This window comes from Lissotriton vulgaris, chromosome 2_1 (genome assembly GCF_964263255.1).
Source record: "Lissotriton vulgaris chromosome 2_1, aLisVul1.2, whole genome shotgun sequence".
In the NCBI taxonomy this organism is placed as follows: Eukaryota; Metazoa; Chordata; class Amphibia; order Caudata; family Salamandridae; genus Lissotriton; species Lissotriton vulgaris.
In genome coordinates this window covers 497,880,732-497,952,820 of record NC_141687.1, presented here as the reverse complement: position 1 = coordinate 497,952,820, position 72,089 = coordinate 497,880,732, and positions in this window count along the sequence as shown.

Sequence of the window (72,089 nt, the reverse complement as noted above, 5' to 3'; positions counted from 1 at the left end):
TTGTGTTGAAAAGACCAGGCAACTTAAGAAACGTGAGCATGTAAATGGTGGTGTTTTTAACCGAGCCTATCCTAACCATGTGACAACATAGATCATTCTGGACTCTGCAACACCTAGCTACACTAGGTCTTATTGCAAAGATACTTGCTGGAGCTGTAACTCTGCAAATATGAATATCCGCCATATGATTTATGAATGTCCTCAATTACATGGCTTTTAGATTAAAGTTCACAACACCATTGACAAAAATTTGTATGCTAACCTTCCTATGAATCTTTCGTTCTCCATCTGTAGCGCTTTTAGACCCTCACATACGATGGGTTTACAAGACAAATTATTCCTAGTAAACAAAGGGGCACATTAGGATAGTGAGCGGACTTTGTCTGCCCGCCATCCCGATGTGAAAATGGACGGCCCGCCATAAGGGCAGGGGTCCCGTGGGGGTCATTAGGATGCACCCGCTACAGTGGCCGGCACATCCCGCAAATTCAACATTGCGGCGGGCGGTGCTGAGAGCACCGCCCGCCGCAATGCTAAAAATGCACGTCATGCATATCAATGCACAACGTGAGAGGCACCACGCGGTGCCTGCCACGTTGTATATTGAAATGCAGGGGGGTGTCATAGGTACCCCCCATGTGCACCCCCACCCCCCAGAGTCCCTGGGGGCCCACAACGGACCCCTGCAAGAAATTCCCACATGCCTTTCCGTGGCAGTCATGTGTCTGCCCCCTTCATAATATGGATGGCGGTGTCTAGCAGACACCGCCACCATATTAAACTATTTTCCACACCGGATGGAAAAGCTGCTGACAGTCTTTCCATCCGCCGTGTTCCCCCCGCCATTGTAATATGGCGGAGGGGAAATGGGTGGCGGGCGGGGACGGATCTCGGGCAGATTGCCACCACCAGGCGGGTGGTGGCAATCTGCCCGAGATCCTAATGACCCCCTTAATGTTTACCCTTTTCTCCTAAACCATTCTCTCCTCTTGGAAATCACTGGGGAAGGCCTCCATCAACACATGGTAGGAATGGTGAAGTATGTTAGGGGTGCACACTCCATTTTCTCTACCCAATACCCTAGGATTTCGACCAATAAGGCTGTATGGAAACTCTTAGATCGATATCTGGAACTGATTAATCCCTCTTGAGACAATTTGACTGTCTCCTTCCAAGCCAGTTTACCAATTCCTTGTATCTCTGCTCTACTGTCGAGACTTCTATGTCTCCTAATACTGTTTTGCTGAATTGCCGCCCTGGTCTTAACAGACCTCTTACACCATCCAGTTAACACTGGATAAACATCTCCCTCCCTCCTCCCTTATAGCTATTTTTGTTTTTTCCTTTTGATTACCTTCTGTCCTTTTGAGCAATGGAGTTAACGCTATCGTAATGAGCTTTCAAATGACTGTCTCCTAGCCTTTATACTAGCCATTTGTTAAAAATGATACAATCACATTGTGTAAACTATACTTGCTCAGGTATGTAAACTAACTGACTTTTTTGCACTAAAATCCTTAATAAAAACTTTGAAATAAAAATATATATTCTAATTTTGTTCCAGCGTATAGATGGAAGAATACATCTTTGGATATAATCTTGTCTGGTCGTTGGTTTACTTGCATCAGTCGGGTCAGATCTGTTCCTCTAGACATCAAAATTAGTCATTTTTAATCCGAAGCTTTCAGGCATACACTGAGGAAAAACACAATAGATACAACAAACAAACTAGTTCAGTTAGAAAAATTATTATTTTTTAATTTGATAAAAAAGAGATAAAAAGTAAGTGCATTAGTCACAATTAATAAAAATGATACATATGTATTCATGAAACAGATAACAGTTGACCGGATGCCATCTAACCTTTTTTTATCTGTTTCATGAATACATATGTATCATTTTTATTAATTGTGACTAATGCACTTACTTTTTATCTCTTTTTTATCAAATTAAAAAATAATAATTTTTCTAACTGAACTAGTTTGTTTGTTGTATCTATTGTGTTTTTCCTCAGTGTATGCCTGGGATTGTTATTTCTCACATATTGTTTACCCTGTCCCAGGATATCTATCCTCATCAGGGGGTCCTTGTTACCCAGTTTTTTTAATCCGAAGCTTTCTCCAGCATTTTAACTCCATGTTGTTTAAATTTCACAAATCTAGGTGCATACTGTGAAGTAGTGTGGCTCACTGGTTAGAGGCGGCAGACCCGAGAGCAGAGGACGGCCCGGGACCAGGGTTCGATTCCCGGCGCGGCAGGTTTCTATACCAGGGTCAGCGGACTCGATAATTCTCTCGCCTCGGTGCCCACTCTGATCAGCGATCACACTCGGCAACTCTGGGCATTAGCTTGCCTCATCTTCACTAACGGCCCCACCAGACCGCCGGGGATGTCTGGTCTCACCCTGGAGATACCCATTAAGGGACCATCTCTCAGGGAAGCCAGGAAGGGTTTCGCAGCGGTCGAAGCGCCTTGGGACCCTCCGGGTAAGTAGTGCGCTATATAAATGCCTATACATTTACATTTACATTGCGGGGACAAACAAGCAGAAATTGCTTCCTGACATTATTTGTAAGAAGACTGTATGTAGCTAGAAGCTCTCTGCACCAGTAATGGCTCACAGATACAAATTATGTGCAATAGAGACTCCCTGCTAATCCGCAGTCTGCAGACCAGCTCTGATAATCCGGTTAACCAAACAAAGCGGTACTCTTCAAGTCGAATTAAACCACACCTTAACAGTAGTCAATCATTATTTTTTGCTCTGTAGATTCATGGGATAGTCCAGATAGCTAGACATGTTGCCTTCATTGTGTAAAAGAGGGGATGTACTAATAAAGGCAACCCTGTTTACAGCTTCAATGTCAAGATCTCTCCAAATTAATTTTGCTTGCTTCAGCAGTAATCTACTTAACTCTTGAGGAGGAAAGGAGGACCCCAGAGATAACTAGCCTTCATAGATTCGATCGAGATTCTCAAATATTTGTGCCATAGTAGTTTTTCATCAGTAAGGATTTGCCAAATTGTGTGCTTCAGAGAGCCATTGATGGTATCCTACACTTTTAAACCGTATACCTGAAAGTACGATTTTAGAATCAAGTCTGTCCCGGGTAGATTAATTTCCAATTGCAGGCATGCTACCGGAGCAACATTTGGAACAGCAAATACTGAGTGATAGTATTTATTTTGAGCTTGATCCAGCAATGGCTCCAGACGGTCTCTAAATGTAAATATTACCTTCATCAAAGTTGGTATTAGCTTACTTTTGATGATCTTACAGACCGCTGACAAGTTGGGGCCATTCAGTTTTTGTATCAGTTGCAGAAAGTCGAAATCAATGTCACATGGAGAGTAAATGTGGGCAGAATAAGTGCCTGGTTTTTGCTTTCTCCAGTGTCCTTTTGGACAAATACGAAGCCCCTTTGCTATGGACGTTCCTGCTTAGTACTAAGATCCTACTTTTAGTGCTGTTTATTTGAATATGAGTCAGTTTGCTTTAGTATTCCAAAGTAATCAGCGAGTGCTGAAAGCCAATCTGGGTATGGTCAAAGATGATAGCATCATCAGCATTGGAGAAGTTGTATTTTCAGACATGCAATTCTCAGAGGAAACCCTCTTGATTTTGCTAAATGGACATCGATGTCGGCTAAGGACACGTTGAATAATGGGGGGCCAGAATGCAACCATGCTTCACCTCCCTTGATGTTGTAATCTTTCCCGTCGTGACCCAGTTGAATGTTATTCGTATCCGCACCTACGTTTGTGAATAGAGACTGATTATGGCTTTAGCAATGGAGTCGGAAGTCCCCAATTTTGCAGCGTAGTCCATAGATAACCTCACGCCATCAAAGGTGGTGAAAAGGTCTATGAATGCTGTGAACAGAGGGGGAGCGCCTTTTTGCCTTGATGCTTTCATCAGAGCAGCCGCTGTTGTCAGATTGTCCTCGATCCCACATACCTTTCAGAAGTCCGTCTGGGTACTCGGAATTAGCCCTTTGAAAGACGCCCATTGTTCCACCTCTTTAAGAAGTGCTTTCGAGAATGCTTTGCCATCCATGTCCAGCAAGGTTATGAGCCTATGATTTTCCTGTTGATCTACAGGGCATTCCTATGATTGGGTATCAGAATGGAACCTCTCCAACTTTCTGGAATGATGTTAAAAAACAGACAGATTTTAAATCGTGGGAACAGAACATCCACCCACTCAGAACTAGCTGTTTTAAAAATAATACCTAACAGACTCCACGGGCCTGGTACACATGAGGCACGCATTGCCTTGATTTCTGTTAGTCCCGTGTCTCATTTTGGAATTAGTGCTTCATGCTTAGTGGTTTGTTTTCCCTCCGCTACGTTTGCTCTATGTTCCTCCGGAGTTACATCATCATCCCAGCATACAGGAAAGAAATATACCTAGACCACATGATGCTACTGACGTCACAATGCTGTGGAAGGATGTTTTGTCTTAATAATGGATGGACAAGGAACCAAAATACATGCAGGTTTGGTGATCCCGCTGCATAAAACTATTTTAACCATTGTTTCTCCTGACAGTTTTGTTTCACCTTCCGATGTTTTCTTCTATGCTGCTTACTTATTTGGAAGGAGGATAGATCTTGCATGTTTGGGGGTACCATTTTGAGCAAGTTGCCTTAATGTGATGGTCAGCTTTTTTAGGTGTTCTAAATCGTTCTGATGGCTACGTGCCAGATATCTGCTGGACCTTTAAACTGAGTTTCAATCCTCCAAAGACACCCTTCTCGTCCTCAGGGCCGAACTGGGAACCACAATCGGCCCTGGCAAATTCCTCGGCCAGCCCCCAAACTCAGGGGGGTGGGGGGGGGGGGGGGTTGGAGGTGCCGCCGAGCTCTTTGCTGGGGCCGGTTTTCGGCCGATTTTGGTACAGGGCCGACTTTGCAGCTATGTTGCAAAAACAGCCCTGTAACAAAAACGCCCCCCAGGGGCACAAAACTGGCCCCACCCGTGCAGCGCACCGGGGGATTGCCCGATGCCAGCTATGGCCAGTCAGGCCCTACTCGTCCTGGTGCTTTTAACTAACTTCCCGCCCTAGACCCCTACAAACCTAGCATCCCACAAATAAAATATCAGTAAAATAAATCAGTATTCCATCTTTACTTTACTTTCCCTACTCTTGTTTAGACTGCTGTAGGCATTGTAAAACGAATGCCTACTTGCTGTGCTGTTTGGAGTGGGATTAGTAAATCTCACCCCTTCAAAATACAAATCATTCCCTACTGCATAGGTCTTCAAACTTTTGTAAGTTGTGCCCCAGCCAGCTGAATTTTTTTAAATATCCGGTACCCAGCCACCAGACAGAAATTTCTGGAATCTGGTACACTATAATCGACTACCACCCGCATATCCCGGGCCATAGCCGGCAAATAATGTTCAACACAATAAGGGTGTTTCCTCCTTCTCCATGAATTCCCTCACTACCACTCACCTACAATGCACCTCATCTCTCATTGCATCTTTCTAGCAAACATTTCATTATTTTTTATAGTGCTACGCATAGGTTAATCATACTCAGGGGCATATGTACAAGCCCCTATCACCACCACAACGTCACATTTTACGACGTTGTGGGCCGATAGGGGCATTGGCTTTACAAGGCAGAGTTAAGCCACTTCAGGTGGCTAAATGCTGCCTTGTAAATAAGGCCCCCTTTCACGCTATGCTTAGCGTGAAAGGGTGGGCAGTGGGTGTTTTAGTGGGCGTTCCACTGCAGCACCCACTGATTTTGATGCAGCTCGCTATTAACAAGGGCAGCGTAAATAGGAGGCAGCGTTAAAATTAAGAACAGGGAAAACCTGGTCTTAAGTTGGCACACCTAGGAGAAGTGCATTATTTCTCCTCGTTTTTGCTTTTTCCATGTGTGCTGCCTTGTGCAGCACACATGGAAAAAGCAAAATGCCTTGTATTTGTAATCTTTAAAAAAAAATGCAATTTTGTGATTTCCATGTGTGCTACATGAAGCAGCACACATAGAAGTGTGATAAAATGGCATTTAAAGGTTGTTTATGTACAGGATGGGGGACCTTCCTGTACACAAACAATCTTTCCCCTGCAAGCAGACACCATTGCACTATGGTGCAAGGGAGCCTGCACTGGCGCTACACTACTAAGTGCAGCGCCAGCGCAGGGGAAACGCAAGACCGCACCATATCATTGTAAATATGGTGCAGGCTTCCGTTTCTGAAGTTACGGAATGAGGCGTTAAGCCATGACTGCTAACGCCTCTCTCTGCCACTTCCTTAACCCCTTCGATGCTGATGACGAGCTCAGCTCGTCATCACCCACGGGTGTCGTGTGCTGATGACGAGCTGAGCTCGTCATGGTGCCACTAAAATGGCAATTTCCAGCACAGGGGGGGGAAAACGCCTAGCAGCCAAGTGGTTAAACATATGCCCCTCAGTTATTTGATCTGCTTGGTGCACGCTCTTTGTACCAGGCACATTAACCCTCTGTGCTGTGAAGGTGGCAGGAGTGCTCATGTGAGTGTACAGTGAGGTATGTGACAGTGGGAGAGTAGGGTATGAGGAGTGACTGCAGGGTAAGTGAGGTGACAATATAAATTTGGGTACAGCTGTAAGTCCATATTGGGACGAATGAATGCATGGTTAGTGATGAGCTTATTTAAGTGAGATTGCAGATTGAGCAGTGAAGGGGACAGGTGAGTGAAGTGTCACATGAGTTCAGGCTGAGTAGTGTGATCGTATGGCTGCAGGGTGAACAGCACAAGGGCATTGTGATCACTGTGGAGTGCAGGGTGAGCGGCTGAATGGTGTGAGTGCATGGGAATCAGTGTGAAGGCATTGTGATTGCTATGAGTTCAGGGTGAGCAATGAAGTGAATGTGAAGAATGAGGAGCGAGTTGTCTGAATGCAGGGTACATTCCCAGACACTTGCAGAAACTCAGCATGCTATGGACGGCAGCACAGGGTTTCAGATATGTTAAACTATTGCTATTATGGCATTAACCAGGGATCCAGGGTGGAGGAAATAAATAATGTGCTGATCTTGCAACAAACTTCCAGTTTTATGATTAGGGTTGCCAGCTCATTATTTTGATGTCCCACGCAGTACAAAAATAAGCAGTCACCTAAAGCTGTATTTTCAGCACTTATCTGTGCATACTCCGAACAGCAAATATAAATAGAAAGCACTTTTAATTGTGTTCTAGGGCTACCTGAATGACCCATGACTGAAAATAAAAGGGAACAGAGACAGAAAAGTCACATTCCAGATGAATGCATACTTCTTTATTTATAACCCATATTTAGTGTCAAGAGAAGCAATTTGCAGCATGTTTAACAAAACCTGACTGGCATTTGTCTTTTGGCAACTTAAAGCCCTTTTAGCCCTGTGATCGTTGTGCGCCTGCCGGTGTAATTTTAAAAGCAACATTGTCACCTTTCTGGGAAGATTTAACCCTCCCTGGAGGGGGTTAAATTCCTAGAGCTGAAATGCTTCACCTGCAGTGTGAGGCAGGGAGTCTCCTCTGCTATGAAACTGAACACAAAGGAACAGACAGTCCAGTTCCTTCACTTTCTGTTTTAGCATTGGGGACTCCTTGCCTCCCACTGCAGCTAAAGCATTTCAGCTGTATGAATTAACCTGGCTAGCTCGGGTTAAATTGCCACAGCATGGGCACTTTGTGCCCCATCGATTTCCCCTCCCTCTCCCTCCAACCCTCTGTTGTTACCACCAAACATGCCTCCTCACCCCCGAAAACTGGGCAGCACCAAACGGCCCAGCAATGTTACTAAAGCCCTCTTACTTGCTGGTGATGAGGAATCTTCAGCAAAGTCCGCAACAGCGAAGCAGTGGTAAAATGCAGGAAAGCCTTGACAGGAAACAAGGAAGAAAAGGCAGCAAGCAGAATTATGCAGGAGCTTTACGCTCTCAAATTTCGCGGCACTTCCTGCAATCTCTGCTGCTGTCCCCCTCATTGGTGGAACGTCAGTGGTGAAATTCCTACATGCTGATTGGCTGCTGCTCCTGGGTGCTCCAATAAAAAAAAAACATTTGAAATGGGTGAAGAATTGCATTGAAGTGGTTTTTCCTTCACTTCCGGTTGCCACCCCACGGCCGCCATCTTACTAAGGGAGATATTCTAGTTGTTGTTTCTTCCTGCTCAGGACACCCTATTTAGAGCCCGCCAAAGGCGCGCCAAAGGCAAGCCTGTTTGAGCCCATCCGCGCCTGGCGCCCCCAGACGACAGACATGCTGCCGGTTTGATAGCACCAGGGAGCAACTGATGTCTTTCGGCCAACAGGTCAGGCCTTGTGGTCAGCTTCAGGGGGACATGTTAGACGGACCTTTTTGCTGTCCCAACTGTGGCTTTAAATCCTGCCCTTCTCCCCCTCCTACTTCCCCCAAACTCACTATGAAAATTTTCCATCTTAACGTCCGGTCTCTAGTCAAACATTATATGGAGATCTATGATCTCATTGATGCTGAATCTCCAGATATATTTTTTATAACTGAAACCTGGCTGACTAATGCCACAGTAGCTGAGCCGGGCCTTGCTTTCACCCCGGGGTTCAGAATTCTGATGTTTAATAGGGAATCTAGAGGCGGGAGTATAGCTGCCATTTTTAAAACTTGTTACCATTGTTCTCTAGTAAGGGAGGATGTGGCGGGGTGCGAATGCGCTCGTTTTGCCATCTCATTTAATGCACACTCCTCTTTCTCTGGTCTTTTAGTTTATCACCCCCCGGACCTATATTGGAATATAAGTCAGCCATTATTGAGGCTGTAAGCTCCTGTGCATTGACAGCTAAGAATTTCAGCCTTGTTGGAGATCTTAATTTCCACTTTGATTGTCCTAATGACCCAGAAGTTGGCAGTTTGCTTGCAGACTTGGCCGCTTGTCAACTTAGCCAGTTGGTGGTGGGCCCCACCCACTCTGCAGGGCATTTACTTGACCAGGTTCTCTCAAACACTCTCCTCTCCTCTGGTCAAGTCACCCAGTCCAGTGTGTTGTTGGACCAACCACTTATTAGTTACTATCCTCTTTCCGCTCTCCAAGCCTACATTTAGAACTCATCCTAGGGCTACTCTTAGGTGCTGCTGGCACAAACTTAAAATAGAGGATCTGCTCTCTATCCTGGCATCTTCTCCACTTCTCCTAGACACAGACCCTGAGCAAGTGTACAAATCATTCTGTGACAGGATATCACTGGCCTTGGACACTCTGATCCCTGCCAAATGGTCCATAGGTCGCTGGGTCAATTCCAACCCCTGGTATGACGATTCATTGGAAGCCCTGCGTAGTAGCTGTAAGAAATTAGAACAGGCCTGGAGAAAGGTCTATGATCTCGTGGCTACAAAGTTGTATCAGGATGCTATCAAATACTAACATAAGGCCATACATAGGGCTCGGTCAGCTTACCTCACCAATGAGATTAAGTCAAGTAAGAACCCGGTAAAAAGCATCTTTAAAATACTCAATGAGTTCAAAACTAGGAAGGACCCCTCAAAGCCGTGGATCACGCCTGAGCAACAATGTGAGGATTCGGCTACTTTTTTCTTGCAGAAAGTTGAAGCCATCTATAAATCATTTCCTATCTGCCCTCTGGACTCCGTGTCCATGTCAGCGCCTCGGTCTATCAATACCCTGGCTGTTATCCCCTCCATCTCCCAGGATGAGTTTTTCACCCTGAGTAAAAAGATTAAATCCGGCTCCCCTAAAGATCCCACAAGGCAAGCCCAATTCAGGGATACTCTACTGGTTCTTATGACACCTCTGCAGCAGATCATCAATGCCTTCTTCACTACGGAAGTGGTGCCTCCAGCATAGAAACAAGCCAGAGTTGTCCCATTGCTGAAAAAACAATCACTTGACCCTACTAAATTGGAAAATGTTCGACCCACATCCCTTCTGCCCTGGGTCGCTAAAATTGCTGAAGCCCACACTAATACCATCCTTTCAGGTTATCTGAACCACACAGGTGCTTTGGACCGCTCCCAGAATGGTTTCCGCCCGGGTCATAGTACCGAGACCGCGCTGCTAGCCGTGAGTGACCATCTGCGGACCATCCTTAATGAGGGTCAAACTGCGGCCCTTATTTTACTCGACCTTAGCACCGTGTCTGACACGGTCTCCCATCAGATCCTCCTGCGCCGGCTGGAGGAGGCGGGTGGAGGGCCTAGCCTTGGAATGCTTTCACTCCTTTTTATCTGACAGGTCATTCCAGGTTTCGCCCCCCCCCTTCCTCACACAAGCCCATGTCATCAAGCAGGGGGTTCCCAAAGGCTCGGCCTTAAGCCCTGTGTTGTTCAACCTTTATGTTCAACCCCTGGCGACGGTGGCGAGGGATCATGTCTTGACCATGATCTCCTACGCCGATGATACACAACTAGTGGTGGCCCTCTCCGAGGACCATATTCTGGGTGCTGTACGAGTCCGCGATGGCCTAGCGGCAGTTGCGCATTGGATGACGATAAACTGCCTGCAACTCAATGCCAACAAATCAGAAGTCCTGCTGGTGGGGAAGGATAAAGGGCTGTGGAGCAAGCACTGGTGGACGGCTTCTCTGGGGACTGCCTGCAACCCTAAGTCGGCAGTAAAAAATGTAGGTATCTGGTTTGACTCCACTCTTGGGTTCCAGGAACACACAAAGAAGATCGCCGGTACTTGCTTTGGACTTCTGCGAAGTCTGTGGCCCCTACTGGGCTTCTTTGATCCTTCTACCCGACAGTTGATAGTCCAGGCGACCATCCTATCTAGATTAGATTATGCCAACTCATTGCTGTTAGGCGCCAATAAGGCTGAAGTTACTCGCTTGCTGCGAGTACAGAACGCGGACACTCGAGTCCTGCTGAGGCTCCTTAGGACCAGCTCTGCATCAGGTGCCTTACGGTGCCTTCACTGGCTATCCATGCCCCAAAGGATTCAATTTAAAGCTCTATGCCTTTCGTTCAAGACTCTAAAGCTGTCTCCCCCTGAGATCCTGTCAAATCTGCTAGTTCCCTATGTCCTTACTCGCCAACTATGCTCATCAAAGCGATCCCTTGCAGCCGTCCCCCGTGTGGCAAGCCATTTGGTTATCTGGCCGCTAGACTATGGAATTCTCTTCCTGTTCAGATCTGGCGTTTAGATTGCCTGCTGTCCTTCCGCAAGGCTATCAAGATCTACCTATTCCATACGATCTAGCCCTTACTTTCCATTGGCACTGCTGCAAGCGCCGGGACGTCACTTCATTGAGACAGATGTGCGCTGTATAAAATTACCTAACAACAACAATAACAGAAGAAGACAAAGGTGAGATTTTAGGGTGGAGTGCGCACTCCCCGTGAGACGGTGTTGCTCCCCCCCCCGGCGCGGTGCGCCCCACAGATTGAAGAACTCTTCCCTTCTGTTTCACAGACTGTTGAGCTGTTTGGAGTGGGAATAGTACATTTTACCCCTCTGAAAACCAATACATTCCCTACTGTTGCCCGGTTTAGATTGAGAATAATAAATGTAATCCCTCCGAAGTTCAACACTTTCCCTACTGTTGTGTTGTTTGGAGTGTAAATAATACATTTTACTCCATCAAAATCCATCACTTTCCCCACTGTTGCACAGACTTTCCCTACCATTGTATAAACTAGAGTGAAAAAAGCATACTTAATATTCTTAGAGTCCTAAAGTTTTCCTAATGCTGGTTAAAAAGAGTTTATTTAATTATTTGGTTAATTGTTTTTATATGATTAGTTTTAATTTTCAATGTGTTTTGATGTTTATGTATTTTGTGGAGTTCATTTTTTGTATTCATTAAATAATATATTTTTTCTTGTTTTATTTTTCCATATATTTTGGTTTGTGTATATATTTTTATATATATATATATATATATATATATATATGTATATATATATTTTTTTCTCCACCACCGCTGGTCAGGAGAGGAGCTGGCGCGGGCGGTCCCGTTGCAGCCACCAGCTGGCTGAGTAAATTCACTTCAGGAAACACCAAGATTTTGATGAAGAAACGGGACACCCAGAGCTGCAGTGTTCAAGATTTTATTCAGCAGATGAAAAAAGTTTCACGACGCGTTTCGCCATTACGGCTTGGTCACGCTCGTCTTGTGATTCCCATTGCTGCCATTTAAGCAACACCCACTCGTGCACATGTTTACATCACATGGAATAGTGTAAAACAATGGCGGCCATCTTGTAATGTGAAAATTATTACATAGTTACATAGTGCCATTGGACCTGTTTGCCATTACTTAGACCAAATTGATCTCGATCTGATTATGAACATAAAGAAATCATATACCAACTTAATAAAAGTTATAAAGTGAAGCCACTTGAATATAGTTTCGGCATTCTTGTATGTCCAAATATCGGCAGTTATTGTGAATTAAACCAATCATTCGGATGTTAAGGCAAACATAAAGATATTTATACTGTTTGTGGCGATTGCTATTTCAAATCGGAAAAACAATTGTTGGCTTTGATAAATGTCTACCGCCAATCAGAATGGCATTGGCCATCACGTTGCCATGGTTCCGTTTGTTTGTATCCACCCTAGCGAGATTTTTTCGTTTCTCATGGTAACGCCCCAGTGGGCATATGTGTTGTTTACGATGTTGTGGTTTCACTCGCCCCAGTGGGCACTGAAAAGCATCTCAGAGCAATAATGTAATTCTCTCTCACATTTAGGCTGAGATTGTGTCCATCATGGTTGATTAGTTAAATCGCAATGTCACTTGGTAGATCCTCAGTACCCATCAAAAACATCTATTCCATGTTGTGCCAACACCCAGTGATGTATCAAACCTGTGGATAAAATGAATTATATTACAGTTTAAAATTCAGAAAACCGCGGATAGCATTTCATTACAACATCTTGTTCATTAAAGTGGATAGCACTTCATTACAACATCTTATTCATATAAGTGGATTGCCAGTTCTTCCGTCACATTTAAACCTTTTGGGGTTAAACATTCGAAATCCACAATATACTTGGATTCAAGTTTTCGGAGGGAAAGTTCTTGGTTTCCTCCCCTTATCCCCAAGTCCACACAGTCGATGACAACCAATTGCACCAATTGTTCATTCTGCATGTGCATTTCTGAAAAGTGTCTGGCAACAGGGTAGAGTTTGTTGTTATTGTGTATTGCTCTCAGATGTTCTAATACCCTCTTTTTGGCAGTGTGTTTCGTGCTGCCAACATACCATTTGTTGCATGGACAGATTAGAATGTATATGCTGTATGGTGTGTTGCATGATAGCCTTTTTCGAATGGTAAACACTCTTTTACTGTTAGGGACATTTAGCGTTCTACAGTCTTTGCTAAATTTACATGCCTTGCATTTACGGCAACACCTGAAGCCCCCTTCCCCTCTGTTGGACTCTGTTTTAGATGTTATGTAGTTGGGGCTGAGTTCATCTCTTAATGACTTTCCTTTTCTAAAGGTTATTTGGGGATTGTCAGAGATGTATTTGGTCAAGTGTGTATCTGTCTGGAGGACATGCCAATGTCTGTGAAGGACCTTGCGTATATTGTGGGCCTGTTCTGAATAGGTGGTGATGAATCTTACAGTATCACTGTCTTCACTGGTGGTTTGGGGATTCAATAGTTCATCTCTCTTCTTTAGAGCTGCTCTCTCTTTGGCCATGTTGATTACTTTAGGGCTGTAACCTCTATTTAGAAATCTCTCACACATGACACTTTCTTCTTTCTGATATGCCGCCTCATTACTGCAATTGCGCTTAGCTCGCAGTAATTCCCCGTAAGGGATGCTGTTTATTAAGCTCCGGGGATGGCAGCTGTTAGCATTCAAGATGCTATTGCCTGCTGTTTTTTTACGATATAATTTGGTATTGAGTAGATTGTTTTCTACTCCTACAATCACATCAAGAAATTCAACTTCTGTTTTGCTGATGTTTCCAGTTAGTGTCAGGTTCAGATGGTTGAGATTTAGTTTGTTAATGAAGGACTGAGCTGAATCTATGTCCCCACACCAAATAAAAAAGATGTCGTCTATGTATCTAAGCCACAGGGCCACCTGATCGAATTCTGCCATTTCCTGGACAACCTGCTCCTCCCACCAGCCCATGAAGAGATTCGCATAGCTGGGGGCGAAGCAGGTTCCCATGGCTGTGCCCTGTGACTGTCGGAGTTCATTTTTTGTATTCATTAAATAATATATTTTTTCTTGTTTTATTTTTCCATATATTTTGGTTTGTGTATATATTATATATATATATATATATATATATATATATATATATATATATATATATATATATATATATATATATATATATATATATATATATATGTATATATATATATATATGTATATGCATATGGATGTAATAAAATTCATCAATATTTATTACATTACATTAATTTTAATAATATTTGAAATGTATAAGTACAATTACACACATATATATTTTCATATAAATACATTTCAAATATAACCACTTAATATAATGTCAAACAAATATTTTTATTATGTTACACTATATGTATATCTGGGTGTGTATGTGTTTGGGTGTTTATATAAGTATATATTTATGTATAGTATTGAACATAGTTGAATATATTTAATTAAATTATATTAAAATGATATGTGTAAATTATATATTTTTTCCAATCTTTTCGGACTTTCCATTATAAGTATAGGAGCATGATATTGTGGTAAACAATATTTTTGACACAGTAATTTTGTCAACGACATTGTTTACCACGGTATTGTATCAGTGATCTGCTTGATTCCTTAAAAGATGTGCTGTACTGCCCTATCTGTAGATCATTAATGCTGCTAGAAAATGACCGCACTATAAGCCAGAATCCGAAACTTGTAGAAAAGAATTTCATAATGCGAGGTAGATGTCAGATACTACAAATATTGAGGGAGTTCAGGGGACGGTTTTGTCTAACAAATAGCATCAGGCTGTTATTAGACTTGACATTCAAGAAAAGATTGCCTGTGGAGTAAGCCAGGCCAGAGATGAAACAAAGGGGCAGATTAGGATTGCGGTGAATCCGCATCCTCCGGGCCGGCGGAAGCCACCGCCGGCCCAGAGGATGCGGATTTACCGCTGCAGTGCCTTCAGAGACCCACCGCCACATTAGGATGGCTGGGGGGTCAGCGGCAGACGGACGGAAAGAACGTCCGCCGCTTTTCTGCCGCAGTCGCCTTGCGACCGTGGCGGAAAAGCTCTTATATGGTGGCGGTGTCTATCAGACACCGCCAGCCATATTAGGATAGGGCATAATACATGCTTTTCCGCCGCAATGTAAAATATACGGGATGTGACTGCCAGGGTGGCGGTCACATCCTAATTCGCACGGAGGGAACGCCGCTGCCCCTGCGGACGGTGCCTCCACCTCGGGGATGGCGGACGGACGCTGGTCAGTCTGCCATCCTAATAGGCCCCATAAGCAATAAGTCGAAAGGAGGTGGGCTGTTCATTATAAATAACCTCAAAGAAGCACATCATCAAACAACAATTAGTGATATGTTTGAACAAGTGGATAGGGTTTCCCAAACTGAATACTTTATGGTACTTTCTAACAGATGATGTACTGAGCGGGTGGATTTCCGAAAAGACTAGGAATTACCTCTTAGATCAAACATTCGAGTTTTATTCCAGGTGACAAAGCTTCACAAAGATCTTAATAACCCACCGGGGGGTTTTGTATAAATTCACTTTTACAACCTTTGTTTGGCCCTGTATGTTGATGACTCCCTCAACCCGTCTGTTAAGGATTTTAAGGATTCGTTGCAGAAATAGATCAAAGAAGCACCCAAGGAAAGAATCACGTATTTAAAACAAGATTCAGTACATTCTTGCAAAATCAGGATCATGGTTCTCTAGCATTGGCAACTCTTTTGATTAGTTGCTCAATTAAAATTCTTGTTTATATTCCCGCTATCATTTGTTTATCAGAAAAGTGGGAACCTCAGTTAACTTTTACTTACTGCAGACGTGCCTAAACTCTGGTATTTGCAGCACATTTGTTAGGAAGAATGAGTGGAATATTGGCAAGCCCCGACTGCAGTAATTGTAAAAACATCACACAGAGGAACTTAATTATCCCTGTTGGGACTGAGAGAAATGGTGGATTTTAAATGTTTCCTATAATTACAGTAAACTTAAAAAATATAAATTGAACACATTTGAATTTATACATGAGCATGGCTATAAACATCGAAGACTTGTTGTCACTGAAATATGAGGTTATTGAGTATGTTTACTTTTTTGCTTACCATATCAGTCTTTCTCTAGCATTAATTTTTACTGAGTCAGACTTTTGTCCCTTTTATCTTTCAGATTTTTGTATCACACTTGAGGTATTTACTAGTCTTTTGATGTATTGGTCTTATGAGAGTATAGCTGTACACTTGTATTAGTTTGGTTCTGTTCAGTGGTGAGTATTTCTATGTCAGTGTCCTTAAATCTTATCCCAGCGTTGTCCAGTTAGACATTTATGCGTATCGGCGTACAGCTAAAATCAGGAGGTCAAATACTAAAGTTTATAAACTCTTTCCAAAGCCTCTCTGAAATTAAAGTTTTATTTGCTGGTATGAAGATATAAGGAGAAAAATATAAGGAATACCAGCCTGCTAACCTCACGCAAAGTAAAGTGAAACAAAAGCAAGACTTGAAAATGTATAGGTTTAGGTGGAGAACTTCGCTCTGAAATTTGAAGTTTAATGCTTTACTGCATCTTTTAAAGCAAAGGTAAGAGGTTGAATACATCAACAAAATTATGAAAAATAATGACAGCAAAAAAAAAGAGGTGAACGAACTGATAAGAATGATACGGAGGGATGGGACCATGCAATTAGCATTAAATCCAATGTTCGAGTCATTTGGAATGGTAGGGAAGTCAAACACCAAGCCCTGAGTAGAAGTGTCAAAGAGTCACTTCGGACATAACATGAGGAAGTACTACAAGAGCGTTGAAACCTCTTTATTGAGGCTATTAGACCCATGCCAGTCACACTGTACATAGAAAGATGGAAAAAAACCTTATGAGAGAGATTCATGACTGTATGGATGCAGAGAATATTCGTATATTGTCTTGACCCCTAGATAATTGGTTCCTGAATACTGAGGCCAATCCCACCAACTCCCCTTAAGGGTTAACTCATAACCTGCATCTAATATCCAGAACCGTGAAGGAAACACAGAGTAAGGGGAAAAGAGGGTTTGGAAGAGAGAGAGGGACAAAAGTGCCAGCAAGATGGTTGGTGGAAGACCTGGACTAGACCCTCAGATTAAAGGTGGCACATCAACTCACATTCACAGCACAATGGATATAAGAACTCAAAGAGACAGTCATCAGGAAGTGTAGCTAGCACCTGATGACAAAGGAATGTACAGAAACACGAGGGAGACAGGACATACATGCTTATCTTGTGGGTCGAGGTGTCTCACTGTAACTAGTCTCCAGACAATCTCGTAAGTTGCCCAAGAACTGAAGATGATCAAACTCCTCCACTTTGGAGAAATGCAAGTGGACAGAGACACCAGACAGGACAGGACTGTAGGGGAGTATACACAATAGGGCACAAATCGAAGCAGAAATAGAAGAAAGTGCCATCAGTGTGTATTGGGAAACGTGAACTAAGGGTGACCAAGGAGGAAAAAAACAATAAAGGTTAGAGAAGGAGGTCACGTGTGAACTAATATGAAGGCTGTAGAGAGTTGTAACAGCTGCTGTTGCCAGATACATCCTCTCTTTATGGTGACCTTGAATTAGCAGCTTGGCCTACCGGCCCTGTAATGGCTGGAGCAGTGTACACTTAGTGAAGCCCGGGTAGTGCCTGTCCTTTAAATATGAGTGTAGTTTTGCCCCATTTTATATCTTTCCCAATTTCATGGTCTTTTTTTCTGCTCGGCTACTCTCGGGAATTTGACATATACGGATGGACACACACAGATTGTTAAGTTCTTTGATGACATGACTGTCAAAAACATTCGAAAAACGCTGAGAGCAAGACCTGTCAGACACCTGAAATCAAGAAAACATATTAGCATCACACAGCACTAGAGTAGGTAGGGTTGGAGTAAGTAGCAGATCAAACAGTGGGTACTTGGGGCCCTACAGGAAACATTCTCAAGTCAGACTTACAGTTCTGGGTCATCTTAGAAAGGGTTGGCATAAATTGCAGCATCTGGCAATATATTTGCTGTTGCTCTTATTGATCAGCTTGCATTGCAATATTAAAACAACTATAATTTATCATATGAAGACTGAAACCCTAGTAGAATAAAATAATTAAATAATTATTACCTCAAAATTAGTTAAATAGGACAACATTAGCCTTCACACTTTCAGTCTTCCAATTTCCCTGAATGAGTTTGTGAGGAAACAATATCATCCTGCTTAAATCTCCCCATACCAACCTGAATCATTTGCAATGGTGGACTAGATACGTTTGTTCTTCAAAGTAGAGAATATCTAGGACTTCTTTTACCCATTTGCAAATTACACCAATAATAATGCAGATATGTGACCAAAAACCACCAAAAATAATAAGTCTTCCAAGAGTTTAGGGGGGTCAATAAACCACTCAATCTACCAGGATTTGTAGAGCAAGGCAGCTTCACCTGTGAAGGTCTCGTGGTGCTGTGGGGTCCTGTAGCTGAATCATGCTGACTGTACTTATTAGTTGAACATCCAAGTCTTGAGGTCCTTTGTGAACTGTTGGAGCGATGGTGAGGCTCTGAGGTGAAGGGGGTGGGGGGGGGGGGTGTTCCAGGTCCTAGCCGACAGGTGAGAGAAGGAGCAGCCTCCGGTGTTTGCCCGGCTGAGTTCCCTGGTAGGTTTGTGGAAATTCACTCAGTACCTCACCAGCCCTTTGTTGTGTAGTGCCTTGTAAGCGTGGGTGGGCAGTTTGAACTACCATCTCTTTGCGACTGGTAGCCAGTGGACTTTGCCGAGGTGAGATTTGTCTTGAGAGATTGAGGATGAGTCTGGCTGCTGTGTTCTGGATGGTCTGGAGTTTCCTCATTAGTTGGGCTGCGATTCCATATAGAGGGATGTTAGAAATGGGAGTCTCTTGTTGGCAATGGTTTCCACCTTTCTCCAAGTAGGGACCCTTCTTCCTAGTCAGGGTTAGGGGTATACACTTCTAAAATAACCCCTGCTCACCCCTTGGTAGCTAGACATGAACAGACAGGCTTATCTCAGATGCAGTGTGTAAGCATTTGTGCCAGTATAGAGTAACACAGTGAAAACACTACAAATGATCACCACATCAGTTTAGGAGAATAAGGAAGGCTTTGTATAAACCAAACAAGATCAAAAACGACAACAAATCCACAATGCAATTCTTAAAAATATGCAGTTTGCAGAAAAACCTTCAAATTGTAGAAAATATCCACAAACGACAGAGTCTAACACTTCCAGCCGACTACGCCGGTGCGGGTCAGCTAAAGCATCAACAGACTCGAAAACAGAACCTTTCTCGTTGCGGTCGACACATGGGTGCGAGTCAGTCGGGGCAACCGTCTCGGTTGTGTTGCAAATATGGAAGTGGTGCAGGGGGTGGTGCCCTCAGGATGCGGGTTGCAGTGCAGCGGGTCGGGATGATCGTCCAGATGGCATCCTTGAGGCCAATGCTTACAGTGCGGGGTGAGGCTATGCTCGAAACCGTGGTGGCAGGCTACGGTGCAGCGATTGTGCCGGTCACGTCCAGGCAGTGTGAGATGAGGGGGTGCGGAGTTCTGTGCCCACAGGACGCGGTGCAAGGAGTGGCTCAGTGATGATCGTCCAGACGGTGTCCGTGAGACCAAGGATGCAGTGCAAAGTGCAGCGGGGCCTTCAGGACATGGAATCCTGCATGGACTGGGTGACAAAGTCGGTTGCCTTTTTCTTCTGCTGATACTGAAACCAGCGGTTCCAGAGACGGTGCCCAGAAGGATGGTGAGCTCTTTTCTGTTCCTGAGACCTCTTGAACAATGGACAAACTCAACTTCCAACACCTTGGCGAAACTTTCTCAAGCAGGATACACACATTGTTTCTGTACTTGGCAGAAACAGCTACTGCAGGCCAATCCCAGACAGCACACAGCAAAGTGGCTGTACTACTTCACTAGTTTCTTCCAGTCCTTCTCATTGGCAGAGGTTCCTCTTGAAGTCCAAAAGTAATCTAAAGTTCAGGGGTCTGGGTCCCACTTTTTATAGCACATATTCTGTTGTTCTCTGCAGACAGCATTGTCCCAGGCAGACCAGCCCATTCAGATGTATAAGAAATCTCCTCCCTCTACTCTGAATGCATCCCAGGTCTATTCAGCCCAGACCTGACTGATTCAGGAAAGGCAGGACACACATAACGCCCTCCCCGTCGAGTGGCTGTCCACGAGAATGCACATCCCTGGCCCCTATTACTCCAAAACCAGACAGTCAATCCACAAACCAGCAGAGGCACACAGGATGGCTAGGCAAGAAAATATCCACTTTATAAAAGTGGTATTTTCAAACACACAATGTAAAAATCATCTTTCCTTAAATATGAATTCTTATATTCTGAGATCAGGTATACTAAAGTCCACTTTTCTATCTTGCCTCAATTGGAAGTTATATTTATGAATAAACTCCCATTATATCCTATAGGACAGATAGCCTTTCGATAGTGAAAAATGGAATACTCTGTATTTTACTATCAGGACATGTCACACACCTCAGTACATGTCCTACCTTTTACATACACAGCACCCTGCACATGGTGCTACATTGGGCCTGCCTTAGGGCTGTTTTACATGTAAGAAAAGGCAAGGTTAGGTCCTGGCAAGTGGGTGCACTTGCCAGGTCGACATGGCAGTACCAAACTGCACACATACCCTGCAGTGGCAAGTCTGAGTTACATTTACAGGCTGCTCATGTGGGTGGCACAATCAGTGCTGCAGGCCCACTACCATCATTTGATTTACTCGCCATGGGCACACATAGTGCACTGTCCTAGGGACTTACCAGTAAATCAGATATGTCAATCATGGTATGACCAATCTATAAATACTATTAACAGGGAGAACATATGCATGTTAGCACTGATCAGTAGTGGTGGTAAAGTGCCCAGAGTCATAAAAGCAACAGAAAACAGGACAAAAACAGGAGGCCAAAAAGCAAAAAGTCTGGGGATAAACCTGGTGTTGGGTGGAAGCCAACTGAAAGTCTTCCTGAGCATTCAGAGAGTAAGAAAGCAAATGGAGGAGACAGCGTTGGCCTGCTTCTTCATGGATATCTGGCTGTCGAGGATGATACAGAGGTTGCAGGAATGTTCATTGGGGTAGGACCCAGCTCAAGGTGGCACAGTTTGCTTTTCTATAGGGTGCCCTAGCTTTTCCAGACGACAAGCACTACTGTCTTGTATGTGTTGAGTTTGAGACAGTTGTTGTTCAGCAAGACGAACAGATCCATCATGCATCCTTGGAATTTCTCTTTGATGGTTGTAGGGTCATTTGTCATGGAGAGGATAAGTTGGGTGTTATTGGCATAGGAGATGATGTTGAGTCCTTGGCTCCTGACGATGTTGGCCTGGGGTGTCATGCACACATTGAAGAGGGTTGTGCTGAGGGATGAGCCTTGAGTTACACAACAGGTGATGTTCTTAGGGGACGAGGAGTAGGAAGGGAAGATGATCTGCGTTCTTCGTGTGAGGTAGGATGTGGAACCAACACTTACAATGCAACTTTTACAACACACTACCTTTACAACAAAACTTTTACAACGCAACATCCATTACAATGCATACCATTACAACGCAACCATTACAACACATGTCACTACAACGCATACCACTACAACGCATGTAATTACAACACAGTCATTACAACGCATACCATTACAACGCATACCTACACTATCCAACAGTTACCCTACTGTTGCACCCGCTGGAGTTAGAATAGTAATTTTTACCCCTACACTATCCAATACTTAACATACATGCAATGTAATGGTATGCGTTGTAATGGTATGCGTTGTAAATGTAGTATGCGTTGTAGTGGAATGCGTTGTAAAGGTAGTTTCAAAGAATTCGTTGTAATGGCATGCATTGTAATGGAATGCGTTGTAATGGATGTTGCGGTGTAAAAAATGTGTTATAAAGGTATGCGTTGTAAAACTATGCGTTGTAACGACATACATACGTAGGATGTGATCCACTTGAGTGCTGCTCCTTGAATTCTAATCTGGTGGAGCCTGTTGATCAGTGTGTGGTGAGATATGGTGTTGAATGCTGCTGAGAGGTCAAGGAGGATGAGGGCTGCTGTTTCTCTGAGCTCAAGCAGTATTCTGATGTCTTCTGTAGCTGCAACTAGAGCTGTCTCAGTGCTAGGGTTTGCTTTGAAACCTGCTTGGGAGGGGTCCAGAAGATTGTGGTTCTCCAGATGTCTGGTTAGCTGGATGGTGATTGCTTTTTCGATGACCTTGTCTGGGAAGGGGAGCAAATGGATGGATCAGTAGTTCTTGGGATCATTAGTGGAGGGTTTCTTCTGCAGCTGCTTCAGGTCGGCATGTTTCCATTTCATGGGGAAGTGGGCTGTGGGGATCAAGGACTTGAGAACCTTAGTGAGTTCTTTCCTGATGGGTATTTATTTATTTGTTTGAAGAGTTTTATAAAGCGCAAACATGACCCAAAAAAGGGTATTGAGCGCTGTACAAAGGAGGGTACAAGGCAAGAGTTTTAAAACAAGGGCGAGGTACAAAATAGAACACACAAATTAACTAAAAAGTTACAGTAGGTAATATATCAAAAAGCAGCTGTGCAGAGAAAACATAACAAATTTAGAGCGATCGGAAAAAGAATTGTCAAGCTGGCGATGGAAACAGATTAAAGATGGCATCAGGGCTTTTGCAGTATATGGTCGTTCAGTATTAGCCATTAGAGTTGGTTTTTGAAAGAGGTAGTCAATGGGTCGGATCTGATCTCAGGAGGAAGAGCATTCCAAATTCTAGGAGCAAGACCCGAGAAGGTATGGTTGTAAGTTATTTTCTTATTGAATTTGGGTGGTTTCAAAAGTAGAGTATTAGGGCTTCTCAAATTCCAACTGGGGCCAGATAGACACGTTCTTTTGCTTAGTAGACAAGGGTGTTGTAGTGAATAGCAATCTTGAAGCAAATCCTTGCTTCAGTGATAGCAAGTTAAGCTGAATTAAGTCTGGGGTGATATGGTCATGTTTTCTGGAACCTGTGATGAGTTTGGCCGACACGTTGTGGGTGGCTTTAAGTGGAGCCAGACTTGCTTTAGGAAGGCCTGTAAGCATCACCAAACCATATTCCAAGTGTGAGATAACTAGGGATTGGACAGCTGTCTGGATCCTCAGGAGGCAAGAATGGCTTGACTTTCCTTCCTTAGGGTGTTGAGCTGATGAGTGGCACCCCTAATAGGGGCTCTAATGTGAGCTTGCATGTTTAGGTATTTGTCCAGGGTGATGATTAATGTTCTAGCAGAGTCAACAACAAGCCGGGTATATTGCTATGGTTAAGAAAGTGGTGGGGCACAGGGTCAGCTAGGGCTCCGGAATGAATGGATTTCAATATGGAAGCTGTTTCTTTCTCAGTGAGGTTGTTCCACGAGGTGAGCTGGTGTGGGTCAATACAAGAAGATTGATGTCTTCAGTGGGGAGTTGGGGTGTGAAGTCTTAGCAGATGGTGTAGATTTTGTTGTCATACCTGGCAACATGTATATCATGATGTATATGCTTTGCCTGGACACTCTTAATATATCAGGAAGTAATGGGCTATTCCATAAAAAAGAATAATCTTTGAATTTGAGGCTCCGATGGCCTCCGCAGCTCAGGGAGCTTTTTTGCAATTACCCTACCAGTGCCAGGGACTCTGGTTCTCCGGCCACCCATCGCTAAGATTCAGCTGTCCTCCTTGCACTCAACCCTGGGAGGGACAGCAACTGGCAGCTGTCGACACCAAACACCACCCACGGCCAGTTCTCCTACCATCACTGCCGCCGAACCTTCACCACCCCTGCACTCCCTCAGCCACTGCCCCAACGCCGGACGCAAACACCGTTGCAGCCATGAAGTGCATCCTCCTCAAAGTGCGCTCTCTGTACAGACATGCCATAGAGATCTGGGACCTTCTCAACACCCTCTCGCCAGACTTCACCTTCTTCACGGAAACCTGGACCAATGCCTCCTATGCCCCCAACATCGCCACCACCATCGATGATGGATATTAGATCCAGACAAAGGATGGCCCTCACCACCCAGGAGGAGAGCTCGCCATCGTATACAACAGGTCCCTCCAACTCTCCACCACCAGCACGAGCGACTCACTCTCTAACACCGAACACCTCCACTTCAAGATCCAGGCCTCAGCCATACCATCTGTGGCACTCTCACCTACAGACTCCCCCGGGCCTCACGCCTCTTTCACCACTACCATTGTGGGCCTCATTGCACCCCACGCCATTGCCTCCACAGACTACATTCTCATTGGAGACCTGAACTTCCACCTTGACAACCGGAGTGACCCCTACTCCAGCGCCCTTCAAGATAACCTTGCTAACCTCGGAAATGAAGCAACTCATCACCACCCCCACACACAAGGCAAGGCACACCCACGACCCCATTTTCACAGGAGGGAGCAACGTCCAGTTCAACCAAACTTCTCAACCCCTCTGAACAGACCACCACTGAATACACTTCTCTGTCAACACTACCATTGCCCACAAGCCCATGCTGCACCCACCATGAAGGAATTGGAGCAAGGTCACAGAGGAGCACCTCAACTCCACCGTCCTCCGCAGCCCTCACTCGGATATATGACGGTACCACGCGTACTTTTACAACGCGTAGCGTTACAACGCTACTTTTACCACGCAAGTCGTTACAACGACTTGCGTGGAGGGGCGCTGGATAGTAAATTTTTTAATTTACTATTCCAACTCCAGTCCCCGTGGACTCTAGGGAAGGAGTTGGATAGTAAATTAAACTATTTACTATCCTGGAGCACCCTCCAGCGCAAGTCGTTGTAACGACTTGCGTGGTAAAAGTAGCGTGGTAACAGCACCGCGTTGTAAAAAATGCATGCTAACCGCTGTATACCCCCTCACTCCTGCACGACCAATGCCAACGCTGCAGCCAAGGAGCTACAGCGCTGGGTCACGAGCTGTACAGACAAGCTCACCCCCCTCCATTATCCTGACAGACTGCATCCACTGAAGGCCACCTTGTTCACCTCCAAGAAGCAAGGCGCTCCTGCTGACACCTCAAAATACAATGGAGAAACAGTAAAACCACCAAAGACCAGACCTCCTAGAAGAACGCCATGACAGAATACCACCAACTCATAAGATCCACCAAGAGGAATTTCATCCCGAACAAAATCCTCACCAACTCCAGCAACTCGAAGGAACTCTTCCACATCATCCAGCAATTCACCAAACCCCCCAGCGTAGACACGACTGTCACACCCCCCCCAGGCCCTTTGCAACAAGCTCGGATCCTCCTTCCACCACCTGAAAATCAAAACCCTCTATGCCAACTTCAGCGAACAGATTCTAGAAACCACCATCCCCTCCAGCAATGACAGCCAACCCACCATCCCTGCCTGGGCATCCGGTCACAACAGAAGATACCACCATGACCATGAAGAGCACCCACTCAGGAGACCCCACAGACCCCTCTGCATCGCACGTCTTTCACAGAGGCACCACCACCATAGCATGCGAACTACGCCACACCATCAATGCCACCTTCGAATCTGGCATTTTTCCCAATGACTAGAAGCAGGCAGAGGCCAAGCCCCTCCTCAAGAATCCCTCTGCTGACCTCACTGACCTGAAGAACTACCGTTCTGTATCTCTCCTTCCCTTAGCAGCAAGGTCACTGAAAAAATAGTCACTGTCCAGCTAACCACAATCACTGAAGAAAACACCATCCTCGACTCCTCCCAGTCCGGATTCTGTAGCAACCACAGCACCAAGACGCCCTCCATTCTGTCACCTATAACATTCCCATGCTCCTCGAGCAGGGCCACACCACGGCCCTCATCCTGCGGCCTTCGACACAGTCTCCCATCGCACTCTTGCAGCCAGATTCCATGTCGCCGGCATACAAGGAACCACCCTCTACTGGTTCCACTCCTTTCTGGCTGGCAGAACTCTAAGGATAAGGCTACCACCCTTCCTCTTTGAACTCACAGAAATCAACTGCAGAGTACCCCAAAGATCATTGCACTTCAGCTAACAGAATCTAGAAACCACCATCCCCTCCAGCAATGACAGCCAACCCACCATCCCTGCCTGGGCTCCCGTCACCACAGAAGATACCACCATGACCATGAAGAGCACCCACTCAGGAGCCCCCACAGACCCCTGTGCCTCGCACATCTTTCACAGAGCCAACACCACCATATCATGCGAACTACGCCACACCATCAATGCCACCTTCGAATTTGGCATTTTTCCCAATGACTAGAAGCAGGCAGAGGTCAAGCCCCTCCTCAAGAAACCCTCTGCTGACCTCACTGACCTGAAGAACTACCATTCTATCTCTCGCCTTCCCTTAGCAGCAAGGTCACTGAAAAAAACGTCAATGTCCAGCTAACCACCATCACCGAAGAAAACACCATCCTCGACTCCTCCCAGTCCGGATTCTGTAGCAACCACAACACCGAGACCGCCCTCCTTTCTGTCACCTATAACATTCCCATGCTCCTCAACCAGGGCCACACCACGGCCCTCATCCTGCGGCCTTCAACACAGTCTCCCATCGCACTCTTGCAGCCAAACTCCATGATGCCGGCATACAAGGAACCACCCTCTACTGGTTCCGCTACTTTCTGGCTGGCAGAAAACTAAGGATAAGGCTACCACCCTTCCTGTTCGAACTCACAGAAATCAACTGCAGAATACCCCAAGGATCATCGCACATTCCCACGCTCTTCAACATCTACATGGCCCCCTCGCCGCCATCGCCAGACAGCATGGTCTTAGCATAGTGTCCTACGCCAACGACACCAAGCCCATCCTCTCCCTCACGAACAACACTGAAGACACCAGACTCAGCTTCCAGGAAGGACTGAAATACGTCCCTGCCTGGATGAGCAGTAGCTGCCTTAAGCTCAACTCGGAGAAGACTAAGGTCCTCATCCTCGGACCCTCCCCTACTGCTTGGGACAACACCTGGTGGCCCCTGCCCCGAAAAACCCTCCCACCCCTACTGACCACTCCCGGAATCTCGGCATCATCCTCGACTCCATCCTCACCATGACTCACCAGATCAATGCTGTCGCCTCCACCTACTTCAACCCCCTCTGCATCCTGCGCAAGAATTTCAAGTGGATCCCACCCGAATCCTGAAAGTCCGTTACCCACGCATTCATAACTAGCAAACTTGAGTACTGTTAGAACCGGCTGTCTCTAGTTGGCAGAGGTATACACTTCTGACAAATAGGGACACTCCTTTTCTAGTCAGGGCAAGGGGATCACACCCTTCGATAACCCCTGCTCACCCCCTTGGTAGCTTGGCAGAGCAGAACAGGCTTATCTCAGAGGCTGTGTGTTAAGCAATTATGACCACATACAGTAATACCGTGAATACACTACGAATGGACACGACACAGTAGTATTATAAAAATAAGTATTTCTATATAAGGCTTAGCACAAGACCAGATAACGACACAACTGTACACAATCGGAATAAATACGTTGGGAAGGAAAAAGGATAGTTCAAAGGTAGTTTCTTCTTTAGCACAAAAGTCTTTAGTATCAAAGCAAATCTTCTTCTTGGCAATACAGTTCTTAGCAACAGGGTAACCCACATGGGGGCTACACGACATCGAGGCAAAGTTAATCCAAAGGTTCGGCGTCGACCGCGAGGAGCGCTACGTCGAGCCCGGAGTCACACGGACCCCCAACAACACAGTACCTTTAGGAAAATAAAGCACACGATGATCAGCGGCGTCGAGCAATCCGGCGTCGCGTCTTCGGTGTCGATCAGGCCTCAGCAGGCGTCGTCGATGATGCGGTTGCACAGAGTGAGCAGCGCTCACGGCGTCGAGGGGGCACACAGGTGATGCGATCAGCAGCGGTGCAGACACGAGGTCCTCTGGAGCTAGAGCCGTACTCCCACTCACTGGCGTTGCTGCTGGCGTCGGTCGGGCCCGGCGTCCGGTCGTCGTGATTGCTGGTTCTTTCAGAGGTGCTGGATGCACGCTTCCAGCAAAGAGCACTTTAGCAGATGAAGTCCTTTAGCCCTGTGACTTCGGCAGGAGACTGGCACTCTTCCAGTCCTTGGAGATTTTCTTAGTAAGCGTGAGAGTACACACACAGTTCCTCTCTCCTGGTTCCTTGGCGAAAATAAAGAAGCACTGCAGGATTCCCCCAACAACAGCACACTGGCAGAAGGGGTAGGCAGTCCTTAGATCAGCAGGCCTCTTGTCCTTGGTTACAGGGTTCCTTGTCAGAAGTGATCTAAATTCTTGGTTCAGGGGTCCTTCTCTTATACCCCTTTCCGGCTTTGATCCCTTTGTCCATGCCGGGGATTTCCCAACATCCTGGGTCTGTGGTGGGCGGAGCCAGGCAGAAGCACCTGGCCTATTCACTGAGCAGGGCTGGGTCCTCAGACGCCCAGCAGGAGGTGGAGCCAGCATTGACACTGGCAGGAGCAGAGCTATCGGCCTCCTGGCAGGAGGTGGGGCTAGGATCGTCCATGGCAGGCACAGAGCCATCAGCCGCTTGGCAGGAGGTGGAGCCAGCATTGTATCAGGCAAGGCAGGCTATCAACAACTACTCTCCCCCTACTCGCAACGTAAATGTCCCACTCATCCCACACTGACTCATCCAGACCTGTGGAGCCACCCAGCTCCTGTCACACACACGCAAGACCAGCAGAAACCAGATATGGTTAGACAAGAAAATAGACACTTTCTAAAAGTGCTATTTTCAAACCCAGAGTCCAAAAACCATCCACACCAACGGATGCGTAATTAGACCCCGAGTTCAGGGATACCAAACTCGACATTGCACCATGCTCCCCGAGCCAGCTAGGATCATAGCATTAATAATCCTGGCGGCCCATTCTAATTAATGGAGAGCAGGCTACCTCGCAATAGTGAAGAACGAAGATGGCGGTAGTTCACTATTAGGACATGCCAACTTGGTCAGGCGTGTCCTACCTTAGACTTCCAATGCACCCTGCCCGCGGGCCTACCATAGGGGTGACTAACATGAAGCCAAGGGAAGGTTTGGGGGGCTGGCAAGTAGGTATACTTGCGCAGCCGGCGTGACAGTACCAGACTGCACGTGGGTCTCGCAATGACCGACCCGTAGACATTCTTTTACGATGCCGCTCCTGTGGGTGGCACAACACGTGCTGCAAGCCCACGAGCGACAGTTGTATTTACAAGCCCCGGCACTCCTGGTGCACTAGACTAGGGACTGATAGTAAACCAAATAAGCCAAACATGGATACAATAGATACATCAATTTAACATAGGGAGCACTTGCGCTGTGGCACTGATCAGCAGTGGCACCGCGCCCAAAGCATATAGCAGCAAAACATCGTAAAACAGTAGAAGCAAACAGAAAAAATGGAGGAGAGACTCAAGCCAATGATGTCAGGTCTAACACGTGTCCCCTCCAGCTGAAATGTGGGGAGAACTACCCTTGACCTAGGGAGTCCTCATCACTAAGGCGGAAAAATCTGGACAGACCATCAGCATTGGCGTGATCTGTACCAGGGCGGTGTTCCACCGTAAAGTCCATCCCCTGTAGAGAAATGGACCACCTCAACAGTTTCGGATTCTCACCCCTCATCTGCATCAACCATCTGAGGGGCCTGTGGTCTGTCTGAACCCGGAAGTGAGTCCCAAACAGGTAGGGTCTTAGCTTCTTCAGCGCCTAGACCACAGCAAATGCTTCTCTCTCTATCGCACTCCACCTCGTTTCCCTGGGAAGTAACCTCCTACTGATGAAGGCTACAGGCAAGTCTCGGCCCTCTTCATTCACCTGAGCTAGAACAGCCCCCACGCCATGCTCTGAAGCGTCCGTCTGAACAATGAATTCTTTCGAAAAGTCGGGTGCCTGGAGTATAGGTGCTGTGCACATTGCAGTTTTCAGGGTGTCAAAGGCCGTTTGACAGTCATCAGTCCAGATCACGTTTCGTGGCTGCTTCCTGGAAGTCAGTGACGTCAAGGGGTGCACAATGTTGCCGTAATCCTTGACAAACCTCCTGTAGTAACCCGTGAGTCCTAAGAAGGCTCTCACCTGATTTGGGGTTTTGGGCGGCGCCCAAGCCAGGATGGTATCAATCTTGGGTTGCAGGGGGGCAACCTTGCCGCTCCCTACTTGGTGCCCCAAGTACACCACCGAACCCTTCCCAATCTGGCACTTACTGGCTTTGATTGTGAGGCCTGCTCCCCGCAGGGCCAACAACACTTCCTGGAGGTGGCGCAAGTGTTCTTCCCAGCTGGCGCTGAACACTGCGATGTCGTCCAGGTAGGCGGCACTGAAATCCTCCAGTCCTGCCAAGACCTGGTTGACCAACCTCTGGAAGGTGGCAGGGGCATTCTTCATCCCAAAGGGCATCACCCGGAACTGGTATAGCCCATCTGGTGTGGAGAATGCTGACCTCTCCTTTGCCCCATCAGTCAAGGCGATCTGCCAGTACCCAGACGTTAAATCAAACGTACTAAGGTGCCGGGCAGCCCCCAACCGATCTATGAGCTCATCAGCTCTGGGGATGGGGTGCGCGTCAGTCTTCGTGACTGAATTGAGTCCTCGGTAATCCACACAGAACCGAAGTTCTGGTGAAGCACCAGGCGCTGCAGTCTTCGGGACCAAGACCACTGGGCTGGCCCAAGGACTGCTAGAGGACTCAATCACCCCTAACGCGAACATTTTGGAGACCTCCTCCTTAATGTACGCTCTGACCTTGTCAGTCACCCTGTAAGCCTTGTGCTTCACAGGAGGGCTGTCTCCGGTGTCAACGTCATGGACACACCAATGAGTTACACCCGGAACCAAGGAAAACAGATCCGGGTATTGTCCCAACAGTTGGCGACAATCCTGTTTCTGCTCAAGGGTCAGTGTGTCAGAGAGGACCACACCATCCACCGACCCATCTTGCTCTTTAGCACACAGGAGGTCAGGAAGAGGCTCACTCTCCTCCTCCGTTCCATCATCTGTAGCTAGGAGCATGCCCACTTCGGACCTTTCTAAGTGGGGCTTCAAACGGTTGACATGCAGGACCCGCAAGGGGTTCCTGGGAGATTTCAAGTCCACCAGGTAGGTGACATCGCTCTTCTTCTCCACAACCTTAAACGGTCCAGTCCACCTGTCCTTTAGCGCACAAGGTTCCACAGGGGACATGACCCACACTTCCTGACCAGGCTGAAGCTCTACCAGAGTGGCATTCCGGTCGTACCAACGCTTCATCTCCTCCTGGCTGGCCTCCAGATTTGCCTGAGCAAGTTCTCTGAAGCGCCGAGTCTGGTTCCGAAAGGCCAGCATGTAGCTGTATACATCCTGGGGAGGTTTCCTGGGAGATTGCTCCCAGGCTTCCTTGACCAGACTCAAAGGTCCTCTTACCGGGTGACCGTATAAGAGCTCAAAGGGGCTGAACCCTAGAGCCTTCTGCGGCACCTCACGGTAAGCAAACAACAGGCATGGCAAGAGGACGTCCCATTTCCGCCTCATTGGTTCTTCAAGACCCATAATCATGCCTTTCAGGGTCCGGTTGAATCTCTCAACCAGCCCGTTTCCTTGAGGGTGGTAAGGAGTGGTGAACTTGTAGGTTACCCCACACTCCTTCCACAGAGACTTCATATAGTTCGAAATGAAGTTGGTGCCTCGGTCTGACACCACCTCTCTGGGGAACCCCATCTGGGAGAAAACACCCATCAGTGCCCGTCCCACCACGGGGGCCGTCACTGTTCTGAGAGGGATGGCTTCCGGGTACCTTGTGGCATGGTCCACCAAGACCAGGATGAACCTGTTGCCCAGGGCTGTCTTGGGGTCCAGGGGCCCAACAATGTCAATGCCCACCCGGTTAAAGGGGGTGCTGACCACCGGAAAAGGTTGGAGGGGAGCCTTCTGCTTCCTCCCGCTTTTCCCACTTGCCTGGCATGTGCGACAAGTCTTGCAATGGATGTCTACATCCCTACGCATCTGAGGCCAATAAAAATGGGTGACAAGCCTGTCATAGGTCTTGTCCTGCCCCAGATGTCCAGCTAACGGAACGTCATGAGCCAACCCCAGTAGGAAGGCTCTGAAGCGCTGGGGTACCACCAGCACACAGGCTGACCCAGGCTCAGCAGCCTTAGGCTCGCTATACAGGAGGTCGTTCTCCCAGTACACAAAATGTGACCCTGACTGATCACCTGAGGATTGGGCTGAGGCCTGCTGCCTCATGCCCACAAGAGAAGGGCACACTTTCTGTTCCGCACAGAATTCCTCCCTGGAGGGACCACCATCCTGCTGCCAGTGGGTCAGCTCGGGCAGGTCTCCCAGTTCGGCAATTTGTTCCCCGGTGGGCTCCAGGGCATCCCCCTCAGGGTCTACCTCCTCCTGGACCACGGGAACTACGGGGGCCGGTTTCCCGCGCCTCCTGCCTCTTCTCTTCACAGCTGGGTCCTGGGCCGTACTTTCAGGCTCCGGGACCCCATCAACACCCTTACTCGCTGTCATGGATCGAGTGGTTGCACACACCCACTCTGGCACACCCAACATTTTCAAGGGCGCCTCTCTCTCCACCTTAGCCCAAGGGGAGTCTTCTAACTCATTGCCCAGGAGACAATCGACCGGCATGGCGGACCTCACAGCAACCTGAAGAGTACCTGAAACTCCCCCCCATTCAAAGGAAACCTGAGCTACCTCACACTCTTTCTGGGAGTTGTCGGCAGCTATCACAGGGTAGAATGCGTGGGGAACCACCTGCTCTTTGGACACCAAGTGACACTTGACAGCTGTCACACTCGCTCCGGTGCCTCTGAGAGCTTCCACTCTATGGCCATTAATGGTCACCCACTGCCTATATTTACTAGTGTTACTAGGCAGAGGGGGTGGAGGGACCATTTGCATGTCTCCTAGCGAGACCAGGGACATCTCTGCGGGACCCCTCCCACCATGGACAACCATCTCCTCCCCTCCCAAGGCTACGCTCGCCAACTGATGGGGGGGTGCACGCGGCGGTGCATTCGAATCCTTCTTGGGACACTGGGGGTCGTAAAACCGGTGTCCCACCTGCCCACAACCGTAGCAGGTTAGGGGGCCCCTATGAACAGGTTTACCCGTCGGGGCCCCTGGCTTCTTCTCAGGGGGAGGCTGGGAACCTTTCCCTTGGTTCCCTTGGGGATTACTTTGGGGCCCTTTCTGAGACTCCTTCTGTTTACCCTTGTCCCCCCCACTCTTCTGCTGGGGACCCTGCCCACCTTTGGCTGAGTCTCCCACTGGACCCTTGTGGACCCTGGTACTGACCCAGCGGTCCGCCTCCTCAGCAAGTTTTCTAGGGTTAGATATCTTGCTATCAATCAGGTGCTGGCGCAGCTCTGGAAAACAGTTATTAGACAAGTGTTCCCAAGCAAACAAATCATAAAGAGCTTCATAACTTTCCACTTTGCTGCCCTTTACCCAACCATCCATGGCTCTGCAGAAATAAGACACATATTCAACCCAAGTCGTACCAGGCAACTTCTTACATTCTCTAAAAGCTTGTCTGTACTTCTCGGGGGTTAGGCCATACCGCAACATTAAAGCATCTTTCATATGAGCATACGACATCCTATCCGCAACAGGCATGTCTAACAGGGTATCTCTTCCCTCATTCACAAAGCGACCCCACAACCCCGCTCCCCAATTCTTCTCAGGGACCTGGTGGGCCAACAATGCTAACTCATATGCTTTAAACCATTGACCAATATCTTCATTCCTATTGTAATCTTTGATCACATCTTTCGGAAAGTAAAACTTACTTTCTGCAGGCTCAGATGGAATGCTGCCACCAGAGGGATTCAACTCTAGCTTTTTAGCTTGGATATCCAGCTCCCTCAACCTGGCTTCACGCTCCAAAGCTAACTTCTCTCGTTCAAACTCTAACTTTTTGATCTCCAAATCAGCTTCTCTTCTACCTCTTGCATTTTCTAACTCCAACTGCCCATTTATCTTTAGCCTTGCCATTTCCATGTTGTAAGCTCGCTCTTTCGCCCTTTCTTCTCTTTCTTCAGGGGAAAGACCTTTGGAGGAAACACTGCTACCGGGAGAGGACACAGGCCCATTCACTGGCACCTCCTCATCCCCTTCCTCTGTGGGTACCACCACCACATCAGAGGGATCTCTGGACTCCCACCAGGCCTGTAATGCTTTACGAAAATCATCTTTTCTCGAGAGGCCTGTAGTAGGAACTTTAAACTGGTCGCAAAAGTGTTTCAGCTCATCCTTCTTGTATTTCTTAAGCTTATTCCTCTCAAACTCCTCCACAACAACGACAGGGGTAGTGACTCCATTGTCACTCATGGTCAAAACTGGCAGTGTTCAAAAAATTCAAGTTTCAGAAAAGCGGAGAACAAAAATAGGATCCTCCCCAATTAGATTGTGACTGCGTTATGGTCTGCTTTCACTATGTAGCGCACACTAATCACTGTACATGGGTCATAAATGCAAGGTCCAAATCCTCATCGCTGCTTCCAATGTTAGAACCGGCTGTCTCTAGTTGGCAGAGGTATACACTTCTGACAAATAGGGACACTCCTTTTCTAGTCAGGGCAAGGGGATCACACCCTTCGATAACCCCTGCTCACCCCCTTGGTAGCTTGGCAGAGCAGAACAGGCTTATCTCAGAGGCTGTGTGTTAAGCAATTATGACCACATGCAGTAATACCGTGAATACACTACGAATAGACACGACACAGTAGTATTATAAAAATAGGTATTTTTATATAAGGCTTAGCACAAGACCAGATAACGACACAACTGTACACAATCGGAATAAATACGTTGGGAAGGAAAAAGGATAGTTCAAAGGTAGTTTCTTCTTTAGCACAAAAGTCTTTAGTATCAAAGCAAATCTTCTTCTTGGCAATACAGTTCTTAGCAACAGGGTAACCCACACGGGGGCTACACGACGTCGAGGCAAAGTTAATCCAAAGGTTCGGCGTCGACCGCGAGGAGCGCTACGTCGAGCCCGGAGTCACACGGACCCCCAACAACACAGTACCTTTAGGAAAATGAAGCACACGATGATCAGCGGCGTCGAGCAATCCGGCGTCGCGTCTTCGGTGTCGATCAGGCCTCAGCAGGCGTCGTTGATGATGCGGTTGCACAGAGTGAGCAGTGCTCACGGCGTCAAGGGGGCACACAGGTGATGCGATCAGCAGCGGTGCAGACACGAGGTCCTCTGGAGCTAGAGCCGGACTCCCACTCACTGGCGTTGCTGCTGGCGTCGGTCGGGCCCGGCGTCCGGTCGTCGTGATTGCTGGTTCTTTAAGAGGTGCTGGATGCATGCTTCCAGCAAAGAGCACTTTAGCAGATGAAGTCCTTTAGCCCTGTGACTTCGGCAGGAGACTGGCACTCTTCCAGTCCTTGGAGATTTTCTTAGCAAGCGTGAGAGTACACACACAGTTCCTCTCTCCTGGTTCCTTGGCGAAAATAAAGAAGCACTGCAGGATTCCCCCAACAACAGCACACTGGCAGAAGGGGTAGGCAGTCCTTAGATCAGCAGGCCTCTTGTCCTTGGTTACAGGGTTCCTTGTCAGAAGTGATCTAAATTCTTGGTTCAGGGGTCCTTCTCTTATACCCCTTTCCGGCTTTGATCCCTTTGTCCATGCCGGGGATTTCCCAACATCCTGGGTCTGTGGTGGGCGGAGCCAGGCAGAAGCACCTGGCCTATTCACTGAGCAGGGCTGGGTCCTCAGACGCCCAGCAGGAGGTGGAGCCAGCATTGACACTGGCAGGAGCAGAGCTATCGACCTCCTGGCAGGAGTTGGGGCTAGGATCGTCCATGGCAGGCACAGAGCCATCAGCCGCTTGGCAGGAGGTGGAGCCAGCATTGTATCAGGCAAGGCAGGATATCAACAACTACTCTCCCCCTACTCTCAACGTAAATGTCCCACTCATCCCACACTGACTCATCCAGACCTGTGGAGCCACCCAGCTCCTGTCACACACACGCAAGACCAGCAGAAACCAGATATGGTTAGACAAGAAAATAGACACTTTCTAAAAGTGCTATTTTCAAACCCAGAGTCCAAAAACCATCCACACCAACGGATGCGTAATTAGACCCCGAGTTCAGGAATACCAAACTCGACATTGCACCATGCTCCCCGAGCCAGCTAGGATCATAGCATTAATAATCCCGGCGGCCCATTCTAATTAATGGAGAGCAGGCTACCTCGCAATAGTGAAGAACGAAGATGGCGGTAGTTCACTATTAGGACATGCCAACTTGGTCAGGCGTGTCCTACCTTAGACTTCCAATGCACCCTGCCCGCGGGCCTACCATAGGGGTGACTAACATGAAGCCAAGGGAAGGTTTGGGGGGCTGGCAAGTAGGTATACTTGCGCAGCCGGCGTGACAGTACCAGACTGCACGTGGGTCTCGCAATGACCGACCCGTAGACATTCTTTTACGAGGCCGCTCCTGTGGGTGGAACAACACGTGCTGCAAGCCCACGAGCGACAGTTGTATTTACAAGCCCCGGCACTCCTGGTGCACTAGACTAGGGACTGATAGTAAACCAAATAAGCCAAACATGGATACAATAGATACATCAATTTAACATAGGGAGCACTTGCGCTGTGGCACTGATCAGCAGTGGCACCGCTTTCAAAGCATATAGCAGCAAAACATCGTAAAACAGTAGAAGCAAACAGAAAAAATGGAGGAGAGACTCAAGCCAATGATGTCAGGTCTAACACGTGTCCCCTCCAGCTGAAATGTGGGGAGAACTACCCTTGACCTAGGGAGTCCTCATCACTAAGGCGGAAAAATCTGGACAGACCATCAGCATTGGCGTGATCTGTACCAGGGCGGTGTTCCACCGTAAAGTCCATCCCCTGTAGAGAAATGGACCACCTCAACAGTTTTGGATTCTCACCCCTCATCTGCATCAACCATCTGAGGGGCCTGTGGTCTGTCTGAACCCGGAAGTGAGTCCCAAACAGGTAGGGTCTTAGCTTCTTCAGCGCCCAGACCACAGCAAATGCTTCTCTCTCTATCGCACTCCACCTCGTTTCCCTGGGAAGTAACCTCCTACTGATGAAGGCTACAGGCAAGTCTCGGCCCTCTTCATTCACCTGAGCTAGAACAGCCCCCACGCCATGCTCTGAAGCGTCCGTCTGAACAATGAATTCTTTCGAAAAGTCGGGTGCCTGGAGTATAGGTGCTGTGCACATTGCAGTTTTCAGGGAGTCAAAGGCCGTTTGACAGGCATCAGTCCAGATCACGTTTCGTGGCTGCTTCCTGGAAGTCAGTGACGTCAAGGGGTGCACAATGTTGCCGTAATCCTTGACAAACCTCCTGTAGTAACCTGTGAGTCCTAAGAAGGCTCTCACCTGATTTGGGGTTTTGGGCGGCGCCCAAGCCAGGATGGTATCAATCTTGGGTTGCTGTGGCACTGATCAGCAGTGGCACCGCGCCCAAAGCATATACCAGCAAACATCGTAAAACAGTAGAGGCAAACAGAAAAAATGGAGGAGAGACTCAAGCCAATGATGTCAGGTCTAACAAGTACGGAAACACCCTCTATGCTGGAATCAACAAATCCCTGCTACACAAACTCCATGCATTCCAGAACAGCACGGCCAGACTTGTCCTCGGCGCCCCACGAAACGAGCACATGACCCAACACCTGCAAGATCTCCACTGGCTCCCCGTAGAGAAGAGACCTTCAAGTTACTCACCTATACCAATAAATCACCCCATAACCTCAGTCCCAAATACCTCAACAAAAGAGTCTCTTTCACATACTCAAAAGAAACCTCTGCTCAGCGCATCCACAGAACCAGAGAAGGTGGAAGAGATTTCTCCTACATTGCTGCCAAGGCCTAGAATGAGCTCCCAGTCAACATCAGATGTGCTCCTACTCTGCACACTTTCAGGAAGAGCCTCAAGACATGGCTTTTCGGATAACCCGGAGCTGCAACCCCTCAGCGCCTTGAGACCCGCACGGGTGAGTAGCACACTTAAAATTTCCTGATTGATTGATTGAATTACAGCATAAGTAGAGCTGTGATTTTCAAAGGTGAGAATATCCGTAAAGTTATCTGATCTAAAACAAGCTTGATTGCAAAAACATTGATTCTCTGTGGTTCTCTGACTTGTAGAGTTGTGTATAATGATACACAAATAACTAAGGCCTCATTAGGATGGCGGGCGGACTTTGCCCGCCCGCCATCCTTGCGGTAGTAGGGACTGCCCGCCATAAGGGCGGGGGTCCCGTCAGCAGCATTAGGATGCGCCCGCCACTGTGGCGGGCACATCCTGCATTCCTACCATTGTGGCGGGCGGTGCACTTAGCACCGCCCGCCACAATGGCAGGAAAGCATGCTGTGCACTTCCATGCACAGCATGGCAGGCACCTTGCGGTGCCTGCCATGCTGTGCATGGAACTGCTGGGGGCATATGCACCCCCCAGAGTCCCTGGGGGCCCGCAACGATTGCCCAATGATTCTCAATTGCCCATCATAAAATGGCTGGCGGTGTCTGATAGACACCGCCACCATATTATTCCTTTTCCACCCCGGCCGCAAGGCGACCGGGGTGGAAAAGCGGCAGATGGTCTTTCCGTCCGCCGAGGTCCCCCCGCCATACTAATATGGCAGGGGGGAAAACAAATGAGGATGTCGGGCGGATTGCCCCACCAGGCTTGCACTAGCCACCGCCCGCCTGGCGGGGGAAATCCGCCCGACATCATAATGGGCCCCTAAATGTTTGTTGGAGTAGTAGAACAGGTTTCAAGCTAGAACATCAATCTATAGTATACATTGTGAAGATTTGGTGTTCATGCAAGAGCTGGCAGGACAAAGCAAACGTTATCTCCATGCTCAAACCAAATATATATATTTGATCGAATGTTGTGGAGTACATTTCATTAAATGCGTAGATTACATTTTTCTTGTATAACAGACAATCTGATAGGAGTCATGCAGCTTACTAAAAGAACGGGTATCTTTTCTACATCTTCCTGACTTGATTGCACAGGGCTAATTCATGTTTCTCTCTCACTTTCTGTTGATAGGAAGTATATTGGAGAGTAAATCCATAAATTGAAGCTTTCATGGTATCCCAGGGTCCCCTTTGAGAATTCATTTGTAAAGTTTCTCTAGTGAGTTTTTTTGAGCTTGGTGGTGAAGGAATCCTTCTATTGTACACAGCTCTGGAATGTCATACTTAAGCTACATTGCAGGCCTTTGGTATATTGAGGTTCAAAGTAAGTGGGCATGGATGGAGACTAATGTTGGATTGAAAGACAGTTCTTATATTTCCATAAAATCTTTGGTTAGCCAACATGCATATATTAAGAATATCTTTGAGAAAAAAATAGTAAGTGCTGTCTTGGGTATGCAAATGGGCATAAATGTCACATAAATTTCCTTCGTGTCTTCCCATGCAATCATGAACATTGAGGAAGGATGCAGTCTTTGAGCTTCACTTGCCCTGGAAGAAACCTATTTGCATGAACTCTGGTCAACCTAGAATCCCTTTGTTTGTTTGGTAATCCTCCTTGTCAATCTACAAAACAAAAAAAATCAAGACCCACAGATTACTTTTGCAACAAACCTTGTAAATGCCTACACACTTATGTTTAGGAACTTCCCCAGGTATGTAGCTTAGTCAGTGAGATTCTGGGGATGTGAATCTCAAATTTCTCAACTGAAAAGACAGTAGGCTGCAGGGTGGAAGGGTGAGGTGAGCAACGTTCGGGATGGGCTGGTTTCATTTGGAACAGGATCAGCCATAATTTGCATTATGTGGACCTCTTTCTAGAGTGGTACATTGTGTGAAAAACAGACAGTGGGAATGATACCCAGGGTGATTGCCACAGGTTAGACTATTTGCAAGCATTCATTTAATCACCTTTTAGGTGTCTGGTTGACAGTAATATATTTGGAAGCTTGAGACTTGTGCTGCTTTTAAAACCTACTGCTGCCAAAGTTGTGAACTCTAAAAAGTTGTACATTTGCTCCCATTCAAGGATTCGTTCTATGAGTGCAGATTCACTATGTTTTTGGTAATTTACTCGCTATATGTATTTAAGATTCCCATCCAAAGAATGAACAAGTAAAAACCCCTTTCTGAAATAATAAGAATAAGAAAAGCCAACACACACACATAACAGAACGTAGTTGGGGACTCTGGACCCAACTACTAAACCAAAAATGCATTTGAGCGGCATCAAACCCCAAACATTCTCACTGAAGTTATGCCTCTGCCCGTTTTACATGGGCCTAGTAGTTATCCCTGGGAACTCATGATTACAGTCATGTACATCACAACAGCCTGGAGTCCCTGCCATTGGATCACTTACTTTATATGCATTTTCACTGTATGCACTCTTCTTCATCTTTTCTGCAAGACGCCTTGATGATAGAGTTTTCAAATTGGTGCATGTGGTTAGGGGTTCATGTTTCTACCAAGCCCTTGTACCAAGCCAGATATTCAAAGATAGAGGAGTATTTGCAGGCAAGTTAATAGGGCAAGCCAAGCCAGAGCTGAGCCATACTTCTGGCTTAAATATTACAGTCCATACGGGAGCAGGGAGGCCAAATTAACATACCCGGATTGGTTTTAATTGAACAGAGACGAATCTAGGAGGTTACTCCCCTGAGGGTTGCCATCTGTAAAAGCAGGACTGTGAGTACGACAGAGGACTATCTACATATAAATTACCCCCATGTACAACTTAGCTTCGAGGCCGAAAATCTGAATTTAATAACGGTGGCTCCGCTGTATGCTTTGTACCGTGTAAGAAGGTGTTTTTAACTTCGAAAAAAACGAAACGCTGCGTCGACAAACTGCTTTTGTTTTAGCTTATCCTACAGTACTGTGATACTGTTTTAAATTTTTTTTTTGATCTTATATTATGTACACATAAAATGTCTATTTCAATACATTGTATTAAATAAATATGTATGACATTCTCTTGCAATAACTTGTGACAGTCTTGTTGATGGTGCCTTATATATAAAAATTTCTTCATGTTTATATGCACACTTATTGTTTAAATGTATGCATATAATGAGTAGCTTAAATTGAGTTCCCTGAAGGTGTTAGTGTGCACTTGAAACTATATCTATAGGTTTCTGATAGTCTATGGTCTGTGACCAATTGGGACTTCTCTACTTCTTGATAGCATACATGAAGTGAGCCATGAAAACATTTGGCATTTTTTCTGGGCAACAAACATAATGTAACAATCTTATACATTGTCTTCAAAATTAAAATAAATGTCCTTTTTAAACATGTGGAAGCAGTTCACCAATTATATCACTTTATAGACAGATGTATTTTTAAAGTGATAGTTTTTAGGAACATTCATGCCCACCTCCACATGGTAATAATGTTAGTGAACTGAGAGGCAAGTCAGTATTCATGTAAACCCTAAACGTGGACTAGATTCCTATTAACGATGGAACAACATTATAGTCCATTAAATAAAACATAAGAGGTACTTGTACAGTACACTTCCTGACTCATGTATTTAAAAGTGTGCTTGATAACAAAAAAAGAGTCTTTGTGAAATAAAAATAAGCTCAGGAACACACAATTTGAACAAGCAGGGAAGCCCATATTGATGTGAAGTTATCTGGTTTCACATTTTGATATTCAGCCACCAGATTAATATCTCTTTCTCCTATGTTTTACATCAAAAGTCAAAGTTTTTTCTTGCAGTCTTAGTGGAAGACAAGAAAATCTGGCACAGACCACAGATGGTAGTCTGAACCCAGGGCCCCAATAAGCCTGTGAAATTCACATTAGTTAAGACATTTGCCATTGCCATATGGATTGTGAACTCATATGAGAGCGTGGCTTCAAACTAAGAAATGAAAAAGTAACAGTATCATTATTTGATTACTTTGTGAAGTAAAAGAGTGCTGAACTCAATCTTCTAAATTTAACAGCAAACAAGTTAAAAAATGAATACATTTAATTAACGTTAATAAAGGTATCAAGAGAAGTTTGTGTATGAGTACCCTATTTGCAGGACTCAGAGAGGTCTAATTGATGACCAAATGACTATTACTTTTTATAGGGCTGGGGTTACCTCTTCAATAGAGCACATAATACCTTCTGCTAATTATGGATGTATTCCCAATACGATCAACATTAAGATGACGGAGTTTAGCGATCATGCGATAATTTTAACAACGCTCCCATGGAAAGACCCATCATTATATAGTCGTGGTATAGTAGCTCCTAAACCTATCCTTGCTAGAATAAATGGATACAGATTAAGATGTAATAAAATTGATGAAAGCATTCTTCCCACCCAAGTCATATCTACTAACTATAATGAAGTCCTGACATGCTTAGAACTGTATCAAAATACTTATCAGGTAACCCAAGTGTTTGGTAAGATCTTCGAAATCATCAAAACCCATAATATCCCACCCTTCAGTCATAAGAAAACAGTACCCAAATCGATGGTTTGACAAAAACTGTTCAGAAGCTTCGGCCAAACTTCACAATGCTGTAAAAACGAACCCTAGGGACCAGAACCAAATCAAAATCTTGAGAGCCACTGATAAAACATCTAGAGAAAATAGAAAGAAACAGCTAAGAACTGAGGCTTGGGAAAAGTTAAGGTTAGCATCTAGTAGCAACAACAGAAAAGCCTTTTGGGAAGTGATTAAGACTCACCTTTTGCAAGATGAGGGAGGCCCCACTTTGGATGTATTTATAAACGAGGACAAATGGGTTAACCATTTTCAGAACATCTTCCAAAAGATAGAGAATGGCACTCCCAGGGAGTTGCCCTTAATTCCAATGGATACCCCGCCTCTGAATTTTAAAATAGAAGAGATAGACCTTGCCCTATAACAATCATTGACCCTAAAGGCAGCTGGTCCTGACCGGGTCCCTATGGATATATTTCTTTCTATCAAATCATTCTTGGCCCCTCTGCTCACATTCGTTTTTAATGCTATCAGTAATTCAGGGCCTCTCCCTTCGTGGAAATAATCCTTAATCATATCGGTATTTAAAAAAGGGGACTGATCAAATCCAGCAAACTATCTTCCCATTACTTTAATAGATAGCACAACAAAAATAATGGGTTGATTACTATTAAACAGAATGGAATACTGTGTCGCTGAAAATAGGATCCTAGCAGGAGTCCTACATGGCTGCAGGAAGGGCAGGGTTCTAGTGGATCCATGTCTAAATCTAGACCTGCTAGCGGTAAAATATTCTCTGGCTAAACAAGATAACATCTATATGGCCTTCATGGACCTGTCAGCAGCATTCAATTGTGTCGCCCACAACAAACTATTTCGTATCATGGAAGTAATGGAAGTGGATGCCGCAATAATTTTCTTTATTAGGCAATTATATTTCGGTGCCACCGTAAAGGTCTGCTATGGAAAACAGGAAGAATGTACAAAATCTTTTAAAATTGAGAAGGGAGTAAGACAAGGGTGTGTTCTCGCTCCCTTCTTATTCTCACTTTATACCAATACATTAAATGAGACCCTGGTTGTAAAGTCCAAAGACATTCCCTCTGCAGCCTCAACCCCTCTCCCCATTCTGCTGTATGGAGATTATGCGGTTTTGCTGGCAAGAATGCCCTTGTCTTTACAAAAGTGTATTTCGAATTATGTAACTTTTATGATGTATCTGGACCTACATCTTAGCAAAACCAAGTCTTTTATTATGTCGGTAGACGATGGGAGAAAAAAAAAAGCAAACCACCTGATTGAAGATAGGAAAGTTGATCATGTAGATAACTTTTCATATCTGGACATTCTTTTTTACTCCAAACTACGTTGGAAAGAGATGGTGGCTTCTAGAGCCAATCACATGAATACAAGTATAACTGCAATCTGTACATTTGTCAAAAATGTAGGCAATAAGCCCATACAGGAAATTGTTAAAAATCTATCAAGCAAAAACAATACTTGTGACAACTTATGGCGCAGCAATTTATGGTATCGCTCAAGTGGATGTTTACAATTCATAGAGGACAGGTTTGCTAAAAGATTACTGTCTGTCCTGTCCCAAATGCCTGCACTAATTCTATTCTCCACAAAGAACTAAGCCTACCTTTTACTAGTGATACAATCAAATTAGCTCCTTTATTATCATGGTTGTCCATTTGGAAAAGAAAGATAGTGCAGTTAAACCAGGGTATTTTAAAGGATATTATGAATTTAGATCATGCTTCTAAAACCGCATGGCTGTTTTATGTCAGGCAATCAATCACTTGATTCCCTGGGATTGGCGCGCCTCTATGATTACCCAACTCATCGTGAAACATTCCCTAAACTGAGACTTAAAAATATTTTCTAGAAAAAAATAAACGAGACAGATGGGATAGAAATATGGAAAAAGCTACATTAATTGCATACCGCACGTTACCCTCTGTATTATATGGATCTTCTTCCTATCTTGCTTTTGTTGAAAATTCTTGTCATTGGTACAGTTTGACTAGATTCTGCCTAAATTATCTGCCTTTAATGTTGGGATATCGATTGCACATATCATAATTTGTTGCTGATTTTATGAGAAGTAGAGGAAAACGTTTATTGTTCCTCTTTTAAAGAAGTTCAGCCTGCGTAATTTTATGGCAGCGCTTCTTGTCCTGCAACAATTAGAAACGTGACCTTATGTAAGTTTTGTGACGGCTTCTTTTTTGCATGCAGCTTTAAAAACTCGCGGCGCTGTCATTTCTTCATCATTTTTAAGATAAGAAGCTAATCCAACTGGAGATAAACTGAAAGTTTAGCTTCTCTCTAAATGTACAGTAGGACTTCTTCCTGTGGACACCTATGAGCATCGGATTGTGTCCTTTGACACAATGATACGATTTGGACATTTACAGTGAATCGGCTTGTGAGGAATAGTATAGATAACACTTCCTTTTTCGGTTGTAAACTACCCATGCATTTTAAACCATTTTGTCGTGAATGAATTGATGTAAACGTGATCTGGTAATGTTTGTAAATGTTACTATTGTTATGGATTAATTGTATGTATTTGTTTTTCTAGACTAATTTATTACAGTTTTAGGTGTGTTTAGGCATTTTTAATGCAAAATAGTTTATTGATGAGGAGTAACCTAATTGCATGAGTTAACATATTTTACTCATATTGATTAGCAATTACACAATAAAAAATCAATCATTCCAAAGCAGAAAGACAACCTGTCTACCAAAAGTGATATACACGTAAGGTTTTAATGACCAGTGTTTTATTGTACAAATATCACCCAAATAATAATATTAATAATTATAATAATAATAATAACTAAATTTATAAAGCTGGTGCTTTATATTTAGGCCTAAACAATTCAAATAGAAGCTTTAATTATCTGATGAAGACTGATGGAAGAGTCTTGTTGCAGATACTTGAAGAAGCAAAAGCTGCTTCTGTCTCTTTTTAAATGCAACCATTCCCCTTAAGCATATTCAAGGATAATTGATTATCATAGTGGGTGTGAGTATAGTACAGGGTGAATTAGCAGCAGTGATCTAAATATCGCTCCCTCTAGATAGGTTAGTGTTTTGACAATAGCAGCCCTTTTGACACCATAAGTTTTGTTTTGCCTGCCCCTTTCATGGTCAGTATTCTTCCATCTTAATACTTACATACTGCTTGTACCCGTTTGTGTACTCTTTTCTGTTTCCCTTACTTTACAGGTTTCACTGGTCTTACTGGACTCCATTTTCAGTTTCTGGGTTGTTAAGCAGATCTTCTAGCGGACTGGTTACAGCATACTCCCCCTAGAAACTTGCACGCTGCCTATTACTACTTTCATATACCCGATTTCTTCCTGGACATATACTAGCACACAAGGGGAGAGATGTACAACCATTCAGGTTAACGAGTCGCAAATTGCACAGAATTATGACTCGCAATTTGCTACTCTCTAAATTGAATGTACAACAGTGTCTCAGGCACTGTTGCGATTCCCAATGGGGTTGCAAATTGCATGCCTCATCAACATTCATGAGGCAAGCGCAATTTGCAACCCCATTGAGAATGACTAGCACTCACAGGGATGGTTGCCTTCTGGGGTCAGCAGACCACCATGTCTGTGACTGCTTTTCCAATATTTTTATCTATTTATTTATTTATTTATTTATTTATTTATTTATTTATATAGCACCTGGATCGACCCCCAAAGGGGTATCTCTGACCTGGGGACAGGCAACAGAAAAGCTGAGGGATTGGAACATTATCAGAGACAGAAAAGAGAGGTAGTAAGGTCTTAGGTTTCATTTTTTAATAGCAGGCAGTGGTCCCTGGGACCATAGTCGGCTCTTAAAAAATATTTTTGCACCCATTCACAAGGGGGATGGGGTCCCCTGGGTACCCTTTCCTGTTTGGGAAGGTTACACCACCTACTTGAAGTGGGTGGTAAACTGCGATTGTTTTGCGACCACAAATGCGGTTGAAAAACAATCATACATTTGTGTTAGACTCCTTATTAGGAAGGGATGCCCTTGGCATGCCCCTTCCTGATACTGAGTCGCAAACCATATTTTGTGAGTCGCTAATAGGTTAGCGACTCACAAAATATGGTTTGTGCATAGCGCAGACCAATTTTGCGGTCGTAAAAGGGCCGAATTCCCATTTGCGACTGCAAAAAATGGTTGTGCATTTCCCCCAAGATCTTTAGAAAATGTATATTATGTTACAGGTAACCTTCATAGACTACGACACTGCTGTCCAACCTCTTAAAGGGTTTTTCACCAGGCCTGATAGATGGTGGTGCCTCTGCACTCTCTGTTTCAGTTCCCCTCCCTTCTATATACGCACTGCGGTCTCATCATGGATGTGGATTTGTGCAGGAAGGATTGGGATAACATTGATTGCACTTTAACCACTTAGGCTTGACAATAACATAATGGGAAGTAAGAATGTTGTGATCTCCAATATTTAAGGACATTTCATGAAAATCATCACAACTTTCCCTTCGGCAATTGCGTTCATTATTCTGACAGAAATTAAGTTTGTCAAGTTAATTTAAGAGTCGTTTGAAATAATAAGCAATTTACAATTAAATCCTTGTTCTTCTTTGAGTAGATGTGTTAGTGTTAGGCACATTTTCAAAAGAGAGAGTCTTGAAATAGGAGAACAGTAAGCTTATAAATTAACAGATTGGAGGCTTGGGCAGAGCGGACAAAATCTTGATCCCGGCCCAATATGGCTTTAAAAAGGTTTGGGGCACACAAGATCAATGCCTGAACTTGAGTCCGATGATAGCAAAATATACCCATGCCAAACAAGGGGATTTATATATGGCCTTCATGGTATTAAGCGCAGCCTTCAACTCCATTGCCCATTCCCATCTTTGGAGGAATATTGAAAGAAATAGGGGTCTACCAAGGTTCAATTACCTTTATAAGGCAGCTGTACTCAAAGGCTGAAACCTGTGTACGTTATGGGCAGCAGGGAGAGTGCACCAGATGGTTCCCAGTTACCAGAGGGGGTTCCATCAAGGGTGCGTTCTTGCCCCTTTACTGTTCTCCTAACATACAAATGAAGTAGAGTCTCAACTCCTAGAATCAACCTTGGATGTCCCCATTTTAAGATGCACATGCCAATTCTACTACATGCAGACGATACAGTGTTAGTTGCTCGCATGGGTAGGGTCCTCCAGAAACTGCTAGACACCTATGTAAAGTACATGCTAAGTCTGGACTTAAAAACAAATGAGACCAAGTCTTTTATTTTAGTCGTTGTACGAAAGGTGAAGAACCCCATTCCTTTTTTGTTCCTGACGGCAAAGTAGTACAAACTGAGCTGTTTTCATACAGTTAACACGACCCAACAAATCATTATGGAATGTTTGTCTCTACAACATGTACAGAGTATAATGTGGTCAGAGTATGTCTAAAATACTCTTTATGCCTTGGACCTAGGGAGTCTGTTTGATACCCCAGAATAATGCTTGTCTATCTCGAAACAAAACCTTAAAAGTTTGCTTTTTTAAATACACAAACAAAGCCAGACTGCTCAGACCTCTGAACCTATGGTCAGTGAGTATCTTGAGGGCCCAATGCAGGGGGAGGGGATTCAAGCCTATTTGGATCTTTTAACAAACCCTTGTCACAGATTTATTTTATTACAGTTTCACCATAACCTCATCCCATGCATGCTGGGTTTTTCTACTGGCATTTACTCTTCCCAAGATGGCTCTTGATGCCCATGTGATGGCTCCTTGACATAATCTGATTTGCACTTTTTTTCTGTATATTTTATTGTGATCATCACAAGAGATTTTTAATTCCAATTAAGTGCTAATATAATTTTAGTCAATGTCGCCCGGCCCTATATTTACTATGAATGTTGCCCGATCCTTTAATCTGCTTCGTTGTTGCCTCCTTTTTATGTCAGTCGCTGAAAACCAGGAAACTGCACATTTGCTGAGACAAATTGTTTTTCTTAACATTTTATGCTGTTTTTAACTGTCATCATTGACATTTTTATTGCATATATCTGTGATGTATTTATGAGCTTTTATGATTAATTTACATTAATCGAATAAAGTAAATTTGATTGATTGATAGTAGATGAGTACACTATAAAAACCCTATATTTTTAAAAGTCATAATATTCATATTAACTAATTCATAAGAATGTTTTTTCTGAACCAAAAATATGATGCCGAGATCTGCTTGAGAAGATAGATTGGGTTCCTATTAATCATCTAACAAAGATTTTATCAAAGATTCATATCTAAAAAATTGGTGACCTTAATCCAGAATAATAGAATTGTTTCAGATTTTGCCCTAACCTTGTGCACAAAATCAAATAGAATTAAGGTTATTTTCCGTTTCTCACTGTCCGCACCAGTTACTAAATATTCTGGAACATGTGGTAGAAGGGGAGAATGGAAAACCTGATAAGAGAGGAATTAGAGACCCCATGCTTTTTACTCTGCCTCATCACTTTGGGATTAAGGTAGACTGCAGGTTATAGTGGAGCTCTACAAGACAAAGCGATATTGTACCAAAAGTTGCTTTTTTGCATGGTCATCCAAGTTTTTTGCGTTTTTATAGGCCCTGTGTCTGCTGATATTAGGACTCTGTGCAGTGTTACACTTTTTTTAGGGAAACAGCTCATGTGGTCTGGCTCCAAAATAGTAATGATAAAATTGTCTTCACCAAATTGCTGCTTTTAACTGCCCTGTAAGACCACCATTATAAATGGACCTATCACATGAAAGTTAAACATTTGGTTTGGGTTGCAAAGTGTATTTACACCATCCCTTATATGACAAAACCTTATGTCTGCCAGGAGCACCATTTCATTATGACTTGACTGCCTTGTAAAATGCACTGCAATGACATATGGCAAGGAAAAGTGTATTTGCCATGTAACATAAGCCTATTTCTTATATTCACAAAGCACCCCTAAAATGTGCCTTTTAAGTCGAAAGGGCAGGGTGATAATATATAAAGAAAATAGGGCCCACTATGTATGTGGCACTGGTGTGCTCGTACAGTTAGATAAAGCTCAAAAGCAATTTCACTATTGAGGCAATGCTAGACCTTTACCTGGACAGGCCCATATAGGATTAAAATCTTTGTGCCTTATTCACAAATGTAAGCTACACTTTTGAGTAATTTTACACTTTTTAGTAAGTTTACTACTTTCATTATTCACAAACTTCAAGTATGAACTACCCCAAAAGTAAACATTACATGTTTCCAACCCCAGAGTAATGAAGTTGCCCTACTCTTGTGTGGGTGGGTGACGTCCTTACCTAGATACCACCCTGATACTCTCTAAATCCCTCTTACTTCCTCACCCCACGCTCTTTTGTAGTATGTCTTCCCCTTTTCGCAACTACTTCCCACTCTCAAGTCCATTCCTACTAAAATCCTAAATTACATGTGCAGAGACTCTGCACATATAATTATAGGCAAAATGTATATTTTGCAGTACATTTTGTAGTACTACAAACATACTATCAAGTGCAGTTTGAAAGTCATCCCTTTGTATCCTAACTATGCCTGGAAAAATTATCAATGGTATTCCATAGTTGATTTTCAAAATCTGATTTATTAGTAAAATCTGATTTTTAAGAGTTTGAAATGAAACAGAAAATTTAAGAAAACAGCTTTGTGTTTTTTTTGTTGCCAACATGGTCATAAAACCAGTTTAGCCATTCAGCCCTCCATCACCCCCTCAAGCTGGAAAATACATCATTGACTGAGAGAGTTTATGTCACTGGCACCATAGAACAATATAAGAGACCACACCCATGCTTGGGAATTACCTAATTAATGGGATCCCAGAGACACTTCTGGAACAATGTGTGAATTCGACCACAGGATTATGAGGAGGTCACCCAAGATTACCACATATGACAAAAGATGTAAGGACTGGCCTCACAAACCCCCTGGGTGTCAGGCTTGACCATTGACCATCCATGCTCATCAAAGAATGCTCCAATGGTGGGACGTCTGCCTGTATAAATAGGAAGCACTTAAGGAAGGGAAAGGGGTAATAGGATCCACAAAGAAAAGAGGTAAAAGTTCAGGAAGACATCACAGGAAATACCTTTATTTGGTGAGTGGACAACAAGATCATTAAAATGTACGGGAAGCACTGGATGGATTATTGCTCCTTTATCAGACAGATCAACAGGTTTCATCCAGAAGCCCCATGTGAAGTCAAATGATTTTGTCAGGTCAAAAAACCCTATTGGTCTATGCAGTAAGAATTCAGTCAGTTTGAAATACAGAAGGCACTCTCACAAAATAGCACGTCTTCTATTCTTACTGTTATGTTGTTTGGCTTTTTAAAGCACACGTAAAGGACACTGGGATGCTTCTTCATCATAACCTTATGGTCCCCAGTCTGAGCTCGGGGGAACCTCATGAAGGAATGTGATTATGGGAAGCCTTTCAGTCACACATTCTTCAAAGTTCTCACCCAGCTTAAAAACCTGCATGAACGTCTGCAACCCCCAGATGATAATTACTAGGGAGATTTCCAAGTGTGGTCCTCATCTCCTATATATAGTTTGTTTGATGGGGAATTTAAGTGTACCTTTGTGGGATGCAAAGGTAGATAGCACCATTATTCCTCTTTTTACCCCAACCCCCTTTTTCAAGAGGGTCATACGTTGTGTGACAATAGGACAATAGCCTGCTTCTGAGCCTTGAAAGAGCTGCTGACCATTTAGCAGAGATTAGATATCTGAGAGTGGATAAGAACAGTTTACAGATCAAAGGACAGCCAGATCACCATTTTCTTTGAGTTTGAGATGCCAGGGAGGGCTTCATTCTCAGATCCCTCCTAGGCAGCCAGTCTCCAGTCACAGTAGCAGAGAGAACAAGCTTGAAACGGTGGAATGAGACCTCATCAAAATAGATGGGTGGTCAAGGACTGAAATAAGGGACTGCCTAATGGCAGAAGACATCTGCATATTTAGACAGGAGATCATTGTTATTTTTACAGTAAGGCAAATAGGTACTAATAAAAATAATTAGGACTATATGGCATAATGTTTCCTATCACTGGCTAGTGCAAAGGATAAATTCGACTCCTCCACTACCAACTCCTCAGAACATTGCTGGGGCTGAGAAGACTCCAACTAAAGAAGATGGTCCTGCTGGGAGAAGCCTCCTGACTTCTAATTCCTGCTTAAAGAAGAGGATGTAATTAGGAACGCAAGAGCTCATAACACTGCTGGTGCCCAAGGCCTGGAACTACTCTCTAAGGATCAAATTTCTTTCCACCTGTGTGTCTGTTCCAGAGATATAAAATGCTGATTAGGACCCAGAAGACCCCAAGAGGACTCAGACCCTGCTGGAGACCTAGCTAGTCAGACCAGGTACTGAGAAACCTATTTGGCTTCTAGTTCGAAGATAAAACCTTGAACAAGGGTGAGTTGGCAAATCTATCTGACCAGTGAAGCAACCTCAAAGCTGCAAAGTCTAGATTTGCCTAGCTCAAAGGTTATAAAGCTTTGAGAAATTGGGTTGTTGGTTGAGTGGGATGTGAGCCCTTCTCAAGCAACAGTCACATTCCTTTTCAGGGTTAACCACAGACATCCTAAACCTGTGCTTAACCCTCTGGTAAATTGGCACAAAAAACAGTCAAACTTAACTTAGGGGCAATGTGTAAAGAATTCATGCAGCATTCAAACAGTAATAAAGTGAAAACACAACAAAATAAAAGTCCTGCACTTCTTTAGAACAATAGAGTAACATTTGACAACTACCTTGGCACCAAAACAACAAGAATCCAATCAGTAGAACCTGAGTTATGAATTGTTAAAGTTTAACCCGTTCAGTGCTGCGAACCTCCAACGGTCGTCGCGTGCACTACCTCGCTAGTGCTGCGCACGACCGTTGGACGTCCGGATCCCGTTAGCGCAATCGAACGTCCGCACTGGGGCGGAATTTGCGGCGCGCTTAACGGGTTAAAGAGAAAAATAGCCACTAAAATATTAAAGCTCCAACCATGGACATCTTGTCATGTGAGACTGGTTCAAAGTCGAAAGATATGACAGACCCCTATGGAGTATGGTTTGAATAAACTAGGTGAATTGTGCCCTGTGTCTGCTTACTTTTGGAAGAAATATTGAAAACAAAAAAAAATTCTGAGGAGGTAAAGTTCACTGGGGCAAGGAAACCGGCGGTGTCTGAGGAGGAGGCGCGGTCATTGGGGAGCCACCAAATGAATTACGATTTTGGTGGTCTTGCCGCCATACCGCCACAGCGGTGGTCTCAAGAAGTCTGCTGCAGCTGCGGTCTATGGACTGTCATATTATGATGTTTGCTGGCGGCAGTCTTTCTGACAGTGGTGAGTCTTTTTTCATATTTGTAGATGCATTTCTGTGTATTTTGACTGCGCAAGTGTCAAATGTAGACATATGCATAACACATGAAAAAATACATGCTACACATTGCTGGAGTCTGGAACATATGTGCCCAGTCCTGTCAATGGGTAAATAGTGCAAAACAAACTTACCTGGAATTCGTCACCAATGGGGTGGCTTTCTGCGGGGTCAAGATGCTGCTCTGAAGGGGGGACCTGGTGAAAGAGATTCACGTCAGAGACTGAAGGGAAGAAAAGGAAATGGGTGTGTATGCACTCCAATTCCTTCAATTCTGATGACTCTAAGCAGGACATCCCACCGCCACGGTCATCCCGTGGGAAAGTCAAATCATAATTTGGACGGCGATGAAACCTCTCTGTATGTCCCTGTTGGACCGGACCCTTTTTGCAAGATTATCCCCCCAAAAATGTCCGTCCTCCTGTAATTTTTACTGACATGTTTTTGTTGGATTTAGGTCTCTGGGCCCTTTACCAGTGCTATTCAGTGCTAAAGTGTGTCTGCTCTCTCCTTTAAACATGGTTTTATTGGCTTGCATCTGTTTGGCATATGTCAGTTACCTGTAAGTCCCTTGCACAGTGGTATCCTATACACCCAGGTCTATAAATGAAATGCTACTAGTGGGCTTGCAGCGCAGCTTTCACCACCCACTGAATTAGCCTTTCAAACCTATCTTAGGCCTCTGCCACAGCAGGGCCTGTGTGCACAGTATACTGCCACAGTGACTTGGCATTTAAAGTTACTTGCCAAGCCTGAAACTTCGCTTTCACTACATATAGGTCACTCCTAAGGTAAGCCCTAGGTAGACGAATGGACAGGGTGCTGTGTAGGTAAAAGGTAGGACACGTGCCTTTATGGTGTGGCATGTCCCGGTAGTGACAAAAACCCTATTTCATTTTTCAGTACTGTGAGTGATGCTCCTCTCATAGGTTTGCATTGGGAATTCCCTGATATGTTTTTCAGTGGTAATTTCGGATCTAAAAGGAGTAGCATTGCCATTTTTGGTATGTTTGGAATTGTGGTCATAAATCTTGCTTATTGGTGTTAGTAGATCTTTCATTGCTACAGTAGAAATGGCACTTTCAGAAAGTGGGCATTTTTTATGTGCTAATGACCCTTTGTGCTTTACAGCCTAACTCCACTCCACGTCTAGGGCAGATTGACACCTAGGCTTTGTGCATCCTTTCCAGACAGCCATCACACAGGAAGGGTTGAGTGTAACAGGGTTGTATCTGCATACTGAATGGTTTTACTGGGCTTGGAGAGAGGGTATTGGGAAGCACTTACATTTGCATAGGCTGGTCCCTGCCATCACACAAAGGGCTCGTTTACCCCCTACTGATGTCTGGAGCCAGAGCTGGGATTCTTTTGAAGTTACCTCCACATCAAAGATGTTTTGAGTATACATGCAGGGGCTTTTACTCCATATTGTTAGACACTGAGTGGACTTGTAACCAGACACTACTGGCTCTATATGCACTTTGCCAGAGGACTGCTAGGAGGAACCACTATTGGACTTGATTGCTTGTAGTGCTGACCTGATACTTGCTAGGCTAACAAGATCTGTCACTTTTGCTACAGAGACCCTTGTTCTGGCCTGCCTGCACCCTGCTTTAGGTGCCCTGGGTGTTCTCCAGGGGCTTGTGGGCTTGCCTGCCCTCCCCCTGCACTTGTGAGGGGTTCAGTGCTCCAGGAAAACTTTTATGCCCTTGTCAGCATGTGTGTGCAGCTTCTGTGGTATTAGTGCGTGGTGAATTGCGTTATTGCTTTGCAACACAGGAGGAGCACGTTTTATTTGTGGTTCAACAGGGCCCTGGAGTGCTTCTTCCTACTGATCAGCATGTGGCTGATCCAACATTCCACTTGGAATCATGGATGATCTGGTGTTGCCTTGGTGTCTCTTTTGCTTTGCAGGGAAACCTGCATGAGACCTCTGGTATTGCTTAGGAGGTCCTTAGTTTCTCCTGGTGTAGGAGGGACACTTCTTGTGTCTCGTGATCCCGCCCAAGGGCTTCAGACCATCCCAGCACCAGTGAAGCTTGCTGGGACAGTGGGGCTTCCACTACGGCCCAAGACGGCATTGGATTCTCAGTAAGGGGCTGATTTGAAGGCACAGATAAGAGGTACTATGGGGGCTGACAAAGGAAGCCCCTCCTCTCGAAGAGGCTGAGTTCCTGAGTGACTGGCAGCTGCACAGCATGTTCAAGGGCAGCTGCCTTTAAATCCTTCAGTCCACAGGGGACACTAGCAATGTCTCCCTGAGAATTCAGCAGTGTGCGCATCCTCCACCACATTGGCACATACATTGGGGGACACCTATTTGCCGTGATGATACCAGGAAGGGGGAAAAACCCTCAACGGAGGGTCAGATCTCGTGGATTTAATAAATTACCATATTAAAGGTAATATAGGTCCTATTATGCCTATGTTTGGTGCACCAATTAACCCTATAATTATTAGTAGGAGTGCAAGGTGGCCTCACCTCATGGGTTCATGATAATACAAAGGGCTAGATGTAGGTAATCCCAATTTACCTATTCTTAAATACTGAATTTTACCAATTCGGTATTTAAGAATAGGTAAATGGGATGTAGATACATTTTCAGTTAAAATTACCGAATCGGTAAGATTAACTATTTACCGAATCAGGATTTACCGATTCGGTAATTGCCATTCATTCCTATGGGCCTGCATATTTAAGAGGTGCAACAGGGTGTCCTTTGGACACCCCTGTAGCCTTGAAATTATTCTCAATTTGCGATTAGCAAATTTCAAATCGAGAATAACTTCTCATTCATTTCTATGGGCCTCCTGGCCCATAGAAATGAATGGGAAAGTATTCCTTAATTGCGATTCGCAATTTGCTAATCGCAATTAGGGAATTTTAAAAAATCACAAAAAAATTCGATTTTGTACATACATACCTATTTGTGATTCTCAAATAGCGATTTCTTAAAAATCGCTATTTGAGAATCGCAAATCAGGTTGATGATACCTATGGCCCATAGTGTCCTTAGAGACACAGTGTGATAGCCGCAGGTATCCCTGAGAACTACAGGGCCGATCTCAGATAGCTGGTCCACTTCCAAGGAGGAATCCTATTGGAAACAAGGTAAAAAATGCATACCATCATCTAGACCTTCCCCATGAGTGTTCACCCTATGTTGCTGTTCTGACTGGCGTCCCAGAACTGCAACATGGTAAATTGGAATCTTATGAGCAATTAAATAATAAGACAATACATTGGCTAAATAGCAATAGACCACTCCCGCGAGAGGTACAGTCTAAAATGTTGTTTGTGAGAAGGGTGAGTTGGGTAGGCTGTAGATTAAAAAATACAGCAGGAGATTGCATTGTCATTAATTTTGAAGACCCAATGGCTGTGGAGCATGTTTGTTGGGGCTCCCTGATAAACCCACGATCTTCTATTCAGGCCAGGGCCCTAAGCTATTTTTATATCCTCCCAGACTCTATGCCTAACCAGGGTAACCATGAGTTTTTAAAGGGAAGGTCAGGCCGGCCAGCTATGATGATCGCCAGGGCAAATGGGGAGAATGGTGAACAACCGCCAGCAGTACCTATTGATATTCATCAGGTTACAATTCCAGAAGAATATGTCATCGCAGGGGCTATAGGGAGTGGGGATCCAGACCAATATTTAAGATCATGTGATGGAGTGGGGGTTAATAAGGACACAGTGTTTAGCTTAGCTAAAAAAGTGGGGGAACTGGAGACTGCTATTCCCCCAAACATAAGCAATCATGGTAGTGGTAAAGTTGATTATCGCCCAATTGAATCTGTGCCGACCTCCACTGGAATTTGCAACCTTGGGATGGCTAACAGACCCCTATTGGAGGAAAATGGCAGGTCGAGTGCACAATTGACTTTAGGTGCCCCTAGTATTTTATCTTGGAATATTGCAGGCCTTGACTCCAAACTAGACCAACTGGATTGGGGGGAATACATTGACTCTCATGAGATATGCCTGTTCCAGGAAACTTGGATGGTAGAACCCCAATATAGGGCACGTTTCGTAGCATACTGTGAGGGTGCAGTGAAAGGCCCAAAGGGTAGACCGTCGGGGGGGCTATGCATATGGGTAGCCTCCCATCTAGGATGTAAGATCAAACGAGTAGAGACACCCTCCCCAGACATCACATGTATCCTCTTGTCATACAAGAAACTCGGCATCATTAATATTTATTCTCGACCGGCTCAGTATGGTGGGATATCACCAACGATAGATTGCTTGCTAAATCTCCTGAACTTACTGGCAGGGAATCTATATTTTTTAATTTGCAGAGATTTTAATTGCCATTTTGAACGGCTAAATGGAATTATGCAACCAATTACTAGTGAGGAGGACCCTACCTGGTCAATTCCGGCACCTAATATGTATTCCATTAGCCGATGGACTCCTCTAGTTCTGCAGTTAACTTCCTTAACTTTGACTTTTTCTTTAAGGGCCTGCAATGGTCGGTTCTCTGGCGATAATCCTGGGCGTCCAACCTTTAAGAGGTTTAGACAGGTCACGGTCATCGATTACATCCTGACTAGTGTAGAGATATGGCATAATGTGGTGGACTTCTCCGTAGAAGAACGTAGTGAAAGCGACCACAACCCCCTAGTTATGGAATTGGATTTTCAGTGGGGGGGTTTAGGTAGAGTCCCTGAGGAGCTGTATCAAAATAACAAGGTTGTTGTAGATGGTGGGAGATGGATTAAATGGCCTAAGGTAAACCAATCGGCGGAAATAATGTCAAAATTGTACGTCGGCATTATACCTTTCCTAGAGAAAGCCAGCATTGCTGCGGAAAATTTAACCAAGCCTGGGTTTGATAATGACCTTTTTAACAGTGGTCCTATTAAACATAAATCTAGTGGTGATAAAAGATCTTGGTACTCAAAATCTTTTAATGAAGCGAAACTAGTTTTGCTGACCATACTAAAAGGGGACGATAGCCTCTGTATTAAGGAAGCTAGGGCGGCCTACAAGAAAATAATTGCAAATGCAAAGTCTGAGTGGGAAATAGATAGATGGCAGGAGAACAAGAAGGCTTTGGATTTAAAAGATAGTAGAAGCTTTTGGAATTTCGTTCCCTCCAGGAAAGCGGAAGGTAGAATCACCCTTGATCCAAACATCGATGAGGATGCCTGGCACTCATATTACAAGGAATTATATTCTAGTTCCCACGCTGACATAAGTGTGAACGAAATCCCAGAGTGCAATTTTAATCTTGAAACTTTGTGTGAAACACCCCCATGTACTATGGGAGAGATGATAACTGCTTTAGCTAAGTTGCAATCCAATAACGCGCCAGGATTGGATCGAATCCCGGGTGATTTGTTTAAAAGCGAACAGGTAGTCGGGGTTCCTTATTTACTATTATTATTTAATGCAATCTTGTATGGCCTTCCAGCTCCGCCTACGTGGGGTGGCACCAAGATTGTTCCAATTTATTAAAAAGGATCCCCGATTGAACCATCTAACTATAGGCCAATTAGCCTTATTGATGTTTCCCAAAAACTTTTTGGGAGGGTATTATTCGAGAGATTACAGGAGTGAATGGAAGACCATGATATATTAACCCTGCTCCAAGCTGGCTTTAGAGTAAAGACTTCAACTGTAGATCAGCTCTTTAGGCTGCAGTTGATATACTGGAAGCACGTAGTTTTGGAAGGTGGGAGTCTTTATCTTATCTTCGTGGATTTGAAATCCATGTTTGACATGGTCGACCGTGACCAGTTATGGAGTATCCTACTGGCCATGGGGGTACCACCCTATCTTTCTATCGTATGCCAGAGTATAACAGACCCCTATTGGAGGGAAATGGCAGGTCGAGTGCACAATTGACTTTAGGTGCCCCTAGTATTTTATCTTGGAATATTGCAGGCCTTGACTCCAAACTAGACCAACTGGATTGGGGGGAATACATTGACTCTCATGAGATATGCCTGTTCCAGGAAACTTGGATGGTAGAACCCCAATATGGGGCACGTTTCGTAGCATACTGTGAGGGTGCAGTGAAAGGCCCAAAGGGTAGACCGTCGGGGGGGCTATGCATATGGGTAGCCTCCCATCTAGGATGTAAGATCAAACGAGTAGAGACACCCTCCCCAGACATGACATGTATCCTCTTGTCATACAAGAAACTCGCCATCATTAATATTCATTCTCGACCGGCTCAGTATGGTGGGATATCAACAACGATAGATTGCTTGCTAAATCTCCTGAACTTACTGGCAGGGAATCTATATTTTTTAATTTGCAGAGATTTTAATTGCCATTTTGAACGGCTAAATGGAATTATGCAACCAATTACTAGTGAGGAGGACCCTACCTGGTCAATTCCGGCACCTAATATGTATTCCATTAGCCGATGGACTCCTATAGTTCTGCAGTTAACTTCCTTAACTTTGACTTTTTCTTTAAGGGCCTGCAATGGTCGGTTCCCTGGCGATAATCCTGGGCGTCCAACCTTTAAGAGGTTTGGACAGCCCACGGTCATCGATTACATCCTGACTAGTGTAGAGATATGGCATAATGTGGTGGACTTCTCCGTAGAAGAACGTAGTGAAAGCGACCACAACCCCCTAGTTATGGAATTGGATTTTCAGTGGTGGGGTTTAGGTAGAGTCCCTGAGGAGCTGTATCAAAATAACAAGGTTGTTGTAGATGGCGGGAGATGGATTAAATGGCCTAAGGTAAACCAATCGGCGGAAATAATGTCAAAATTGTACGTCGGCATTATACCTTTCCTAGAGAAAGCCAGCATTGCTGCGGAAAATTTAACCAAGCCTGGGTTTGATAATGACCTTTTTAACAGTGGTCCTATTAAACATAAATCTAGTGGTGATAAAAGATCTTGGTACTCAAAATCTTTTAATGAAGCGAAACTAGTTTTGCTGACCATACTAAAAGGGGACGATAGCCTCTGTATTAAGGAAGCTAGGGCGGCCTACAAGAAAATAATTGCAAATGCAAAGTCTGAGTGAGAAATAGGTAGATGGCAGGAGAACAAGAAGGCTTTGGATTTAAAAGATAGTAGAAGCTTTTGGAATTTCGTTCACTCCAGGAAAGCGGAAGGTAGAATCACCCTTGATCCAAACATTGATGAGGATGCCTGGCACTCATATTACAAGGAATTATATTCTAGTTCCCACGCTGACATAAGTGTGAACGAAATCCCAGAGTGCAATTTTAATCTTGAAACTTTGTGTGAAACACCCCCATGTACTATGGGAGAGGTGATAACTGCTTTAGCTAAGTTGCAATCCAATAACGCGCCAGGATTGGATCGAATCCCGGGTGATTTGTTTAAAAGCGAACAGGTAGTCTGGGTTCCTTATTTACTATTATTATTTAATGCAATCTTGTATGGCCTTCCAGCTCCGCCTACGTGGGGTGGCACCACGATTGTTCCAATTTATTAAAATGGGTCCCCGATTGAACCCTCTAACTATAGGCCAATTAGCCTTATTGATGTTTCCCAAAAACTTTTTTGGGAGGGTATTATTCGAGAGATTACAGGAGTGAATGTAAGACCATGATATATTAACCCTGCTCCAAGCTGGCTTTAGAGTAAAGACTTCAACTGTAGATCAGCTCTTTAGGCTGCAGTTGATATACTGGAAGCACGTAGTTTTGGAAGGTGGGAGTCTTTATCTTATCTTCGTGGATTTGAAATCCACGTTTGACATGGTCGACCATGACCAGTTATGAAGTATCCTACTGGCCATGGGGGTACCACCCTATCTTTCTATCGTATGCCAGAGTAAGATATGGTAAAGATGCCCGATTGACAGCCCCCTTCCCTGTTGACAAGGGGGTGAGGCAGGGCTGTGTGCTCGCGCCGACCCTCTTTTCACTCTTCCTTAAATGGCCTAATGGAAGATCTACTTGCCGTGAAGGACTTGGATTCCCCGAAAATATCATCTTGCAAATTCCCTGCATTAATGTTTGCGGATGATACCCTGCTCCTCTCGAAGTCACCTATGGGGATTCAGCGAGTTTTAAAGGAATTCAGCCAGTTATGTAAAAGGAGGAAACTTTTAGTCAATATTAATAAAACAAAATACATGGCCTTTAATGCCAAACCGACTACCTATCCGCACCCTATAATGGCCGATATCGCGCTTGAGCGAGTCCATATCTTTGAATATCTGGGCCTAACCCTGAATGACAAGATGCGTTGTGGCCCTCAAATTGATAAGGCTAATCTGAAGTTTACCCAGGCAATAGGGGGATTATTGAAAGTCCAGAAGAGCTGTTCTTCTAAGGCTATAAGCCCACTACTAGAAATATATAAAGCACAAGCGCGGTCGGCTTCTCTCTATGGGGCTGAACTTTGGAGCTATAGTTCAACAAATGCATTGACCCTCACTGAAAATAGGCTTATCAGACGCATTATTGCTTTGCCAACAAATACTCCCCTGGTACTCCTTAGCCGACCATTGCTTTATTGGCGACGGTTATGGAGCACACCGCGAATAGAGACACTATAGGCAGGAACTCAAGGCATTACTATCGTCATTGGGAGCCGTGGGTAGTATACCGTGGCTGTCTTTCGGGAGGGATTCTTTTCGTGCTATCGGTAGGGAGGACTTATGGGTCACCCCGGAGGAGTCCTGCCCGGCTACCCCAAAAAAACCTTAGCTAAAGAATTAAGAGATTTTAAATTGACTATTTAAATCCAGGTGATCAGAGTAACAAGCCTGGCGCATGGGTTTCTGGACTTTAAGTCACACTATCAATTTGAACAGGTCCTAGATTCAATACAGCCCATATTAACAAGGAGGTTGTTTCTCCAATTTAGATACGGGACCCTACCACTTTTTGCAACAACTAATAAGTGGTCAAACGAGGCCTGTTATCTTTGCCCCGGATGCCAAGGGGCGGAGGAAACAGAAATACATGCACTGTTCTTCTGCCCGGCATACAAACAGGCTAGGTCTAAATGGGTGATACAATTGTGCAGAAACTTTGGTATCAGGGATTACTGTGTATTCTATAGAATCTTAAAATCTGATACAGACCCAGTGTATGTGGTTGTAATCTCTAAATTTCTCCTAGCTATGTGGCTTAAACGAAGGTACTTGTAGAAAACTTATATTTAGCTACGTGTAACCGCTCAAATTATTTGCAATTATTCTGGAGCATTTTAAAAAGAATCATATGATGTGTTTAATAATGTTCTTAAAAATGTTATCTTAAAATATATTCTTAAAATTAATTTCTATTTAAAACGGTTCTTTGCTTTAAAAAAATAATGAAGATTATGTATCCTTACATATGCCAATGCTACCATGAGATTCTATTGTACACTGTTACGGGAAATGTAATATTGATTGTTTTAACTTACATGTGCTTTTATGGCTGTAATAGTCGCAATAAAGTAATTATGATGATGATGATGATGATGATGATGATGATGAGTAAGAGTACATTTATTAAACACACACACTACTCAATACTATGCACCAATTTCCAATTATACTTAAGCTGTTGGAATTACTTTGTGACATTGCATAACATCTCCACCCCTCCTGCAGGTGGGGTGGGGTCTAGTATCAACACTCCCATGTATGCACATCATCTACCCCCACTGCAGTTAGTTGAACATAACCTGGAGCGAGGGCCCGGCGCACTGGCACCATCCCAGTGATGACCAACCCCATTATCTCAACAAGCCTTATAAATTGGTAACCCTGCCTTGGTGACACATAACCCCAACAGAGCATTTCCCATTGACCATACAGGATACACCTCTACACCTTAGGGGCTAATAGTGTGGATTGTTCTTCACCTAAGCGCAGCAGCAAGAATACATGTTTAAGCATCACTTAGAATGACGGTACTCATAACATTTGTTGGTCATTAGAATGCATTGCAATTACAGTCCCTAAAGGCATCACAAGGTTAAGCATACACAGCCCCTTACACCCTAGCAGGAATGTAGAGTAACATAACCCCATTAGGCTTATGACATCACCTTCCACATGTACTCCTCATTACCCATGTTACTTATAGTCCCTCTAAAGAAACAACCTTAGTAAATGCAGTTATGGTGCAATTACACCTCTTCACCTCCAGGGGATGCCCTTCTCCAGACATCCCCACTCAGCCCTTCATCACTTGGTGCACTTCTCAATACACCCCCAGCTGTAGAACCAAAGTTCCAGCCCAGGAGGTGTTAAAATGCTGGCTGAGCGTTTGAGGGGTTATTCTTCTCAAGTTCCCATGAGACTTAGAGAGGGGCTACTCTTCTTGGTCCTGGGGAAGGCTCTGTTCCCCTGCAGCTCCCCCTCCCCTTGGTACACCCACAGCGATGGCCCCATCTTCTTGGGGTCACCACATGCTGAAATACCCAGGTTTCCTTGTCGTCTTCTGTAAGCCTGGCAAGGCATTATGGGGCGCTCCTGCCCCTGCCGTGCATATTATAGCAGCGGCTCTCCCGCTGCTCTGGGGAGAGCCGCGCTGCCACTGGCAGCCTCCTGCCGCATCTCCCGGCTTCTGTGGGGGGCCCAGTCCCACCCAGAACCCCAGGTGAGTCAATATGCAGCTCGGGCGCCCACCCCTGGCCGCTCCACTGGATGGTGAGGGCCCGGTCCCACCCGGGCCCCTGCCGCTCCTCTCCTGTTTTTGGGACCCCACATGCCTCTGTGTTGGAGAGCAGCCCGGGGAGCCCAACCCAGGCTGCCCTTGCCGGCTCCCCGCCCAGTCAGCACCCTCACTTGCTGCCGCTGGAGGCGGCACAGCAGTTCTGGTCTGCCGCTCTGGCGTGCTGCCGCATCGACTCCCGCTGGCCCACCTATTCTAGGGGGAAGTGCAACAGCACTTCCCCCTCCTTCTAGCACTTATCCCCCCCTTTGAGATGGGGTCCCAGGCGACTCTGCTCACCTTCAACGGGAACGCGATGGAGCTCCCCGTCCTTCACTTCTTCGTCGGGGGCCAGGGTGGGTTCCTCGCACCCCCTAGGGGAAATCTTCACGGGGAGCATAACGGCGCTCCCCAGATTTGCTTTGGGGCCCAGGGATGGGGTTGTGGGCCCCTAGTGACCTCTTTGCACAAGACGCTCCCTGCCTCCTCCTCTGCAGATGAGACTCAGAGTTGGGATCCCAGGCACTTCTCCCTTCACATCTTCACAGGGAACGCAATGGCACTCCTTGGCTTCATGTTCAGCGTGGGCCAGAGTGGGCTCCTAGCAACCCGCGGGGGCACCCTCATAGGGTGCGTGACGGCGCACCGTGACTTCACTTCTTTGGGGGGCAGCCCCTGGTACCTGACCCACCCTGGGGGCATTCCAAGAACCAGGGGTGGAGCCCCACATGCTTCGTCATCGGTTGGCCACAGGTCAAAGGTTGCCTACCTTCTGGGGGCATATCTCAACCCCCAGGGGTCCAATCTTCCTGCATTTTCCCTCTTCTTGCTCCCTGGTGGGGCTCCCCAGCCATAGTGAGCACTCTCATTTGCCCTCTGGCCTTTGAGAGGGGGGTTCAACAGGGAGCTGTCTTCACAGGCTCCCTGCACCAGCCTTTCACCTGGCTCTCCTCCTGGGCCCCTCTACTCCCTGCGCAGAGGCTCCTGCTCCTGCTTCTGCGCACTGATCCTGGTCTCTTCTCCCGGTGCTGTTCAGGATCCTGGGACAGTCAGGGAGTTCCTCCTTCCAACTGCCCATTGCGCCAGGCTCCAGCACCCTCTGTCTCAGCAGACCACACCCCTGAGAGAGCTTCTCTTCCTGTGCAAACACTTTTAAAGAATTGGGGAGGGGGCTGCCAGGAAGTCTCTGTTTGACTTATCACACAGCGACACATTACTTCTCTGCCCCTGCTCCCTCCTTCGTGCTTAGACCTCTGGGTTAGTTCAAGATGGCATTGTCCAGGGTCTCCTCCCACATGGTCTCTAAAAGCCCCTTACCCCCAGAGCTGCCTTCTCCCTTGTGCAGCTAGGTGCCTGGCACCCAGCGACAGCTGCTGATGGATTAGCCTGTAGCTCCTCCCATCTTCTCTCCTTTGAGAGGAGGTCTTCGCTCTGGGAAGGGGAAGAAAGGTCATTAATCCAGGCTGCTGGTTTCAACATCCAGCCAGGCCCTGGTTATGAGCTGACTCAGAGAAATGTAACATCTCTGGATTTCCCAAAAGCAGTACAAATATGACTCTGCAGAATACTGCTTCTCACATAGGTTACAGTGGTCTTTGGTGCTTGCCTGGAATTTGTAGGCCCTAGGAAAGTGAAACAAGCCCATGTGCTTCCTATCCTCATATGAGAATAATGGAATAAACACTCTAAGGCACACTTACTTTCCCTGGCATGTTTCTTCCCACTGTATAGAGCCTATTCCATGTCACCACCCACTTCTGCATAAATCCTGCCACACCATCCAATTTGTAGCTGCTCCTGGACTTCGCACGCCAGGAATCTCCCCTGCGCAGCCCATACTCTTGTGCACACACATGTAAACAGGTGTCTGCATGTAACCAGCCCAGTGCCCCTAGGCTGCGGCCTAGTCAAGCTAGGGGGACACCAGTTAAATCCCCATGCAGTCTCTTTCATCATGAGTTCACTGTGGGTGAGACCCACCTCATGAGGCTCTCCCACAGTAAAAGCTCAACAAATAGGTGCCCAAAAGTAAAAAATCTGGTGGGCTCAGAGTGTCAGAACGACCTTCTAACAATGGTATACGTAGTTTTTGCCTTGCCTTTTCTGGATAACGAGTATTATTTCTGAATATACATTTGTTTGCACAGTGATGGTTGCAAAATATACATTTTTAACTTTTTGCACTAACTGTGACAATTGAATAGTTGGCAAAGTAATTATTGGTTCATGTTGTTTGGTCTATGTTTATATGCAATACAGGAACTTGTTTTATATAATTTTGTGTGAAGTCTCTTTTGTGGTGTGTTCACTGCGGTACAGTTGTGAGTATATATTTATTGTTTTTTTATATCTATTTTTGTAAAGCACTTGATTACCCAGAAGGCATTGTGGCTGTAGCTTAGATGCAAAAAGAAGATGCCACAAAAGTAGGAAATTATTTAACAAAGAAGTGCCAAGTTTTCAAGACCTTCCTAAAGGCCTGAAAAGTTGGCAGAATTTTAATATAAAATGGAAGAGGATTCAAGGCTTTCGCAGCTCCCAGCACAGAACCTCTGCCTCTCCAGGACATGTGATGAAACCTAACTGCCTTTTTTTTTGCCAGCAGTTTGTCAGAGTTCACAGTGGTTGTTAGGGCAAGACGGGTTTCTCGTACTCCTACAGGAAAAAATTCCAGTCAAACAATAGTTCATTTTGTTGGTTGTTTATAAAGGTGTTGTCATTCTAGCCGTGAGAGTGAGTGAGAAACTGACAGCCAACACGTATTTCACCGCTTTACACGGCCATCCGGCCTGGGTCTTCCTCAGGGCTGTACATACATTCATGGTGAGCAGAAGGGGGTGGTGTTTAGCTCCATGACAAAAATTGAAGGAGGATAGGGAAATAGGAGGTACAGGAGAAGAAAGAAGGAAAGATTAGGCATTTGAGGAAGGGGGGAGGGAACACAACAAACATTGTGCGGTCGTTAGGACATCAATGTAGAGCATTAAAGCACAATAGTTTAAGTGAAAGACCAATGCGAGAGGAAAAGACAAAAGGAAAAAGAAACAAGGAAAAACAAATGGGAGGGCAATTTGCAAAGTACATTTGTATCGGATTATTGCACAACAAAGCGGTTCAAATATTGTTTGCAAGTGTTGGGATGATATATATCATTATACAATTGCATCAAACAAAAAATGAAGGCTCAAGACATATGAAAGTGAATATTGACAATAATGTGGCAAAATGCTTGCACATGGATCGATACATGGTTGTATGGGTGAATAGGCGAAGCAACAGTATGTAAGATGTAGAGTATTGAGGTATCATGGTGATGAACATAAATGGCATCCCGGATGCACAGTGAATAGGATAGTAGATAAAAGAGGCATAAGTCAGGCATGATAGGCAAAGGCAAAAGTTATTGGTGGGTGTGAATACAGCGAACAAAAATGAATTAAAGAATAATTAGCAATATTGTGATATTCATCAATTCAGGTGATTTGCGATTGCATGAAGAAGAATTTAGAAAGCGAAGGATTGAGAGGCATCATAGCAGGAGAGCGATGGGAACATGTGTTTTCAAACCCAGCGTGTAGGAAAGAAATAACGGCTGGAAGTGATATAATTACATATGTTTGTTGAAAAGTTGGTTGCCAGGTCCTACCAGATCCAAGGGATGTACATATAAAAATACAGAGGAGGCGAAACTTATTAGTCAGGGGAAGACAGGGTCATATTACAATAGTTCAAAGTGGAGAAACCTCCGGTTAGAAAAACACAGTATTAGAATTAACGGGGCAGCATGGGTGGGATGCACTAGATGTGCTTGCTGCTTATGGAGGGCACACTGTTACGCCAGTCGGTGATGCATTCACGTCTAGGGGGGGATTGGTGTCAGGTCTTACCGTTGCGATAGTATTGATGGAGTTGAGTCATCTGTGTAGATAAAGTCCTGAGATTTCTACGGGAAGAATGGGAGGAGGGTTGGAAATCGACCTTGGGCAATAAGAGGGATTTCAATTGAAAGGTTATTCCGGGGGGGAGGGACGATTGGGGGGGTGGTCCCGGGCTTACCTTGTAAAATAGGGCCTAATGCCAGTCCAGTCAAATTCAGTCTGTAGGTGTGTTTAACTTGCGTGTAATTTGTGGTGGCCATTTAAAGGTGGAGTAAACGACTACTACCGGGTCATAGAATGATTTGGATGCTAGGCGCCATATTGGAATAGTCAGTGTGATCTGTGGCGACCATTTAAAGGTGCAGTATTCGAGTCTTTCTGTATCATGGAATGATTGGGCTGCTCGGCGTTGCTAAATGCCATATTGGAATAGTCAGATGTGGACTTCTAGATTGCAGGGGATAGAGTTAGGCAGTCCCCATTAGAATGGTGTGAGGGAGGAAATATTAAAAAAACAGACATTCGTTTATTGCCATATAGTTAGTGGAGGAATGTTCACCTAGTGATAGCGATCATGTGGTGATAATGGAAGATTGGAATAAAAAGATGAAAACCACTAAAATTGGTCCTGAAGCAAGTGGGTTGTCTGCGGGTCTGGTTTGACATGTGTGCGACTCCCTGCAGAGCAAAGACTGGAAAGGTGGAAGATATATCCAATGGAGGATAGACTGGTAACCGAAACATGCTTAGGGAATATGTGGAGTTCTTATTTGAACAGGAGCGACGCTATGCTTGTTAGGTCATGTGTGGAAGTCTGGTTTACGTCTGGAACAGAGCTCGGCATCTGAAAAAATGTTGAGACTTATTCCTAATCTGTACGCTAGGACTGTGAGGAAAACCTGCATCTCTTAAAAGTGGGCTCGGTAAAGGTTTTTAAAGAGAGTGGGGAGGAGTGTTCTATTGTATGGGTCAGCGGTGGGCATATCTTCATGGTTGCTCCATATCCTGAAGTGGGCAGGCATTGGAAAAAGCCCTAGCAGGGTGCTAAATGGAGAGAGGCTCATGTGAGTTATAGTTTACACTGTACAATCCCCCCATAGTGATGTATTTTCAGTAATATCATTTTCTTTGACAGGGCAGCAACTCTTGTGTTATTCATCTACCAGCCATATATGCATTTCTGCATCTTTATAAGACCCAGTGCCACTGCCTTAAACTTCAGGGTGTTTGCTTTCTCGTCTCCTGAGTATCAGTTTATGATCTACCCTCTTCTAGCTGGATGGACAACTTCCAGACAAAAAATATGAAGTCTTTTTTGTGTGTGCATGCAGCGGGGGCGTGTGCAGGATTTCCCTTGCAAAACCATAAGTCCCATCCGCCGTCAGGCACCACGGTACCTGACTTCCTCCAGGCCGCGGCAGTGATCTCTTTCTTTGGTGCAGATGCAGGGTGGACACCCGCAAAAGGCAGAAAACGCAGGGTGGGCACCCGCCTTATCATTTGAACAAAGCGGCCATGTGGGGTGGGCACTCACTATTTAAATATTTTTTTATAGTACGAGGGTTAGGCACCCGCCGCTCTAAGCACCAAGGGGGAATCCCACATGTTGGCATTCCCCCCATCAAGTCGAGCAGGCCAGTGTTGCGGAGCTCTCGTTCTCCTTCCTGGCAGGGTATAGTATAGCGCTCCTAAGGTGCTAGCACAGCCAAAAGTAAACCCTCAAAGATGAAGGGGCAATGCAGGGCCCAGGGAGGCAAGCCTTCCCCTAGGCCCCAGCAGCAGCCAGCTCCCTCCTTTCGGAACAGCACACCAGAAGAACTGAACCACCTCATGGGGTCACAGCCCCTTCTTTTATATACCCTTTCTCTTTGTCTAAAGTGCAGGGCATGGGGGAACCAGATGCAACTAGTTCAGGAGGGAATTGGAGCACTTTGTTTTCCAAGCTCCTCTTCCTCTTTGTCAGGTGGGGGCTCGTCATCAGACACACCACAGAGGGGCAGAGCCAGCATTCACTAGGGAAGACACCATCCTATTCAGAGTCAGGTGATTACCCCTCCCACTACTCTTACTCAAGGTGTCCCATTCAGCCTAGCACTGTTTCACCCTGCCCCTCCTGGAGCCATCCACACCTCTCAGCCCCTGTCACTCACAAGTCAGACATACAATTCACATCAGGCAGGCAGGCACATAGCATACAGAAAGGCCAACTTCTTAAAGTGCCATTTCTTCACCAGTCATCATAAATATGCGCACACCATTGTGCAGCATTTATTCTCACAAGTTTATACATACTAAACTCTCCCCTGCCTTTCCTCTCATACCAGGAATTACCATGAACACACTTATCCCCAATGCATTCCTATGGGAGGGCAGTCCAATCTCACCACACGTACCCAGAGAGCGTGTGCACTTTACACTCGACGACAGTGCAAAATTGCCCAGAGGCCTAAAACCACCGACACCAGGTCACAAACAAGGCAAAAAGTTTAGGGGTGAACCTGCCAAAAGGGCCAAGTCCAACAGTCGCATTTTGCAACCAACCTCTTTAATATTCATGAGGTAGGTTGCATTGCAAACTACTAAGCTTCAATTGTGTTTTAACCAACCAATTAACCCTTTCGCTGCTGATGACGAGCTCAGCTCGTCATCACCCACGGGTGTCGTGTGCTGATGACGAGCTGAGCTCGTCATGGAAACAGCAAAATGGCAATTTGCAGCACAGGGCAAAAATCCCCGCAGCAGCCATGTGGTTAATATACAGGTCAGTCTGCAAAATAATGCACTGATTGCAAAATACTGGTTGCAAATTTTTACCACCATTTTGCGACTAGTGTTATGTGCATCTGGCCCCAGTTTTTTAAATTGCCTTAGTCTTCCAATAATTCCTCCAGTAAAATCAAGGAAATAGAATTGCAATTGATTGTTAAATTTAGCAACTTTTCTAATTCACACACTGCAAGAGGTGGTGGAAAAGGATATAAAACATAATCCGCCCACGAAAGGAACTGTAAACTATTTAAGGTAAGGAACCTATCTACATAACCAGTGATGCCACTTCACAGCAAACTCTGTAGACCTTGAATTGCCAGTCTAAGAATTGTGCAATAGACTGCTTACGGCGAGGAAATAGTTGCATCACCAAATATGGTATAATCAGCCAGATACAAAACAGAAAATATTGCAGTCAGAGTGCAAACATATTTTCAATACATTTGTGCACATTTATGCCACCCCCTTGTTCTTGTTGAGATGGAATACATGCAGGAGGAATAGTGCAACAAACAAAAAGTGGCTTGTAGAAGATGTAGCATAAGAAAAATAAAAGGAGAACACATGTCTGATGTAGAAGAAGCTGATAATCGCAAAGATGAAAATTCCAGCCTTCAAGTTGTGGTGTCTGTGAACAGAAATGTTTATAAACTCGAAGACAAATGTACCTCACTTAACCTCATTGCCCATGTTTTAAACACCTCGACCACCTTGTGCATAACGCAAGTCACAATATTATGCTATTGCCAATATTTCTACATGTTCTAGGTGCCATAGGCTTCACAGGTGACTTTGGCTCCTCTTGCTGAAGCTTAAAGAAACGGAAAACAGTCATTCCACGAATAAGCAAGCAATATGTGATGCAAATCTCTGTTTCACTGATGTGCTAGCTAATTACCCTTATAGCACACATCATTCAAAAATCTTCTGCAACTGCACAATCAAACATAAATTTTAGAATAGAAGGTGTACAGAAGGAATACTGTTGGGTGAGTACACAGCCGGTTACATTAAACATAACTATTTAAAACAACAGCTGTGTGAACATGATATGATGTTAATTGCTTTTAAGCAACAATTGCTATAAATTATTAATGTTTTCATTGTTATATTTGTAAATATTCCTAATATACTTATCTCATTATCCATCGCTTAATCAACCAATCAATCGATTGTTATTGTGTGACTAATCACCCTAGAGCATGGGTACTCACAAACTTTCTCTCGGGGGGCCAAATTTACAGTGTGGTTTGTGTCCGAGGGCCGCACCGGTGGGGGCGGGGTCAGTGGGGAAGGGGCGGAGCTAGAGCAAAAAAAAAACTGTGACCATGAGGTTGATCACAGATCCCTGCAGCGGACGCCTTAGTCCACTGAGCCACCAGACCTGGCATACACACATCTCTCTCTCTCTCTCTCATTCTTTCTCCTTCCCTCTCTCCCTCTCTCTCCCTCCCTCTCCCTCTCTCATTCTCCCTCTCCCTCTCTCGTTCACTCTGTCTCCCTCCCCCTCACTCTGTTTCCCTCTCCCTCCCCCTGTTTCCCTCTCCCTCCCCCTGTTTCCCTCTTCCTCCCCCTTTTTTCTCTTTCCCTCCCCCTGTTTCCCTCTCTCTCCCTCTCTCCTTTCCTCTCCCTCTCGCTCCTTCCCTCTCCCCCTCCCCTCTGTCCCTCTCCCTCCTCCCCTCTCCCGCCTCCCCTTTCCCTCCTCCCCTTTCCCTCCTCCCCTTTCGCTCCTTCCCTCTCCCTCCTTCCCTCTCCCTCCTTCCCTCTGTCTCTCTCTCTCCTTCCCTCTCCCTCCTTCTCTGTCTCCCTCTCACTCCTTCCCTCTCCCTCCTTCCCTCTGTCACCCTCTCTCTAATTCCCTCTCCCTCACTCTGAGGTC